Below are 72,089 nucleotides of genomic sequence, written 5' to 3'. Positions count from 1 at the left end.
AGTTGCATCATTATACCCTACTTATGAGCCTTTGCATTGAGCTTCATTCTTATGCCTTTCAAGCCACCATCTTGGCTCATTTTGCCACTGTTTTGGGCCTGCTTGAGGTCTGCTTGGAGTTGGTTTTGTCATTTAAGCATTGCCTTGCATGCCTCTAGTGTAATGTGCTTCACTAGCCTCGGTACTTGAGCCTTTCAACATACATTGTGTGAATTGTTTACATGATTCGGAGCCATTTTGTATGTCATTTCAGAGCTGAAACATGTGTCATTGTATGCCATATTTCCTCATTTCAATGCTTTTGTAGAGTTGCATTTTGTGCCCTTGGGCTTAGGTCCTTGCATTGTGTATGCTAGCATGAGTTTTGGAGTCATGTTTTCATCATGTTTGGCCACTGATTTGGGTGTGGCTGAGGCTCATTCATTTCGGTTTAAGTCTATTTTTGCATTGAGTATGCCATTGTATTCCATAGCATTGAGTATGCCACATTGTCGCATGATTGATCATTGCATTGTGCATGCCTTGTTCATCTCATTGTGTATGTTAGTTCTTAGGTGCATTGTGTATGTGTAGACGTCCCCGAACGCCCTGGGAGGAACGAGTCCCCCGTTCCGTTCGATATTGGGCTCACTACAGTTCGGACTCTCAATTTGTCACGGTTCTAAATCTGAACCAAAGAGTCCAAATCCGGCAAATTGTTTTGAGAAAACAGATTTTGAAAGAAGTGTCAAACATGGACTGCTTTTCCAAATACAGAGTCGCCACCTAAATATTTTATTTTGGGGAAATTTAGGAAACCCTGACTCGTTTGCCTAAGGCCACGTGTCCGTCATCACCAAAGTTGCCTCGGCTCGGGAACTTGGGTACGATTGGGGAAGGTCACTTCGTGAGCACCCCCGCTCGCCCGATCAAAGATCGGCCTCTACTAATCATGATATCTATTTTTGAAAACATTATGCGTTCTTATTCCGGTTATTAGCCTAGATTTACTATGTGATGCGCACAGCATACAAGTATAGACTGGATCGCCTGAATTGGAACAAAACATTTCATGTTTGTTTGTTTGAAAATGGTTTGATGGTGCTACTCGCAAGTAGGCTAAGACGTGGATTTGCCACCCTCGGGTGGGCTTAGAAAACATGATTTTGCCACTATCTAGTGGGCTTAAAACTCACAGTCAACAAATTATTCCAATCCAAATAATCCAACCTTCACCCACAGGCATTCAGGCAGTTATATCACATAAGCAATTAGCCTCATGGTAAGCATGCTATCATGGCAGTCACTCACACACATGCAAGGATGCTAAAGCATAAAACTTACCGAGTACTCCAAGCCAAAACAGAAGCTCATTAGAAATCCATGCATGATCCTAACTATACAGAGATGCCTAATGCAACACATGCAAAAATGCAACTATAGCAGGCTCGGCTATTCTAAACATGGCATATGAGATGCTACAACTAACATGTATTCAACTTGAAATTGAAAATACAATGCAGTTAGTATGATGCGCCGAGCCCGGTGCGTGCAAAACAGATGAATGAATGCAAACATGCTATCATACTGTATGCTAATTGAAACATGCCCTAATCTAACCATCATAAGCGGGTAAACAAAAGGGAGAAAGACGTGGAGTTGGAAGACATACATCACACATACGCACACTTATTACAGTTGTGCCCTCGCGCAGAGGGTCCGAATAAATAATACAGTCCCGAATAAATATTACAGTCCAAATAATTACAAAATCCTAATTAATTAACAAATTAAACTAGGAAAACAATAAAACTGGCATGCAAGCCAGGGACTGCCTTGACTCTGCTCCGGATGATGAATGATGCATGCACAGGTTGCCTTTGCACGGAAATCCACTGCGATGCCCCAATTAGTCTCTGTTTTACAATGATTTCTTGGAAAGCGCGCCAAGCCCCGGAAGATTGTTGATTCTTGATTTGCTGCAACAGAGAGCAGGAAAGGGGCATGGCAATGTATTTTCACAAATGTATGCATGCTTCGATCCTCGTGCCACCAATCACGCATCTCGATGCATGATGGCCGAGGAGTCAAATTGCACAACTCAATATGAAATGAATGCACATATAAACACAACAAAACCTAAACTCCATCGTGGGTAATCCGGAGTGTCGGTGACTGGGAATTGAGACACGTTCCGTCACTTGAAGTACGAAACATCCCTCGTTTCCCGTGCTCGAGCTAACTCCTATCCCAAGCACAATGCAATATGCATGACATGCATGAATGCAACTAATATACAACCTAGCATGCACAATGCTATGGAATGGCATACACGATGCACGAGGTAACATGGCATACACAATGCGCTAACATGCAACCTAGCATACGCAATGCTATGGAATGAAATGGCATACACAATGCATGATGGACTTACACCAACATGAGTGAACCTCAGCCACACTCACATAAGAGGCCATACGATGAAAATGAGACAACTCGAGATGCGCGCACGCATGCACGCAAACTGAGGATCGACCCTAAGGCACAAAATGCCACTCTAACAAGACATGGCAAGGCATGGAATATGGAATACAAGCATGCAAATTTCAGTACCGAAATACGATGCAAAACAGCCCCGAATCATGGAAACATGGCACCCGATGCATGAAATAAGACAAGAAATGCAAAACTAGGCATACGCAATGACCTATAGCTATACAAAGCATGCATTATTTGATCATGAAGCATGAAGACAGATTCAAGGAAGTCCCAAAACAAGCATATTTACAGTTTTTATCAAGGCCAAATAGTGAACACAAATGGGGCTAAGCTAGCATGCAAAAATGGCCCCGAAAGAGAGATAATGAAGCAAGTGGCAGCTGCTGTCCCTAAACAGAGAAGGGACCTTCTACAATGTTGAAGAGGGGCCCAAAATATGGTATTCTACAGTTGGTGGCCGAGCCAAAAACAGTACACAAGCATGCTCAAAATACTATACAAAATAAGGCCTAAAAAGAGGTCTAAACACAAGGAGGAAAAAGGAAACATCAAACAGAAAAAGACCCTTGATGAAACATGAAGAGGGGGTCAAAATAAGGCCATTTACAGTTCAGACCAAAGTCCAAAAACACAAACACAAGGGGCTAACAAATCATGCAAAAATGAGGCCAAAAGAGGGATATAAAGGCAAGTGGAAAATGGAAGCCACAAACAGTGATGAGCCCTTCAACAATGTTGAAGAAGGGCTCAAAATAAGCTTCTTTACAGTTCAGACTAGAGCTCAAAACAGTTTACATATAGGCCTAAAATAATACGCAAGAAAATGGCATACAAAGGAGGTAATGATGCAAGTGCAAAAAGGGAGCCTCAAACAGTGAGAGGCCCTTAAACAAACATGAAATAGAGCTCAAAAAAATAATATTTTCAGTTAGGGTCAGAGCCCCAACATGCAAGCACAAAGAGCTAAGATGTGAACCAAGAAAAGGGTCAAAAAGGGGAGAAGAGGACTTACCCTTGAAGACTAATCTTTGACAGCCTTTTGGACCAAGAAATGCTGCCTCCTAAGCTCTGAGAAGACCCTCCAAGCTACTGGAATGGAGTGGTGGTGTGGTGCTAGGTGATGGTGAGGAAATGGTGTAAGAATCAAAGGGTTTTTTTAAGGCTTAGAGTAGAGAGAGAGAGAGATTTAATGTGAGAGCTCCAAACCAAAATTTTCTAACCCCTAAAACATAGCTGGGGGGTCTGTTATATAGACACAAGAGGGTGGAAAAGAGGGGGTGAAAATGGGGGGGAAATGAAATTCAAATTTCCCCCCAAAATTGGCCTAAAAGGGAGATAAAGGGGCCAGTGATAGTAGGAGATCTCAAACCGAAGAGAGCCCTTCAACAAAGTTGAAGAGGGGTACAAAATAAGATACTTTGTAGTTTATGACAAGCCACGAAAATAAATACAAGTTGGCCTAAACTATCATGCAAGAAAAGGCCTAAAAGAGGGGTAAAGAAGCAAGTGGCAGTAGGAGATCTCAAACCGCAAAAGGTCCTTAATCAAACATGAAAAGAACCTCAAAATATGACTATATCAAGTTTGGGTTGGAGCCTAAAAATGCAGAATGAAGATTCGGGAGCCAAAACACGCAGTTCGGGGCCCCGAAAGTGGGCTGTTAGGCACCGGAAGTGGTGTCCGACCACGAAGTTGGTCTCTCGGACCACAGTGTCCCTCAAAAGGGAGGAAATAAGGTGTGTGCCAAAAACCGGAGCAAACGGAGGTGGTTACGCGGTCCCAGACTAAGGCACACAGCCGACAGCTCCGAAAAACCGAGAACTGGACTCCAAATGGGAAAAATGGCCTACGACCACAAAACGTAGCCTACGGCCACTGAGAGATGGTCTACGAGACCTCTCCCTCCCTTCGGGAAGAAAAAAATAGAGAAAACAGGGCCTGCTTTGCAAACCGAGGCAAAGCACAAAAGAGTCCGGAAGTCCGGAGGCAAGGCTCGCAGCCGGGACTCCGCAACCTCAGAACGAGTACAATATGCAATATCACCGAGCGCTTAATCAATAATATCTGAGTCTTAAGGTCGGTCAAAAATGGGGTGTCTACAGTTGCCCCTCTTTGACAGAACTCGAAAGTCATAACTGACGGGAGTGAATGTCAAAGCCCAGAGACGACCCATTTTTGACAAGGCCGAAGACTTAGACACACAGGTGAGATAAACAGAGATGTGCCCGCAGGCGCGCCCTCAGGCAGGGAGGGCAAAATGCAACGGGCAATGCAAGACGCCGAAGGTGACTCAATGATGATGCAAATGCAGCAAGCTGTAATGAAGCACATATTCACAATAGATGCAACAGTTTTAAGCAAGAATGCAAAGCAACAACTACATTTCATGCAGTTAAGAATGTAAGAAAATTATGCAATTCTCACTGTGTCTCACGCGGAGAAGGCTAAAAGCGACAACTAAGAATACCCGGAGTCTTACACACAACATCTCTCTGCGTATCACACATAGGAGAGGAAGAAGGTAAACCTCTCAGCGTATCACACGCAAGAGAGGAGAGGTAAACTTCTCAACGTATCACACGCAAGAGAAGAAAGGCAAATTCCTCAGCGTATCACACGCAAGAGAAAACCTCTCAGCATATCACACGCAAGAGAGGAAAGGCAAATTTCTCAGCGTATCACACGCAAGAGAAAACCTCTCAGCATATCACATGCAAGAGAGGAAAGGCAAATTTCTCAGCGTATCACACGCAAGAGAAAACCTCTCAGCATATCACATGCAAGGGAGGAAAGATAAATTTCTCAGCGTATCACACGCAAGAGAAAACCTCTCAGCATATCACATGCAAGAGAGAAAAGGGTAAATTTCTTAGTGTATCACACGCAAGAGAGGAAAGGCTAATTTCTCAGCGTATCACACGCAAGAGAAAACCTCTCAGCATATCACATGCAAGAGAGAAAAGGGTAAATTTCTCAGCGTATCACACACAAGAGAGGAAAGGCAAATTTCTCAGTGTATGGCAAGAGAAAACCTCTCAGCATATCACATGCAAGAGATGAAAGGTATGAATGAACACCGGAACTCGTCCGAATGTTCGAAACCGAAGATGTCCTAACGCACCGCATGCGAGAGGAGAAAAGACGACAATTGCAAGTGAAAAGGTGCATAACGATGCAGGTGAAGTGTACATTACAATGCAAGTAATGAGCATAACAATGCTAGATAGATGTGCATAACAATGCAAGTAATGAGCATAACAATGCTAGATAAATGTGCATAACAATGCAACGAATGAGCATAACAATGCTAGATAGATGTGCATAATAATGCAACGAATGAGCATAACAATGCTAGATAGATGTGCATAACAATGCAACGAATGAGAATAACAATGCCAGTGGAACGCGCGTGACAACACCCGTTTGAAACAAAAAATACCGAATAAGGGAATACAAGCCTTAAGTAGACCAAATTCCAAACGCAACCTCCGATTTACGTCTCGGAGGGGTCACGATACATTCCAAAAAGGATACACCTCATGCATGCCGACTGACGATGTGCTACACATCGAAGACATGAGTTGAAAATTCCGCAGAAACATTTTGAGCTGAAAAGAGTGGGTTTCTCTTGCACTTTCGTGATTTGTACTTCCAAACCGCAGTTTCTACCTTTCCTTCCTGGCCATGTTCACAACTTTCCCTATTCTCCAACGGGGTGACAGACTAGGTTGATTCAGTATCCAGAATCGAGGCGCATTCACATGCTATCTCAATCTATGGGGCTGCCATACAGATTTCAAGTCGAGGATAGACCCCTGGGTATTTAAACCAGACTTTAGTCTCGGAAATTCCGAACTTTTGCGTTCTAGGCAATAGCCGTCCGAACTCTAGTTTCCATCGTCGCAGTTGGTCTTCTAGGAACTCATTGCAAACACAGCCAAGATGCATCTGGCAGGGGCTGGTTTTCTGAGGGAGCACTTCGATTGCCATTCTGGCATTGAAGTAGGCTTGAGTTTGGGAGTAGAGGCACACTCATACTTCGGAGCATTGACAAGGCCTGAAGAGGTACATCTGGAGTATAATAACGGAGAGTATAATCACGGAAACTGAAACAAACTCAAATGCTCTAATTTTCCCTATTTTCTTTTGCTTCGCAGCCTGGAACCTATATAGCTTCAGATAGATCCTGATTTTACTGTTCTCACATGACTTGGGTTGAACCGTGCGGTTTTATGAAAGAACGAATCTTGTTTTGCACAAATGTGGAGAATGGCACAGCACTCTGAGCACAAGATGAGTTTTTGAAATTGAGAAATGAGTTCTCGACCGAGTATTGAGCCTACAACTGAACACAGCGAAAAAGATTCAATAATGGAAAACAAAAGGTAAACAACCTAAACACATCGAGACACGCTCGGAACGACTCAAAGAAAGAATTGAGACAAACAAAACAAAAGACACGACACACAGACGTGCACAGGGAGCCGGTTTCACCGGGTATTGTTTATCACCCTTTCTCATTTGTGGTTCTCACATCGCTCGCCCCTCAAGCTCTGTTTTTCTGAAAAAGCCCTCTTCTCACTTTTCCTCTCATTGCACATCTCTCTATTCTTCAATCTCTCATTTTTCATCCCTCCCCTCGGTGGTTGATGGATAAACAAAAAGTTGTGGGCTTTTGCCCCTAGCACTCAGCTAAATTCTTCTTTTTCTGCGCGCAGCTAGTGAGTTTCTCCCACAGAGGGGTTGCGCTGCAATTAAGCGTGTAGCGAATCTGCAGCTGACATCGGCTGTCGATGCTCTACCGAGGAGTTTGGACGTGGTTAGATCTATCCAGATGAGGGAGTAGGATATCTTGATCCATTCCAGTTCGTGCTTCGCACTTTGCTTGATACCTCGTTGCTTGGAGGATGTGAGAGCTTTCTGCCCTTTGTTGTGCCCTTTTCTGGCGAATACGGTGCCCTTTCCGACAAGTAGAGTGCCCTTTCTGGCAAATATTTTGACAAAAGGGGAAAGACAGAACACCTGACTCAACTGTGCCCTTAGTTCATCATTTTGACCATTTTTTGTTTTTGCTTTCTACTAAAACAGTTTTGACCAACATGAGAGTTAGATTAACGCGCTTGTTCGATTTTCTGATTTAAAATCATGCAAGTTAGGCCATGAGCACTGAGAGTTTTCCTTTTTTGGGTCCAAGAAATGGTCCAGTTTTGAAAAATGGAGTACTTTTCGAGAAGATTAGTCAACCTCAGTAAAAATTCTCAAAAACTATTTTTGCAAACGACCACTGCTCAACGAGCACGGAACCTACTCTTGAGATGCAGCACCTCGGATCCATAGCAATGGAAAATTGCCCCTTGTCTGAAGGACACTGCATGGCAACGGAAAGTTGCCCCTTGTTTGAAATGACACTGCGGCGTTTTGAATGGCAACGGAAAGTTGCCCCTTGTTTGGATAGCACCGCAGCGCATTGTTGTCTGTCCTCAGAGCGACGAACACAACCAGACTCTCAGATACAGAGAAGACAAAGATGACCAGAACCATCGCATGGACACAGTCGATTTGGAAGTGTTTATGGCTGGACTTCAGAATGAAGTTGCCTACGTATCCCAAAGATGGGAATCAAGCCTTACGTAGTTTGGGGTTAAGGTACACTCGGGTATTAACCTCTCATTTTTAGGCTTTAACTTTTGCCAAGGTGCCCGTTGTGGGTTTTTGACCTTGCGAGCTTTGTTCTTCTTTTCTTTTCAATTTTTTTCATTTTTCATTCATTTATTTTTATTTATTTTTATTTTTTCCATGCTCTAACTTTTGCCTGGGTCGCCCTTCCGGCTTTTCGACCCAGCGAGCCTCTCAAAGGGTAAAAGTGTAGCTTGGTCCATGCCAAATGGTTGTAGGGTTTTGAAGCCATCCGTATCCAGGAGAGTGGCTGTTGATTTGCAAGAGGACTCATCTTCGGCTCTTCGAGCACATCTGGCATCTTTGCCCTTAGTTCGAAGGGTACTTCTGTTCTAACTTTGCAAATTTCTTCTGATCTTCTTGATCCGACTTTCCTGGCCTCTTGTTCGAGGACTGCTTCAAATCTGGCCACACAGGCCTCACATTGTAGTTAACCGTTGAACATTCTGAATGGGTTCAAGGTTCGAGAACAAATGGATTGAATCTTGAGGCTGAGAGCGATCCTAGGCTGCACAATCTCAAGAGCGATTCTACATAAGTCTTCACAAGACCGCACAAAACATTTTGTTTTTGAAAATTTTTAAGAAAGCGACAAATCGCTCGCGTTGAAGATAGTGTGAAACCAGTCTGGATCAAGCCAGGGTCCTTCTCAGTGCTCACGCTAACAAGCATGATTTCATTCATTAAGGGGCTTAGCACGCCTCTCTTTCTCTCAATTGATCAAAATTTTGCAAAACCCGAGGAATTTCTTCCTCTTCGTTTTCACCGTAGTGTTCAAGAAGTTTTGAAAAACTTAGGTCGATGCAATGAATTCAAGGCACAGAAAAGACACAGCTTCTAGTCAAATACTGCCATCTCATTTGGAATTTCTGGTACAACTGGCACACGGCAGAAGCGAACACGAGAGTGTGAAAATCACTGCTGTTTCATTGAGATCTGTTGGCACAACTGGCTCCTCGGCAGAAACAGACTCAAAGAAAGCAAAAAGACAAACACGAAACAAAACAGTGATGTCCGAGGTAACACCCTTGAGATCACCCAACTCCTATACAACAGGACTGACTCGATACAACAAGACAGACCTCAACTAACTCAGTATGAAAAGACTGACTCAAAACAAAAGGACAGACTCAAAACAAAACAACAAGACTGACTCAATACCCAAGTCAGAATGTAGCATTCGCCAACTGCTCAAAACGATGCGTGCCATACGCCATATCTAGAGTAAATCGAGTGCCATCCGCAGGTGGTTCATCCCCCGATCACATAGTCACATTATTCCCCCCAAGTTCACTGATCAAGTGCCGATAGACTTTGCAGGACTTGGTGCGACGATGACCCCGTTGTCGATCAGATCTTGTATTTCGTGGCGGAGACGAAAGCACATGTCAGTGTCATGGCCAGCTCGCTGATGGAAGGCACAGTAGTCGGCTGGGTTGTGTGAGAGAGGGAGGTTCTTTGGTAATGGCTGCGGCTCCAGGGGCTTCAGATGCCCTTTCTTGATCAAAACCCCTAGAGCCTTTGACAAAGGCATATAAAGTGGGGTGAAAACCTTCTTGGCTTGGGGTGGATATTTGGTTGCTTGCGAGCTACTCCCGAATGCACCGGTGAATGGGGTGGTTGTTTTTGGTGCTGTGGCGGTGACCATGCCCACTTCAGAAGATCTTGCAACTGCATCACCGCTGGTGGTCGCATTCGAACTGCGAAAAAATGCCTTCCCGGGCTGCTCCCTGTCATTGTCAATCAGGCCCTGCTTCATGGCATCTTCGATCTGTACTCCCATCTCATGCAAATCTGAAAAGGTAGGGAAGGAGAGCATGATCATTTTCTACATTAGTTTGGGCTGGAGGTTGCGCACAACCATCCGTATTTGATCCTTATCCGTTGGCCTAATGGTCATCATTGAGGCCTTGGCCCTCCAGCGGGCCACGAATTCTGAGAAGCTCTCTTTAGGCTCCTGTCTCGTCGCCTCAAGATCACGGGTCGTAATCTCGATTTGGGTATTGTATGAATATTGTGCGACGAAGGCCTCAGCCATCTCCTCCCAGCTTTGTTTCACTGAATCCTCCAATTTGGCGTACCAGATGGTCGCAATACCTGACAAGGTCCTGCCAAAAAGGGAAAGCTTCTGTAATCTTGTCAAGCCCATCGGGCGCAAAACATCTGAAAACAAACTCAGGTGGACCATGGGATCTCCTGACCCGTCAAAACGGTCGATGTGAGGCATCTTGAACCTGTCCGGCAGTGTCACAGCTGCGTCGGTATACCCGTCCTCAATGTCCGGGATGGACTTTACCCCCTGGGATTTCTTGAACAACTTTTCAAGCTTGCTCAACTTCAACGTTGTATGGTCTACCTCGAACTCAAAGGGAGAGTCCGATGGGTTGATTGGTGCTTTAGACAACCGGGGTAAGATTGGGGGCGGAGCCGGCCCTGTCGGAATGTTCGTACCTTCTTGGACATTTGGCGTCTCCCCGGGTATTGGATCTACTGGTGGAGGGGGAGCTTGATGCGAGGCAGATGCTCCGTTTTGCTGTTGCAATCTGGTGATTAGCTCTGCCTGTTGGGCCATGACCGCAGCCTGTTGTTTGGCGAATTCAGCTTGGCGGACACCATCTTGCTGCATGAGTTTCATACTTTCTTGCATCTGGCACATCATTGCCTCCATCCCTGATGTGTTCTGCTGATCCATCTAACTGACTGGTATCTATCCCTGCAGTGAAACTGAGACCTCAGCCTGACTGTTTACTGGTGGGGTAGATAAGGGGCCACTGATCTGGTAACTGTTGAACTGGTGATTTGTGCCTGACTGGCCCTTTCACCCTACCTCTGGCAAAGGAACACTGATTGCTCTTGAACTGAATCTCTGACCTGACAAAGTCTATCAGCACAAGTTCGATGAACCTCGGGGGATATCGGAGCCTTCTGAAGCTATGGTTCCCAGACTACCTAGCAAAAGAGAAAACATGCAGTATCTCAGCCTAACTTCACCAAAACAGATACGAGCATAGTAGGATGACTATGCCCTCTACTGAATTCTGCCCCCAAAATTCTGCCTCAAATCTGATACCCTCGGGTAAAACTGATTCTTCAGATTCTGACGCCCGCAGACCTGATACCTAGACTTGCAAACTGATACATGCATTCCTGTAGAGACGTACTCTAAAAGCACATAACAAGCAAGTGTGAGCCAAAACAACCCTATGTTGGGGTAGGGTTTCCCTGTCCTATTTTGTCAGGAGCTAGGGTTTCACTACGCACGCAGCGGTTTCAAACAACCTAAAATCGGGTAAGCAACCTGTCCTAGTTTGGAATGGTCACTATGGATTTCGATATGCACTAGGTCGAATGGTCAAAAGGGTGCCCCGGTAAGACTGGGGTTTGTGTTCCCATACTGGCAGAGCCCACAACCGGTCAGCCTTATGGTCATGCCTTGACAAGACAAGCCTCCAGCAAACCGTTCAGGAATAGCAGATGGCAAACACAGTGTCCTAGGCGCACCAATGCAAATGCAATGCAAAGAGACACACAAGTGTAGTCAAAACAAGATATCATTAGTTCGAGTCAAGTTCTCTAAATCCCCAACAGAGTCGCCAGAAACTGTAGACGTCCCCGAACGCCCCGGGAGGAACGAGTCCCCCGTTCCGTTCGATATTGGGCTCATTACAGTTCGGACTCTCAATTTGTCACGGTTCTAAATCTGAACCAAAAAGTCCAAATTCGGCAAATCGTTTTGAGAAAACAGATTTTGAAGGAAATGCCAAACATGGACTGCTTTGCCAGATACAGAGTCGCCACCTAAATATTTTATTTTGGGGAAATTTAGGAAACCCTGACTCGTTTGCCTAAGGCCACGTGTCCGTCATCACCAAAGTTGCCTCGGCTCGGGAACTTGGGTACGATTGGAGAAGGTCACTTGGTGAGCACCCCCGCTCGCCCGATCAAAGATCGGCCTCTACTAATCATGATATCTATTTTTGAAAACATTATGCGTTCTTATTCCGGTTATTAGCCTAGATTTACTATGTCATGCGCACAGCATACAAGTATAGACTGGATCGCCTGAATTGGAACAAAACATTTCATGTTTGTTTGTTTGAAAATGTTTTGATGGTGCTACTTGCAAGTAGGCTAAGACGTGGATTTGCCACCCTCGGGTGGGCTTAGAAAACATGATTTTGCCACTATCTAGTGGGCTTAAAACTCACAGTCAACGAATTGTTCCAATCCAAATAATACAACCTTCACCCACAGGCATTCAGGCAGTTATATCACATAAGCAATTAGCCTCATGGTAAGCATGCTGTCATGGCAGTCACTCACACACATGCAAGGATGCTAAAGCATAAAACTTACCGAGTACTCCAAGCCAAAACAGAAGCTCATTGGAAATCCATGCATGATCCTAACTATACAGAGATGCCTAATGCAACACATGCAAAAATGCAACTATAGCAGGCTCGGCTATTCTAAACATGGCATATGAGATGCTACAGCTAACATGAATTCAACTTGAAATTGAAAATACAATGCAGTTAGTATGATGCGCCGAGCCCGGTGCGTGCAAAACAGATGAATGAATGCAAGCATGCTATCATACTGTATGCTAATTGAAACATGCCCTAATCTAACCATCATAAGCGGGTAAATAAAAGGGAGAAAGACGTGGGGTTGGAAAACATACATCACACACACGCACACTTATTATAGTTGTGCCCTCGCGCAGAGGGTCCGAATAAATAATACAGTCCCGAATAAATATTACAGTCCAAATAATTACAAAATCCTAATTAATTAAATAATTAAACTAGGAAAACAATAAAACTGGCATGCAAGGCAGGGACTGCCTTGACTCTGCTCCGGATGATGAATGATGCATGCACGGGTTGCCTTTGCACGGAAATCCACTGCGATGCCCCAATTAGCCTCTGTTTTGCAATGATTTCTTGGAAAGCGCGCCAAGCCCCGGAAGACTGCTGATTCTTGATTTGCTGCAACAGAGAGCAGAAAAGGGGCATGGCAATGTATTTTCACAAATGTATGCATGCTTCGATCCTCGTGCCACCAATCACGAATCTCGATGCATGATGGCCGAGGAGTCGAATTGCACAACTCAATATGAAATGAATGCACATATAAACACAACAAAACCTAAACTCCATCATGGGTAATCCGGAGTGTCAGTGACTGGGAATTGAGACACGTTCCGTCACTTGAAGTACGAAACATCCCTCGTCTCCCGTGCTCGAGCTAACTCCTATCCTAAGCACAATGCAATATGCATGACATGCATGAATGCAACTAATATACAACCTAGCATGCACAATGCTATGGAATGGCATACACGATGCACGAGGTAACATGGCATACACAATGTGCTAACATGCAACCTAGCATACGCAATGCTATGGAATGAAATGGCATACACAATGCATGATGGACTTACACCAACATGAGTGAACCTCAGCCACACTCACATAAGAGGCCATACGATGAAAATGAGACAACTAGAGATGCGCGCACGCATGCACGCAAACCGAGGATCAACCCTAAGGCACAAAATGCCACTCTAACAAGACATGGCAAGGCATGGAATATGGCATACAAGCATGCAAATTTCAGTACCAAAATACGATGCAAAACAGCCCCAAATCATAGAAACATGGCACCCGATGCATGAAATAAGACCCGAAATGCAAAACTAGGCATACGCAATGACCTATAGCTATACAAAGCATGCATTATTTGATCATGAAGCATGAAGACAGATTCAAGGTAGTCCCAAAACAAGAATATTTACAGTTTTAAGCAAGGCCAAATAGTGAACACAAATGGGGCTAAGCTAGCATGCAAAAATGGCCCCGAAAGAGAGATAATGAAGCAAGTGGCAGCTTCTGTCCCTAAACAGAGAAGGGCCCTTCTACAATGTTGAAGAGGGGCCCAAACTATGGTATTCTACAGTTGGTGGCCGAGCCAAAAACAGTACACAAGCATGCTCAAAATACTATACAAAATAAGGCCTAAAAAGAGGTCTAAACACAAGGAGGAAAATGAAACATCAAACAGAAAAAGACCCTTGATGAAACATGAAGAGGGGGTCAATATAAGGCCATTTACAGATTGGACCAAAGTCCAAAAACGCAAACACAAGGGGATAACAAATCATGCAAAAATGAGGCCAAAAGAGGGATATAAAGGCAAGTGGCAAATGGAAGCCACAAACAGTGATGAGCCCTTCAAAAATGTTGAAGAAGGGCTCAAAATAAGCTTCTTTACGGTTTGGACTAGAGCTCAAAACATTTTACATATAGGCCTAAAATAATATGCAAGAAAATGGCATACAAAGGAGGTAATGAAGCAAGTGCAAAAAGGGATCCTCAAATAGTGAGAGGCCCTTAAACAAATATGAAATAGAGCTCAAAAAAATGATATTTTCAGTTAGGGTCGGAGCCCCAACATGCAAGCACAAAGAGCTAAGATGTGAACCAAGAAAAGGGTCAAAAAGGGGAGAAGAGGGCTTACCCTTGAAGACTAATCTTTGACAGCCTTTTGGACCAAGAAATGCTTCCTCCTAAGCTCTGAGAAGACCCTCCAAGCTTCTGGAATGGAGTGGTGGTGTGGTGCTAGGTGATGGTGAGGAAATGGTGTAAGAATCAAAGGGTTTTTTTAAGGCTTAGAGTAGAGAGAGAGAGAGATTTAATGTGAGAGCTCCAAACCAAAATTTTCTAACCCCTAAAACACAGCTGGGGGGTCTGTTATATAGACACAAGAGGGTGGAAAAGAGGGGGGGAAAATGGGGGGGAAATGAAATTCAAATTTCCCCCCAAAATTGGCCTAAAAGAGAGATAAAGGGGCAAGTGATAGTAGGAGATCTCAAACCGAAGAGAACCCTTCAACAAAGTTGAAGAGGGGCTCAAAATAAGACACTTTGTAGTTTATGACAAGCCACGAAAATAAATACAAGTAGGCCTAAACTATCATGCAAGAAAAGGCCTAAAAGAGGGGTAAAGAAGAAAGTGGCAGTAGGAGATCTCAAACAGAAAAAGATCCTTAATCAAACATGAAAAAGACCTCAAAATATGACTATCTCAAGTTTGGCTCAGAGCCCAAAAATGCAGAATGAAGGTTCGGGAGCTAAAACACGCAGTTCGGGGCCCCAAAAGTGGGCTGTTAGGCACCGAAAGTAGTGTCCGACCACGAAGTTGGTCTCTCGGACCACAGTGTCCCTCAAAAGGGAGGAAATAAGGTGTGTGCCAAAAATTGGAGCAAACGGACGTGGTTAAGCGGTCCCAAACCGAGGCACACGACCGACAGCTTCGAAAAACCGAGAACTGGGCTCCAAACGGGAAAAATGGCCTACGACCACAAAACATAGCCTACGGCCACTGAGAGATGGTCTACGAGACCTCTCCCTCCCTTCGGGAAGAAAAAAATAGAGAAAACAGGGCCTGGTTCATAAACCGAGGCAAAGCACAAAAGAGTCCGGAAGTCCGGAGGCAAGGCTCGTAGCCGGGACTCCGCAACCTCAGAACGAGCACAATATGCAATATCACCGAGCGCTCAATCAGTGATGTCTGAGTCTTAAGATCGGTCAAAAATGGGGTGTCTATAGTATGGTAAGTACCACGTGCATTGAGTATGCCATTGTTAGTTCATAGCATTGTGTATGCTAGTTGCATGTTTGTATGTCATCCTTTGCATGTTTGCATCATTTAGTTGCGTGGCATTTAAGTTGCATACTTAAAGTCGCATTGTGCATGCCATTGTTTGTTGCATTGTGTTCGGAATAGGAGTTAGCCCGAACACGGGAAACGAGGGACGTTTCGTACTCAAAATGACGAAACGTGCCTTGATTCCCGGTCGCCGACACTCTTGACTACCCATGACGGAGTTGTTGGCTTTACGTGCTTGTATGTGCATTCATTTCACATTGAGTCGTGCAATTCGGCTCCTCGGCCATCAAGCATCGAGATGCGCGACCGGTGGCCCGAGGGTCGAGGACTACACTCCCTAGAGCTTATGCAATAACAGGGAGAGTGGTCATGCACACATGTGTTGCAAATACCTTGTCGTGCCTCTCTCTTTCCCTTTGTTGCAGAAAAACATAATCTAGGAGAAGAAACTAGTCAGCCGACCAGGTTTTCTGGCAGGCCGACCACCTTTTTTGGTTTCCACCACAAAAGGTGGTCGGTAGTTGGTCTCCCATGCCTATAAGCTGGTCGGCAGCCTTCCTACAGTTTCTCGGGGTGGAGTTTCATCTCTCTGGAGCTTTGTGCAAATTTCTGAAATCAATTGCAAACAAAGGCAAGCCGGGGCATCGCGATGGATTTCCCGACAAGGCAACTCGAGCATGCATGCATCCTTTATCATTCAAGGTAGAGCTGAGGCAGTCCACATTCATGTAGTTTGCATGCTAATTTAATTGCTTACTTAGTTAGTTTGTTAATTAATTAGAATTGTGTAACAATTAGCTGTAATTTATTTTTCATTTTGGTTGTGTAATAACTAGCTTAATTAGATTGGCTTAGATTAGCTAGTTGGTGTTATATTATTTATTCGGACCCTCCGTTGAGAGGGCCAACTGTTGTAATAAGTGTGCGTGTGTGTGGTGCATGTCTTCCAACACCACGTCTTTCTCCTTTTTATTTACCAGCTTATGATGGTTAGTTTTAGGGCATATTTCAATTAGCATCCTTATGCTCGCATGTTCGCATTCATTCATCTGTCTTGCATGCACCGAGCTCGGCGCATCATACTAACTGCATTGTATTTCAATTCCTGTTTGAATACATGTATCAAGTTGCATTTCACATGACATTTTAGAATAGCCGAGTCTATCTTAGTTGCATTTTTCATGTGTTACATTAGACATTCTTGACATAGCTAGGATCATGCATGATTACTAACTATCTTCTGTTTTGGCTTGGAGTACTCGGTGAATGTTTATACTTTAGCATCCTTGCATGTGTGTGAGTGACTGTCATGATAGCATGCTTTCCATGAGACTAATTGCTTATGTGATTTAACTGCCTGAATGCTTGTGAGTAAAGGTTGGATTACTTAAATTGGAACAATTCATTGATTGCAAGTTTTAAGCCCACTTGAGAGTGGCAAATCACCATATTTTCTAAGCCTACTTGAGGGTGGCAAAATTCGCATTTTAGCCCACTTATGAGTAACAAACCGCTTTCAAAAATAAACATGAGATGTTTTGTTCCAACTTAGGCGATCCAGTCTATACTTGTATGCTGTGCGCATCGCGTAGCAATTCTAGGCTAATAAACCGGAATAAAAGCACATATGTTTTCAAAAACAAGATATCATGTTTAGTAGTAGTCGATCTTTGATCGGGTGAGTGGGGGTGCTCATTGCATGACCTTCCCCGATCATACCCAAGTTCCCGAGCCGAGGCAACTTTGGTGATGGCGGACACGTGGCCTTAGGCACGAGTCAAGATTTTCTAAATTCTCCCAAAATAAAATATTTAGGTGGCGACTCTGTATCTGGCAAAGTAATTCATGTTTGACACTTCTTTCTAAAAATTAATTTTTCAAAACGATTTGCCGAATTTGGACTCTTTGGTGATTTATCAATCTCGTATTGCACTTTGCGAGATCAGATTAAGAATCGTGACATTTGAGTCCGAACTGTATTGAGCCCAATGGACAAAATGGGATTTTCCCGGGGCATTCGGGCGCGTCTACACCCACATTAATATGTCGTCCCCCATGACTTGGGACTTGCTTTGGATGCCATAATAGATTCGAAAGTGGGACATTTGTTCACAAAAACAAATATCATTCCAAAAATATGACTTATCCAATAAAATTTCAAATATAATTCATGTGAACATATCTTTACAAGAGTGTTACTCATAGTGAGTTTCTAGAACCGGTTGCTCGGTTTTCGAGTCTTGACTTACAAACACAAACATTCATAGCACAACATCTCAAAGCACATTCAATTCATTCAATCGGTTGATTGGTTATTTGTTCACTCGGTCATTTCTATTCGTTCTTTAATTTCTTTCATGTTCCTGATATGCACATGACTTTGAAATACACTTGAAAACCATGCAAATAGAGGCCCGAAGCTCAGAAAAACAAAGAGAAAACAAGATCGAAAATCTACTTCGAAAACCGCACGTGCGGGATCACTGGCCGCACGTGCAAAAGCTCCACCGCACATGCGCTCACACGTGCAATTATAGCATAACACAACTTGGAACAGAGGAGGTCTGACAGCATGTACGGGTAAAATCTAGTCAGAAAAATATGTTTACACTTGGAATTCAAGTTTTTCAAAATCTAATTCCAAATCCATGCAAATCAAAGCTCAAAACTCTCAAAAATGACTTGATTTCTACATTTCTAACTTCAAACAAAACTCATGACTTTAAATCAAACCTCAAATTTCCATGTAAAAATAAATTAATTCTTGAATTGAAATATAACTTTAGAAACATGCAAGTTTGAACTCCAATCTCATGAACTATTAGGAATTGCAACGGGCCGGTGAGGGATCGGGATTACACACCTTGTCCTCGATCCTCGAATGTAAAAAACTCTTCATCCCCACCCCCGATCCCCGATGAGGTACCCATCACCCCCCCGGCCCAGCCCCCTAATGAAGATCAGGTTTCCCCGACCCAAAAAATCCCCGACCTTTTTTTTTTTTTTTGAGGCAAAGGGAAGACAGAGAAAAGATAAATTCACATAGATGCTTGAAACTGGGATATGCAAAAAAGCATTCAATGGAGCATGTTCAAGAAAAACACAACATTTCATATAGCATTCAATCATTTACTCAATGAGAAGTCTACAAATTATGTTGCATTAATATCATATCAATTAATTCCTTTATGCTAACTTAAGGTAAAATAGAGTTATGTGGTAATGGCTCAACAACAAGGACTCTCCAGCGAAGGAAAAGTCCCAACAAATATTCCAGCAGTATTCCAATTGTAACAGCAAGCTACAAAGGGGTAAAAAAACTGGTATCAACAATGTCCAAACATAAACATTCAAACAACATAATATCTCAAATGTCCAACCAAAAAAACCAAAAAAATAAATAAAAAATAGTACCATTAGTCTTACAACATGGAACAATAGTTGTTCAAATAAAACATATAACATCAATATCAGAAAAATAAAATAACATTGTTTCCCCAAAAATCTGATATAACCACAACTTTCATCATCTTCTTCAACTTGAATTCCTGTTAAATAACAAAAGAAGGGAAAAAAATTTAATACTAATAATAAGATGTGAAATATGTTAACAAATAAACAAAAAAGATGGAAACTAACACAAACATAGTACATGACTCATCCAAGTCGATCTCATTATCATCATATATAGTCTCATAGCCCACCGATTCCAATGTTGAATTTCCTAAAAAGTAAAGAATATAAATTAGGTATTGAAATTATTTCATGGTAATATAAAATTGAAATAATAATATATAAATTTACTTGAGTACCTTTCATCTGTGCAGCCTACAACCAACTTTATGCACACATTAATGTTTCTAATGTGTTTGGATGAAGTCTACTACGATGTGGACTCACAATCCTTCCACTAGTGCTAAATGCTGACTCAAAAGCAACGGTGGATACAAGAATAGCTAAAATATCCCTAGTTATTGCCTGTAAGGTCGGATACTTTGGTCTATTGGCTTTTCACCAATTCAAAATATCAAAACCTGAAGTTCTTGGGAAAACATTATCTTCTAAATAATGGTCCAACTCTAATCTTACATTCTTCATTTTTTTACTTCTCTTTCTACTAATAAACAAATCATTCTCTGAAAGGGTCTCTGAAACAATTTCTGGATGGATTGAAGATTCACCACCAACATCGGTCTCTATACTAACTCGGTTCTGATACTCTTGCAACAAATCATAACAAATTTGATGAACCCTATCAATTTCCTCTTCATCTTTGTCTCCATATAGTTTTTCAAAATAAAACTCCAATACACTCATCTTGTACCTAGGATCAAGTACAACAACTCCAATAACACCATGTATCACTAACCAATATTTATCAAAATTTTCCATCATTTTCGATGCCATTGTTCTAACCACTTCAATTTCACAAAAGAGCCATTGAGACAGTGTCACCCTAATCTCATATAAAGTTGGGAAATAAACATTGGCTGTGGGATACTTAGTACTAGAAAATAACTCTGTCATAGGAAAAAATATCTTAAACCTCCCATTGATCTCTCTAGTAAACTCCTATTCTTCTTCACTTGGCACGGTCTTATTTTGAAACTCTCTATTTTCAACTAAGAAAAGACAATCGTATACAACATGGCAGTTTGAAGCATCAAGTATGTTGAATTCTACCTAGTTTCACAATCAAGTCCTAATTTCTTAGTGTAGACATCCCTGAACGTCCCGGGAGAAATCCCGTTTTGTTCATTGGGCTTACTACAGTTCGGACTCAATGTCACGGTTCTTAATCTGATCTCACAAAGTGCAATATGAGATTGATAAATCACCAAAGAGTCCAAATCCGGCAAATCGTTTTGAAAAATTGATTTTTAGAAAGAAGTGCCAAACATGGACTGCTTTTCCAGATACAGAGTCGCCACCTAAATATTTTATTTTGGGAGAATTTAGGAAGCCCTGACTCGTGCCTAAGGCCACGTGTTCATCATCACCAAAGTTGCCTCGGCTCGAGAACTTGGGTACGATTAGGGAAGGTCATTTCATGAGCACCCCCGCTCGCCCCGATCAAAGATCGGCCACTACTAAGCATGATATCGAGTTTTTGAAAACACATGCGTTCTCATTCCAGTTTATTAGCCTAGGATTACTATGTGATGCACACAGCATGCAAGTATAGACTGGATTGCCTAAGTTGGAACAAAGCATCGCATATCCGTTTATTTTGAAAATGGATTGAAGTTTGCTAGTCGCAAGTAGGCTAAAACACGGGTTTCGACGAATTATTCCAACTCAAGCAACCCAACCTTCACCCACAGACATTCAGGCAGTTATATCACATAAGCACATAGCCTCATGGTAAGCATGCTATCATGGCAGTCACTCACACGCATGCAAGGATGCTAAAGCATAAACACTTACCGAGTACTCCGACCCAAAGAAAGAAGCTAATTAAAAATCATGCATGAATCCTAACTATGCTAAGAATGCCTAATGCAACATATACAAAAATGCAGCTACAATAGGCTCGGCTATTCTAAGATGGCATATGAGATGCAACAATCGATACATGTATTCAACTTGGAATTGAAATACAATGCAGTTAGCATGATGCGCTGAGCCCGGTGCATGCAATACAGATGAATGAATGCAAACATGCGAACATGTAGATGCTAATTGAAACATGCCCTAAAACTAACCATCATAAGCTGGTAAATAAAAGAGAGAAAGACGTGGGGTTGGAAGACATGCATCACACACACGCACACTTATTACAACATTGCCCTTCTCTCAGAGGGTCCGAATAAATAATACAGAATCGAATTAACTAATTATTACACGACACTAGCTAATTAACAAATTAACGAAACTAGCATGCAAACTATGTGGAATGGGTTGCCTCAGCTCTGCCTTGAATGATGAAGGATGCATGCATGCCCGAGTCGCCTTGTCGAGAAATCCATCGTGCTGCCTCGACTCGCCTTTGTTTGCAATTGATTTTAGAAAGTTGCACGAGGCCCCAGAGAGATGAAACTCTACCCAGGGAAGCTGTGGGAAGGCTGCCGACCAACTATGGGCAAGGGAGATCACCTACCAACCACCCTTGGTGGTGAAGACCAGAAAAGGTGGTCGGCCTGCCAGAAAACCTGGTCGGCCGACTAGTTCATTCTGCTGGTTTCTGTTTTTTCTGCAACAAAGGCAAGAGAGAGAGAAGGCAAGGTATTGTCAACATATGTGTGCATGACCACTCCCCCCATCATTGCATAAGCTCTAGGGAGTGTAGTCCTCGATCCTCATGCCATCAATCACGCATCCCGATGCATGATGGCCAAGGAGTCGAATTGCACGACTCAATGTGAAATGAATGCACATGTAAACACCTAAAGCCAACAACTCTATCATGGATAGTCAAGAGTGTCGGTGACCAAGAATTGAGGCACGTTTTGTCACTTTGAGTACGAAACGTCCCTCGTTTCCCGTGTTTGGACTAAACCCTACTCCAAACACAATGCAAGAAACAATGTATGGACAAATACAACTCTAGCATGCGATCGAAATGCAATGCAACTAAGTGATGCGAAGATGTACGGAATGACATGCAAGCATGGAAATGGCATACACAATGCTATGAACTAATCAATGGCATACTCAATGCACATGGATTATATGACATGCATACACAATGTACTAACATACGCAATGTTATGAACGAGGCATGCGCAATGCAATGATCAAACATGCGATAACATGGACTATAGGGCATACACAATGCAAGATGGACTTAAACCAAGATGGATGGGCCTTGGCCACACCCAAATCAGTGGCCAATATGATGAAAATGAGGCAACATGGTACATGCAAACATGCACAAATGCAAGGGACCAAACCTAAGGAACAAAGTGCAACTCTACCAAAGCATGACAAGGATGAAATATGGCATACAATGACACATGTTCCAGCTCTGAAATGACATGCAAGATGGTCCCGAATCATGCAAACAACTCACCCGATGCATGTTGGATGGCACAATTACCGAAACTAGTGAAGTGCATTACACTAGAGGTATGAAAAGCGATGCCCAAATGACTAAACCAACCCCAAACAGTCCCTATGCAGACCCAAAACAATGGCAAAATAGACTAAAATGATGGCTTGCAATGCACAAAAATGAAGCTCATGCAATAGCCCAAAAATGAGGCATATAAGCACAACTCTCAAACGCATTTAAAGAGTGGAAAACATGGGAATATGACACAAGTATAAGCTCTAAAATAACATGTTCAATGATGCCAAAACATGAAAACAACTCAAGTTAAGCATGCAAGAGGCTTCAAAACTCAAAACTAGGCAAGGGTATTACACTACAAGCATGCATGGCAAGCATCATTCGATCATGGGACCTCAAAACAGAGCTAAGGCAGCCCAAATCATGAATAAAATTAGTTTAGAACATGGTCAAAATATGCTAGAATCAATGGCCAAAACAACATGCAATGGAAGCTAGTGAGCATGGTTTACACTACAAGCATATGAAGCATTCAAGAGGCCACTAAACCAGCAAAAGTCAGAGACATGACATATCAAATAAGGCCCAAAAACCCACTGAAACATGATCAATGCATGCAAGAATGTCATGCTCCTTTGATAGGCTATAAGAGGGGGTATTCTACACATGCAAGAGACACACCCAAGGTGACAAAACCAACTCTGGACAGAGCCTAGGCAGACCCTAAAAGTCACTAAAAAGGGCCTGAAACAAGGCTTGGAGGTGTGCAAATGAAGGCTCCTTTGTAAGGCCAAAAATGCTAGTGAACATGACAAGGAGGGAGAGGGTCACCCCTCTCTGATTTTGGCTCTCAAAAACACATGTTAACCACTGAAAATCCGCTAGATTTTAGTGGTTAAAAGGCCAAGCAAAGGTCAACACAAAGGCCTTAGGGCATGGCTCAAAACAAGGCAAAATGAAGCATGCAAGAGGGTAGATGACCCCCCAACAACAAAATGACCTCGAAACAAGACTTTTTCAGTTGACAACAAAGCTCAAATATGCATGCAAATAAGGCTAAGAGATGGATCAAAATAAAGCTTAAAAGAGGGAAAAAGTGTGATACCCTTAAAGCTCAGCAAGACAGCAACTTCTGGACCCAAAACCCAACTCCTTAACCTCTGAAAATGGCCTCCAAGAAGCTCCAAGCAATGGTGGAAGGGTTAGGCTATGAGGTGGTGTGCAAAGGTGCAAGAACAATGCATACTTGGAACCAAAATAGAGAGATATAGAGGGATATATATATTTTGCCTTAGACTAATTTCTGAACCCTCACAAAGGAGGGGGAGGCCCTCCTTTATAGCCAAAAGGGACCAATGCTTCTCAAAGAAGCTAAAAACCAAGGTTGAAGATCTTCCATTCACGTGTATAGAGGATCCAGTCTGTGCCTTCTAGCTGGCACAGCTGGCAACAACTCACAGGGACAAAACTGGGGGAAGCAGGCCGACTAGTTCAGATGGTCGGCTGACCACTTTCCCTGGTCGGCCGACCAGTTCAAAAGGTTCAACCCAATGAAAGGTGGTTGGCAGCCCCACTTGATGGTCTCCATATTGAATGCAAGCTAGTGGTATGGTGGGAGGCCAGTAAATGTGGCTCAAAGACCAAGGAGACCAGCTTCCTGACAAGAAAATCGGCTGGCGGGAGAAAAGTGGTCTCCAAGGAGAAATGGTGATCTCCTATCCTTGTACCACCTCCCAAACAATGAAAACAAGGTCCATGCCAAAAATGAACCAAGACGGATGCAAAACGAGGGTTCGGGGGTCAAAGCGCGCAGCCGAGTGCCTCGAAAACTAGCTGTTGAGCACAAAAGGTGGTGTACAACCTCAAAGGTGGTCTCCCGGACCACAGTGTCCCTCTAGATAGAGGAAACAAGGTGTGTTCCAAAAACCGTGCCAAAAGGAGAATGTTAAGCGGTCCCGAACCGAGCCGCACGACCGACAACTCTGAAAATTGAAAACTAGTCTCCAAACGAGAACAGTGGCCTACGACCACAAAAAGTAGTCTATGACCACTGAGAGATGGTCTACAAGACTTCTCCCTCCCTTCGGGAACAGAAAACAAGACCTGGTCCACAAACCGAGTCAAAGCACAAAAAGTTTCGAGGCCCGGAGGCAAGGCTCTCAGCCGAGAACTCCGAAACTTCAAAACGAGCACAACATGCACCATCACCGAGTACTCAATCGATGACGTCTGAGTCTTAAGGTCGGTCAAAAATGGGGTGTCTACACTTAGTATGTGGATTGCGCAATTGATTGACTGTTTCTTCAAATTTTTCTTATCTCTTACGTGTTGTTGTCCAATAAGCTACACTCTCCGAAATTTTCTTTACACTTACTCGTCTAACATCCAGTCCATCTTTGACAATTAAATTCAAAATATGTGCACAACAACACATATGAAACAAAGTACCACCCAACAAAAGCAATGTATTACTCAACTTATCCATCAACATGGTAATCATGGCATCATTTGTGGAGCAATTATCAACAGTAACAATAGAGATTTTTTTTGTCAATATTCTAATCCATCATACACTCAAGCAAAGTATCACAAAGAACTTCTTTTGTGTGTGGATATAGAACATAAATAAACCTAAAATACAATATTCATGAACAATTATTAATAGCATGCAAATTGAATTGAGTAAGATAAAACTTTTAAATGATTTGCAAATTTACAAATGCATACCTCAAAATGCAACTTTGTAATGTCCATGAATCATCAATAAAGTGTGTTGCGACAGCCATGAATCCTTTCTTTTAATTACTAGCAGTCTACATATCAGTTGTGATTGCGACCCTACTTTTATTATTCTCCACCAAACTCAATGTCTTCACCCTCTCAAAATCACAAATCTTTAAAATATCGCTCTTTATCGTATTTTGAGAAGGTACTTTAATGGTTGGAGTGCCGTTGAATATCGTTTAAAACCAACATGATCTATGATAGAGAGGGGATATTCATGCAATATTATGGCATGTGATAACTCTTTCCTAGCAAAATCTTGATAAAAAATATAAGAATTCATTTTTGGACTCTCTTTATTAAAGTTCTTAGTTAAAACATTTTGTCTCATGCCCATCACTTTTTTCTTAATACAACTCTTATAGTGATCATGCAAATGCCTAGTTCCATTTTTTGAATCACCTCCAAGATGCTTATTACAATAATTACATATTTCCTTCCACACCCTATTGGGTTGTTGTTTCTTAAAGTGTTCCCACACAACACTAGGTTTTCTTCTAGTTCCTCCACAAGTATTAGACTCTTCGTCTAAATCAATAACATTTTGATTAGAGAGGGGAGACGGTGAGTTGGTAGCTGGCGATGATTGTTGTGAGGCCTCGCTCTCAACTGGTACTTGGGAATTAACTGGTACTTGAGAGTTAACATTTGATATTTTTTGACCTTTATAAAAATAACATGAAATGAATAAGCAAATGGAGCATTAGGATGGTCCCTGTAACCCTCCTCTGTCTGGTGAATAAGAAACCTCAAACAGGAATTCATTTCCTATCTAATGAAAATTTGTATGATGTATCAGAATTTGTAATTTACAAGTAGTTATAAATCTTTATTCAATGTAAACAACTAACACATATTGATGACACCATGTGATGACATCAAAACATCATGTTAGGCACATGTTGATGTCCATCAAACCAATTTCTCAAACTAAGAACCACCAAACCAACATCAAAATGAAGGATATATAAATCTGGTTTTACAAATTGATAATTACAAGCAATCTGTTTCCTTGTAAATTACTAATTACTGATTTTTACACACAATTTGTTTCCTTTTAACAAGCAATCTATAAATTACAAGCAATTTACAGATTGGTTTTTGAGGGAATGTAATTACAAGCAATCTGTTTCCTTTTAACTTGTACATTTCCTTGTAAATTACATCAATCTTTAAATAAAGGATATATCAAAAAATCACATCAATCTATAAATTACAAGCAAATTGCAACATATGAAGGATATATCAGAATTCGAAACAAAATCAAGCAAATCGCAACATATATACCGTAAAAATCAAATGGTATCTACAAAAAAAGGATGAAGAAGAGTGAGACCAGAGAGAGAGAGAGAGAGAGACACACACACACACACACACCTTGTTCACTAGTGGCGACACCTTGTTCTGGCCTTGATCGTTACGCAGATCTGAGTTCACTTTTGCCGAGATCGAAGAAGGAGGGAGATTGGCGGTGATGAGAGGAAGAAGGGGACAGCAGAGGGACGAAGATCGGCGGTGATTCACTTTCACCGAGATTGGAGGAGGAGGGAGATGAGGACAGCGGATGGAGGGAGATCGGTGGTGATTCACTTTCGCCGAGATCGGAGAAGGGAAGAGATTGGCAGTGATGGGAGGAGGGAGATCGGAGAGGAGAACAACAGAGGGAGGGAGATTGGCAATGATGGGAGGGTTTTAGAGAGAGAGAGAGAGAGAGAGATAGAAATCGAGAGAAAGATGAGAGGTGGACAATCAGTCTGCTTGTATGTGAGTGTGAGGTGAGGTTGTGTAACTGTGTTTTAGGGTTTGGTTTATATATATATATATATATAGAGAGAGGGATATAATCGTAATTTCACATCGGGGGAAACGAGGCCGAGGACGGGCCGGGTCCGGGGCTGGAGAACATATCACCGTCCCCGGCTTGAAATTTATCGGGGATTCATTTTCGAATACTATCCTTGGCCCGTGGGGGGTATTTTTCGGGAAAAAACCGTTCTAGTCGGGGTCGAGGGGCTGGGTCCCCGTCAGGTCTGGTTCAAATTGCCATCCCTATGAACTATGCAATAAATTACGTGTATCAACAAGAATGAAGCCATGTATGACAATAATTTGGCCTAAACCTTTCAATTCCTCACTTGTACATTCATTTAGGTTCATATGAGTTCCCAACTTAAACTCTTAAATAACCATGAATTCATCCTATTTCAACTTCATTTCCATGAATTCATGTGTGTTTAAGCTCCATGTTAAGAAATCAAAAGGAAATTCTTAACTTTGATATCTTCACTCTTGAAGACACAAAAACGTAGGTAGAAAGAGAGAGAGAGTTCTAGAGACTTAGAAAGAAACAAGAGGAAGAAGAAGAAAAAAGAGGGAAATCAAACAATCTTCAAAGATCAACACTCAAATGTAAGAATTTCCTTCTAATTTCTTGACATGGAGCTTAAACACACATGAACTCATGGAAATGAAGTTGAAATAGGATGAATTCATGGTTATTTAAGAGTTTAAGTTAGAAACTCATATGAACCCAAATGAATGTACAAGTGAAGAATTGAAATGTTTAGCCCAAATTATTGTCATACATGGCTTCATTCTTGTTCATACATGTAATTTCTTGCATAGTTCATGAGATTGGAGTTCAAAATTGCATGTTTCTAAAGTTATATTTCAATTCAAGAATTGATTTATTTTTACATGGAAATTTGAAGTTTGATTTACAGTCATGAGTTTTGTTTCAAGTCAAAATCCGTTTATTTGATTTTCCCCTTTGTTCTTCTTGTTCCTCTTGTTTCCTTCTAAGTCTCTAGAACTCTCTCTCTCTCTCTCTCTCTCTCTCTCTCTCTCTCTCTCTCTCTCTTTACGTTTTTGTGTCTTCAAGAGTGAAGATATTTTGTTGAGTCTCTCAACTAAGGGCCATATATATTAAATATAGAATTAAATCCAATTAATTCATTCTGAATCAGATTTTTACAAAATTTCATATTAGGCTCTAAAAATCATGCTGATCACAAATATTTAATTAATTTTGGTTTTTGGTGCCTCTACAGCCTTCAATTTCAGTTTCAAATTGGAATTTCAACAGGTTTCTCTACAATCAATAGATATATATATTCAAATCCTTTTAATTCATATGCAATTTATCATCAAACACATAATCAAATAGCACATAACAATGCAATTAGATGATTATTTCATCAAATACATGTTCGAGGCATTACATTATCCCCACCTTAGAATGTTCGGTCCTCCAAACTTGTCTTATTACGTCACAAATCGAATTTGGGTCCCATTCGTCGTTTCATTTTCCCGTTGCATCACTAATTCCTCTTTTAAACGGTAATACAGAAGGTCGATCAAATTTCAAAACCCATGAGCACAATAATCCAACAAGTGAACTAGTAACATTTCTTAGTTCTTCCCCAGATTTAATAACATGAGGCGACATATTTGAATAAAGCTTCATATAACTCCCATATGTCATACACGCAAGTCATTCATGCAGTTCACAATTCTCATTTCCTATAGTACCAATTGCATAATATATTAACACTGAAACAGTCAATCGTGGGACATATGACATTCACATGTGTCCAAGTAGTTGGGGTTTACAATCAAAGCCCATAGCATCACATTTAAATTGTAATAGCACGAAAGCACGTGTTCTCTAAGTAATCAATCCCATGGTAGTCAACGTAGTAACCAAGCAGTCATTCTTTAACATAACATATGTGTTCTCACTCTGTTGGCGGTATGAGTTCAAGTATTGTTCATAATCAAGTAGTGTGCTATTAGTAGTTCACATAAGATTCTCAAAGCAAGGTAAATGTTCAAATCATAGTTAAGTTCTCGGTCTTCCAATTTCCATAGCAGCATAACCCGATCATAATATTCTAAAAAGTCATGGTTCCAAATGTACCCAATAACTCCATATCACAGTCAAGTATAGTAGGTTCCATATCCATTCATTTTTAGCATACAACATAGTGTAAATATGTCAGTGTAGACACCCCATTTTTGACCGCCCTTAAAACTTGTGCTCTGCTGATTGTTTACTTAGTGATGAAAGATGTGCAGTGCAAAGATTCGATTTCTTCAGCAAGAGAAGCTTCAAATCCCAACTTCACACCCTTTTTTGGACCAAAACTATTTTGACCAAAATGATTTTAGACCTTAAAACCCTCTCTTTCAAAATATTTTTGAAAGAGTTCCTACGATGTTCCGACGCTCGCATTTTGTTAAATGTTACACTTTTCGGTAAATCGAGCAAGGACAAAGCGGAAATGAATGAAAGAGAGGTGAAATCTTTGAAAAATATTTCAAAACACCTTATTTAGGGGTTTGGAGTTGAAGAAAGGAGGAGAGGAGAGAAGAAAACTAGCTGAGAAGAAGTTGCGCATGAATCCGGGTAGGATCGAAACTGAGCAGTCTTCACTAAAATGAGCATAACTTTTGCACAGTTGGAATTTTTATGTGAGGCTGCCACCATTGGAAAGAATACTTCCAGGGATTCAATTTAGGCTCAAGAATGACCTGCAAAGGAGTCCAGATGAAGAAGATATGTCCGGTTGAAGTCGGGCCCAAAAAGCATATTTTTCTGGCCAACCAGAGGTGGAGGTTGTTGACCATGAATGGGATTTTATGGCCATGTGCTGGCCATGAATGGCCATTTTCAGCCCCTTTCTGTCCAAGAATGACCCTTGCCGGCCATGGATGATGAAGTGCCAGCCATCAATGAAGCAATGCCGACCATTGATGCAAAAAGGCACATTTTTGCAAATATTTGTTCTCCAGCTGTTACAACTGTCCCTTTTGGGATATTTTCGACCTGGAGCCACATTCTTCTATATATAGAGAGCCTTCTCTATGGTTTTAGCCGTTAGAACAATTTAGTAAAAGTTTGGGAGCCTCTCTCTCTAGATTTCTCTATCTCTAGAACTTTTGTGCTTAAAGGCTTGCATACCTCAATCTTCAACCTATCAACCCTTAACAAGAGTGGTTCATCTTTGGGCTGAGGTTGCTTGAAGCTCTCTTGGAGCTTCTTTTGTGCTCTAGAAAGTGGTTTAAGGTCAGATTGTTGCTTAAGTGTTGTCTTCCCTTCAACAGGTATAAGACTCACCCTTTAAGCTTGTTTTGCACACTTGTTTTGCCACATTTGCAAACTATTTTTGAGCTTGTTTTCAACTGTAAAAACTTTTGTTTGTAAGGTCTTAAAATTATGGTTTAAGCCTTGTATGGTTAGGGGGGTGGTTTCCTCCCTTGGCTCTTTGGCTTGTAAAGCCTTTTGAGCCATCTTTCTAAGCTTTTGAAACACCCTTTGTTTGGCCTTTCTACCACTGAAAATCAGAGGTTTTTAAGTGGCAGAAACTTGGTTTTGAGGTCCAAAATAGGAGGGGGTGGCCTCCCCTCCTTGTATCTTGTTTGTATGTATAGATGGCCTAATAGTTGAGCATGCTTTTCTACCCTTTTGTAGCTTAATTCAAGCATGCTTTAGGCTCTATTTTGACATGTTTCAACTATGTTTTTGGCTAGTTAAGTCACTTGTTGCTTGCTTCTTGCACTTGTAGTGTAATTATGCTTACTAGCCTAGCATGCCTAATGAGTTAGCCTATCATTCTAGCTTGTGTTAGCTTAACTCCAGCATGTTTTTGCTAATGTTTTGACATGCTTTAACTCTGTTTTGAGTGGTCTTGGTCATATGAGCCATGTTTTGTATAGCTATAGTACAAATGCCTTCACTAGCTTTGTGTTTTAAGGCCCCTAGCATGCTTTGCTTGAGTTGTTTGCATGTCATAGCATCATTTCACACATGATTTCAGTGCATGTAGCCTTGTCACACTCTCACATATTCCACTCTTTCATTACTTTTGAGAGGTGTGCTTTGTGCCTTGTTTATGAGCCAATACATGAGCATGTCTTTCTTGCTTTTCATGCTACCATTTCAGCTTGTTTTGGCCACTGTTTTGGCATGTTTGAGGTCTATCTAGGGCTGGTTTGGCAATTTGAGTTTGATATTGCATGGTTGTAGTGTAAAGCTCTTCACTAGTTTTAATGCTTAAGTCCCCTAACATGTTGTACATGAGTTGTTTGCATGTTAGAGTCTTGTGTTTCATGTCATTTCAGCATTGAAATTCTACCACCTCCCTCATTTCTTCATTTTTCCTTTTTTTTTTTTTTTGAGAGATGGTTAGTCTTAAAGTTGTGTTTAAGCTTGGGATTGAGGCTTGTGCTTAAATGGCTTTAACCTTCTTTCGAGGGTTCCTCCTAGTCAAAGGCATGGTCTCTCTCATGCCTTAAGTCATCTTTTGATTGACCTCTCTCTCATTAGAAGACTTTCACATTTGGACAAATCAATTAATGAATGACTTGGTAATCTTAAAATGTGTAAACAAGAATTGGAACAAGTAAAACATGGCCAAGATAAGCATGTTGTTTGCATTGCGTTGTGTTCAATCGGACGTTATATTGAACACAAGGTAGATTGGTCCATTTCATACTAAAAGTGATGAAAATGAGCCAATCTTCCTTTGTCTCCATTGCCTTTGATCATGCATGATAGGGTGGTGGTATTGAGTCTTGTGTTTGTGCATTCATTGAATGTGTACAAGCTGGATCTTTGGCCATCATGCATTCAAAATGCTTGATTGATGGTCTTGGATTCAATCGTGCAACTCCTTTGATGTTTTGAGATGATAAGGAGGGGCATAGTACAAACATACCCTTGGGAGACCCTCAATTTTCCTCTGGTTTGAGCTCTGTTGCAGAATGGTGATACAGCACACCAGTGGCAGGCAGTGCCTCACTAATGGCCGGCACTGCTTCATCCTTGGCCGGCAGTACACATCTTTGGCCGGCAGGTGGCCGGCAGCAAGCTCGCATGGCCGGCAGGCCACTGGTGTATTCCTCAGCATGGAATTGGTAAGGCAGAGCAGGAAGTTCTTGGAGACACCCTGCAAACAGAGCCTCTCAAGAGCAAACTGGTGGGCTTTTCGGGGCGAGAAACCGAATGCATGCATGTCTACGTCCTAAAGCAGAACTGAGGTAGCATTGTTTAAAGCTTTATTTATTAGTTAGCATGAATTTGTAATGTAATGTAATTAATTTGTTAGTTAGTCAAAGTGTTGTAATAATTAGTAAGTAGTTTGCTAGTTATTCGATTTGGTTGTGTAATAATTAGTCTAATTAGTTTAATTAGATTAGTTAGCTTAGCTTAGCTTAGCTTAGCTTAGTGTAGCTTAGCTTATTCATTCGGACCCTCCTTCGTAAAGGCGCAATGTTGTAATAAGTGTGCGTGTGTGTGTGCATGTCTTCCAACCCCATGTCTTTCTCCCTTTTACATAACTGCTTTCGATGGTTAGTTTAGGGCACGTTTCGATTAGCATACCTTATGCTTTGCATGTTTGCATCTATTTATTTGTTTTGCATGCACCAGGCTCGGCGCATCATTCAAATTGCATCGTATTTCAATACACTTCTTTGAATACATGTATTAAATCATTGCATTCATATGCCATCTTAGATAGCCGAACCTATTTAGTTACATTTTTGCATGTGTTGCATTAGGCATCTTCGCATAGTTAGGATTATGCATATTTCTAACTAGCTTTTTGTTTTGGCTCGAAGTACACTGTAAGTGTTTACGCTTTAGCATACTTGCATGAGTGTGAGTGTTGCCATGATAGTATGCTTGCCATGAGGCTATTTGCTTAAATGCTAAACTGCATGAATGCCTATGAGTGAAGGCTTGATTGCCTAAATTAGAATAACTCGATAATTGTGAGTTGTAAGCCCACTTTGCGAAGTGGCAAAATCATGTTTTTAAGCCCACTTGAGACTGGCAAATCCGCACTTTAGCCTACTTGCGAGTAGCATTTTCAAACTATTTTCGAAAACAAACATAAGTCGATTCGTTCTAAATCTCGTGATTGAGTCTATACTTGTATGTGTGCGCCACATAGTAAAGTTAGCTAATAATCAGAATAAGAACACATGAGGTTAATAAAATAACATATCATGGTAGTAGAGGCCGCTCCTTTGATCGGGCAAGCAGGAGAGCTCATTTCAGGACCTTCCCCTCTTGTACCCAAGTTGCCGAGCCGAGGCAACTTTGGTGATGACGGACACGTGGCCTTTGGCACGAGTCAGGGTTTCCTAAATTTTCCAAAAATAAAATATTTAGGTGGTGACTCTGTAATCTGGCAAAGCAGTCCATATTTGATGTTTTTTGATTCAAAATCGATTTTCCAAAACGATTTGCCGGATTTAGACTCTTTGGTGTTTATCAGTCTCACATTTCACTTTGTGAGATTAGATTCATAACCGTGACAGGAGTCCGAATTGTAGTAAGACCAATTCGGGCACTCTCTGAAAGGAGAGCGTGCGAAGAAAGTCGAGTCTACAGTCAGCATAGTTCAAAATTGCCTAGCATAATAGTTCATATTAAATTGTCTCGGTATAGTATAAAAGACCAACCTAGCAAATTCTCAAAATTCACAAGTCCAAACAATTTCCATAGCACGAGTGATTTGTCAAATTCATGGCATTTCAACATCTCATATACTATACACTAGTTTGTAAGTCTTAGGAGCATTTATTAACTACAATTTAACCATGTCATGTTTCGTTGTGTATTCGTACCCCTTTAAGGATTTATGTTCAAAATAAGCAAGTCAAATATAACCCATTCGAAATCAAAATATAAGGCATAGGTGCATAATTCCAATAATTCAACAAATTCAGACATCATGTTAACAAGTCATATCAAATCAAGGGGTGTACAATTCTTATACTATTTGCCACATAATCATTTTGCACATAAGTAGGATAATACCTGCGTCTGTGGTCTCAATATTCTGGGTGTTCTCTGACACTAGGGTGTTAACCCTCCCTTGCCTTAAGCTGCTCTTCTCAGGAATAAATGTTGCAGTTGTTCTTGGTGTCATTGTTGTCCAATCCTACTGGTAACAGGTCTCTCATTGCTTGGGTGAGCTTGTGGACAAGATTTAGCTAAGTGTCATTTCTTTACACATCTAAAACAAGCTCCAGATAGGCGGCAACAAATGCCCCAATGTTGTTTCCCACACTCCCTACATGTAGGTATATCTTTGCTCCCTTTACTTTTTCGACTTATATTGTCAAAAGTTCTCGAATTTGATTGTTCATTCACAGATGTCATTAAATCACTGGTCATTTCAACTTTCTGTTTCTTTTGTTTCTTACTCTCCTGCTCTGTTAATGATATTAACTTGGATATCTTTAAAGCCACTATGTTTTCCTCGGACATCAAAGCTCTATCAAACACCTCCACATACTTTGACAAGTTCAAAACATTGACCCGATCAAGTACTTCAACATTAAGTCCACTATCAAATTTTCTCGCCTTCTTGTAATCGGTGTCAACCATGTGAGGTGCGTAACGAGCTAATTCAGTTGATTTTGCTGTCATTTCGCCCTACTTAAGTTGTTCAAATTCAGATACCTTTCTATCTCGAATGCATTGCGGAGAGTATTTTTCATAGAAAATTTCTTTGAATTGATCCCATGTCAAGTCTCCATTCCCGTCCCGGATGAGCATCCACCATCTTCTTGCTTCTTTCTTCAAGGTAAATGTTGCTAACAAAACTTTATATGCTTCAGTACACAGAAATACTTCAAAGATCTTTTCGGTTTCAAGTACTCAAGCCTCAACTTTTAGTGGGTCAATACCCCCCCAAAATTCTAGTGGCTTCATTTTGTTGAACTTCTATGTTAGAGCTATGATGTCATCATTGTTGTTGGGCTCAACTTGTACTGGTGGTGAAGGAAGATGTGGAAATTGTTCTCTGTTGTTGTTATTGTCTCATTAGTTCAGTTTAAACTTCCACCATTCTTTCTAACCGATCTATTCTTGCATCTGAAGATTCAGTCCCATCTGTATGTCTTGTGTTCTCTATCGGTTTGTATACACGTGGGTAATAATAAATAAAGGAGAATAATACTGATAAATCTCATATTCACATAAGTCACATAGTCAATATCAAAGTCAAATTATCAATAACTTCTTTACTTGTGTTCATATCACATAGTCACATACTTTCATATTCATGCTGACACAGTAATCATGCTTATGCATGTCTTTTCATACACTTCATGCTTAATAAGAGAACCAGAATAGCACATTCGTAATAAGAACTTTCATTCTCTTGTTCACATCAAGGTCATAAATTCACATTTTTAACTCATATACTTGTAGCACAAATGCAAATGTTCCTAACTCTTTGCTAGACTTCCTATGGCTCAACTGGACACGTGTGTAGGTAAATTAACTCATGCTCTGATACAATTCTGTTACAATCCAAACCCGCCTCTATAGGTTTAGCATCATAATCGGCCAGCAATCCGAGATTACTAAAGGCCTTCCTGTACAAATCAAAATAATTAGGGCTAGTGGAAGCCTAATATAAAAATATATATAACAAGTGGTCTAATGAGCTGTGATTCTATATGAAATAACACATGCACATAATGTTAATTTACCTACCCTGTATTACATGCATAATACCTTGTACAAAAAACATCATTTATGTACATATATACATATAACAAAATCCCAATACCATAATCAAAACTAGACAACGGTCCTCTGGACCTAGCCTCAACTCGGAGGCACCAAAATCTCAAAAAGCTTCAAGCGGTGGCTCGACTAACGATGTTCATCTAGGCTTGATCTTCATGTCGCCCACCTATACATATATATATATATATACACACACAGTGAGCTAAAGACCAGTGAATAATATTAAAGTAAAGGGGTTAGTGAACGAATTCCAAAAACATCAAATCCGTAAAACAAATCATATCACAATTATTCTCATATCTAAACATAATAATGGTACATCCAATAGAATAGAACATATCGTCTTCCGACTACAGTAATCAGTTTCTGATACCAATTAAACGCATCACCACGTTATCACGTGGCTAATGAGATCTCGTAATCACTTATATGTCATGGACCTACATTAACATGTCGTCCCCCGTGACTTGGGACTTTCTTTGGATGCCATAATAGATTTGAAAATGGGACATTCGTTCACAAAAACAAATATCATTCCAAAAACAGAACTTATCCAATAACATTTCAGATATAATTCATATGAACATATCTTTACAAGAATATTACTCACAGTGGGTTTTTGGAACCGGTTGCTTGGTCTTTGAGTCTTGACCTACAAACACAAACATTCATAGCACAACATCTCAAAGCACATTCAATTCAATTAGCCGGTTTATTCGTTATTTGTGCACTTGGTCGTTTTTATTCATTCTTTAATTTCTTTTGTGTTCTTGATATGCACATGACTTTGAAATACACTTGAAAACCATGCAAATAGAGGCCCAAACCTTAGAAAAACGAAGAGAAAACAAAACTGAAAATCTAATCTGAAAATTGCACGTGCGGGATCACTGGCCGCACGTGCGGAAGCTTCACCGCACATGCGCCTGCACATGCAATTATAATAGAACACAACTTGGAATAGAGGAGGTCTGGCCACATGTGAGGGGCCTCAGGCTGCATGTGCGGTCTGGGTAAAATCCAGTTCGAAAAATATGTTTACACTTGGAATTCAAGTTTTTCAAAATCTAATTCCTAATCCATACAAATCAAAGCTCAAAACTCTCAAAAATAACTTCATTCTGAATTAAAATTTTACAAAACTTCATATTAGGCTCTAAAAATCATGTTGATCACAAATATTTAATCGATTTTGGTTTTTGGTGCCTCTACAGTCTTCAATTTCAGTTTCAAGTTGGAATTTCAACAAGTTTTTCTACAATCAACAGATATAAATTCAAATCCGTCTAATTCACATGCAATTTCTCCTTAAGCACATAATCAATTAGCACGTAACAATGTAATTAGATGATTATTTCATTAAATACATGTCTGGGTCGTTACAGATTGCTTATTGAAAAAAATATATGAAATTGCAAATATGCCCCCATTGACATAATTTTTTAAATCTATTTATTATTGGCAACGAAAAAAAACTGTTGCTAAAATTTTCTAATCCCAACAAATAATTTCGTTACACATGTTCAGTATTTCATCACTAAATTGAAATATTTCTTAACAAAAAATTTCGCCACTGAAGGGTCTTTTTTTTTTGGCATCGTTTAGTGACGAATATTTTCGTCATTAAAAATCTATCACTATTTTTAATGATGAAATATTTCATCATCCAAAACAAATAGAATAAAATTTTATTTGATTCTAGTGACAAAATGGACGTTATAGTGACAAAATAGTTAACATTTAGCGATGAAATGTTTCGTCACCAAATATCAATAATAGGCGACAAAATAAAATTTCATCACTAAGTACTTTTAGCGAGGACTAATAGACGACGAACGCGATGACGAAATTATTTCGTCACAGATCAATTTGGTGACAAAAATTTCACTATTGGAGACGAAGTGATTTTGTCATTAAAGAACCATTTTGTTGTAGTGGTGGCAATTAATGACTACCAAGATATCCGATAACAAAATCAAAATGATACTCAACATAAAAAGTTTGATCTGTCCAAGAAGCAGTCCTATTTTTACCAACTCAAATAGTCATCTCAACCGTGACAATCTTTTCCGCTTCCGATTCCTTTTATGTGCAACACCATTGCTTTTTGAGCTGGGTGTCAAAGCCAGACTAAAAAGAGGATTGCCAACAAATGTTCTACCTTTCTTCGCAACTCATTTCAGCGAAAGATTATTTACAACACTTACTGTTCACTTCAACACTGAATTTTGGTCAAGCATTTGGGGCGTCCAGGCCGTCGACAGATCTAGTGCAACCGAATCATCAATCGATTTTTTCGATAGATTCATTAGTATCTCCTTAAATGACTAATTTTACATTGAAACTTGATAGCCTTGATAATTTTCACTGATCATATTAACCTTCATAACATATGCTTGCAGAGGTTTCCTTGCACTGACCAGGAACAATCACAAAAAACAAATTCTGATCCGAGATTCCATACTAGATGTGTCGAGCTACTGTCTTTTTGGCTCACGACCTTGGCAAATAGGTGGTTCTTATCATTTAAGATAATAGAAGAATCAGGAATTTGCAGTGCTCGGTGCCACGAGTTAGAAGCAATATATTCCTCCTTAACATTTTAAAAGGAATCACTTTCATCTGCAATCGATCAAGCCAATAGCTTGAGTGCAACTCAGTTATTAGCTTGTGCATTAACCAATCTACTCTCTGTAGTGCACCAATATGTAAATCGTCGTAGAGTTTGACTTTTAGCTTCATGTGATATGCTTCTATGGCACCAGATGCCTCCTAGCTTGCAAGAGAAAGGGCTCTATCATTGTTGTAAGCCACATTTCTATACAAAAATAAAATAATAATAATAATAATAATAATAATGTCAGATTATTAATTTTTAAAAAGAACTCGGAGAGATCATCTAACCCATATTCAAAGAGATTATCTAACCAATCTTAGCACCTAAAAAGCCTTGAAATATTGCACAAAGGAAGTTTGATCAACAAAATCTTGGGTTAATTGTTCTAAAGCAACCATAGAATCCACTCCATCCAAATTCTATATTCTATTTTTCCTAGGCATTTAAAAATCTCTCGCTAAACTTCAATGTTACTACACCTTTTGACAACATTTCGCAGCTATGATCTTTGAACACGCCACAAGGAAAATAGAATAGGACGGGAAAATGTATCCCTGGAAGAAAAGTCACTATGTGAATGAGCTGCATTGGCATTGTAGATAAATTTAAATAGAAAATATTGAGTAAGATCATCATGCCTTGTGAGATTAATCTCTTCTGTTGCGTCATCAATTAAAAACCCATTGATCTTCCAACCAGGGTCAATAGCATGGGCACAATCTAGTAAAGCTTTCATCCATTTTGACATGTCAGGCTTAGCAATGTTACGAATAATGACCCATGCAATAGGGAGTGCATGTTGTCTTGAATCAAACACAAGAAGGGTGCACAAGGGGTACTGCCATTCAGACAGGTCATGACATAAGAATCCTATATGGTAATTCTTGTAAATCTTATGCATTATGGCATCACTAAATTCATTACCTTAAGTCTCTTTATTCCTGTTGGTGCTAAATATTGAAAACTTGTCGTTAACAGGTTGTTAACGTGGCAGAGTGGTTGACATGGCATGAGTTGCTGACATGGTATAAAAGGAGGCATGTGACGTAGTTCTTTTGCTAAAGGGTAAGAGTCCCAAAGATAAACAAAGTGGTTGCAGAAAATCAAGGGGAAATTAGAATTCGAAAATCAAGTAAAGCAATCCCTAAAATGTTGGGATAAAGATGTAAAGAAATAAAGGATTAGGGAAGATCAGAATTGAAAGCTAGGCAGAGCAAGTATAAAAGAGAGTTGGACAAAAGGAAAAAGGCACCCACAAACACTCACAAAAAGTGATATCAATTTAGGAGTAGATTAATTTAGCAATTGTTAGAAGTAAATTAAGTGATAGATTTTCCAACCCCCATTTCTTTTCTTCTGTTGATTGCTATATTTTTTCAATTCTTTGTTCTCGTTTAAATTCTTGTAACCAGTAACAAGTGACAATCTATTTCAATAAATACATATTTTGATTTGTTTTGTTCTGTTTCTTCTTTATTGAATTACCTCCAAAAAATTCCATAATTTGTTTAAGGCATAGAACTCAACTACAAGTCTGATCTTTTGTATTTGTGTGAAAATTAACTCAAGTCTGTCGATTAGGCTTAAACCAAAATTTTGCTAACAATTCCAAAAGTTGAATCAGCTGCCATGAGACTACGATGACCAAAATGGACCATTTGTTGTAACTACCATTCAGTTTGAATCCCCAAAATGAAAGGATTTGTTTCCGTAGTGGCTTGATAAAATAATATAGATTTGTTATTGCGTTCAACCCACATTCAAATGGTAGCTTGATCATCTAGATCTAACTCATGGGTAGAATGTTTGATAATCATCCCAAGTTAGTGGACGTACTGGGAAGCAAGGCTATTTATTTTTGCATTTGAACATTAGCAGCTCTATCCTTCCAATGTGCTTCTCCAACACATTTTCCTCAGGAATGCAAAGATAGATCATAGACATAGTTTGCAGCTGAATCTCATTACATATGTATAGAATTTTCTTAGCACTAAGGCCAATTGCATCTCTGTCAAGTGGCCCATGACATACAAAACCTAACTTGTTTATGTGGTGCCTATCATTATAAATAATAAGTGAAAGTGATGGATGGGCATAAAACACTTCGCTACAAAATGGCAAGTGCATCCCCTCATGGATTGAGGTCTAGCAGCGTGGTTTTGGGTGTTGAGTTGACATCTTTGGCTTGGGAATATACCTCATCATTTCCCATAATTTTCAGGACCCAAAGAACACCAATACCTTCACAAAGAAGAAATGGAAAAGAAATGAATGACACAAAAATGATTGAAAAAAACTTGTATATATTGAAGGAAATGTTTTCATATACTTTACTTATAGATGAAAACCTCAATGTCCAGTCCACCAGAATCTATTCGTGAACTATACCAGACAATTACACTGGTAGACCAAATGTTTAGTATTAAGTACTATACTTTGGTCTAGGTACTAATTTCAATTTTTGGTAGTATTTTCAGTGAAACCTAGTCTTAAAGTTTTTTGAATCCATGTCATATTATAAAATATAAGTGATATTGGGTTGATATTGGTCACAACTTTGAAACATTTAAGAATAATTGAAATGGAAAAAATAGGCACAACAGCAAGTTTCCTATATTTTTTTTTCATGGAAAAAATGAGATTTTTTTTTTTTTTTTTTGACATAGACAACAACAGGACTTGATCCCATATTATCAAGATTGACAGAAAAAATGGCTACCACTTCTACATTCTTAGCACTATATTACCCTGGTGCCTCTCAAAAATACATTCTTAATAGATAATGACATGGAAGGATAACCTCGTTACATTTCAAAATAAAAGAGCAAGATGGATATAGGTTATATGCAAACTGGAGAACTTACAGCCCATACTCCAAATATTCATCACTCTTGTACTCCTTTAAGCTGCCTCTTGATCGTTTTTCTTCCTCTCTCAATATGGAACCACATCGGGCATTCTACATTAGAGCACTCTCTAATTATGAATGCATCAACCCTCGCATAAGGAATGAGGGCTACATCATCATGATGCTCAGGAGTTCCAAACTTGGACTAATTCAAGTCAATAGAAGTGAACTCCTCCACTGGTGAGTCTTGCACAGAAAGATTGAGGATAGATTCAATTATGTCCATATGCTACAATATCACTACCTGCTGACTGGTATGGTTGTTGAGCCAGTTCGACATTAACCATCAATAACTGCTAAAAAAAAGGCATACATAAGTTAATGAAAAAGAAGTCATCCAGAAAGGGCAAAATAATAACAGTTGTAGCATTTTATACTTCTTGTTATAATGGAATTAAATTTGAATATTTGATTTTCTTGATTGAAAACCTTCTTAGTCGATATTTGAGCCTTGATTGAGGTGTTATCATAGTGGTTGGGCGAGATTGATTCAAAAACTCCAAATTTGAATAGTTGTTATTGAGTAGTTTTCACTTTTTTTCATTTTCTCTCCACACTTTGACTCTTGATGTGAGGCTATAACCATTGGAAAGCTTACTTCCGGGGCTTCAATTTGGACCCAAGAATGACCTTTAGAGATGGAAATCGGAACCCGAGCTGACGGGGACCCGATCCCCCGACCCCGAATTGAGCGGTTATTCCCCGAAAAATACCCTCGACGGGCCGGGGATGGTATTAAAAATTAAATCCATGATGATATTCGGGTCGGGGACGGGGATACATGTTTCAGCCCCGAACCCGGCCCTATCCCCGGCCCGGTTGCCCCCCAACGTGAAATTACTCTTTTACCCCTCCTTATATATAACATATGTGTGTGTGTGTTTAGGGTTTAGTTTGAACACACACACACACTCAACACAAACACAACACAGACAGAGCCGTCTTTGCTCTAGCTCTCTCTCTCTCTCTCTCTCTCTCTCTCTGACACACCACGACGGCGGCGGCGCCGATCCTCCGTCACCACCGATCGTCCCTCACTCCCGATCCCCCCTCACCGCCCACTCATACCTCACAGATCCTCCTCCGTCACCGCCGCTGCTGGTAAGACCTTAGAGTTTCACCTCCATCTTCTCTCTCTCTCTCTATTTCCATCTTCTCTCTTGGTTTCTCTCTTCTCTCTCTCTCTTTCAGTAGATCGAGCAGCAGCGGTAACGAAGGGACTGTGTCGCAGTCTCCGATCGTGTACATAGGGAAGCAGGTGGCGTCGGAGGCGACGTACGTGATGATGAGAACAAATTTTTACTGAGATCGCTGTGTTGATCGCTGCTTTGTTGATTTCAGATTTTTTTACTCAGATTTCTTCAATTTCAGATTTTTTTTTTTTTCAAAGTTGATGATTGTTGTTCATGATGATTGTTGATGTTGATGATGAGAACAGATTAATTTTTTGTTGTTGTTGTCGATGATGATGATGATGATGATGATGAGAGCATATTAATTCTTGTGTTGTGTTGAACAAAATAAAAAAAAAACAAAAAAAGAATGGTCGGGGATATTTCGGGGTCGGGGAAACCCGATCCCCGATCGGGGACGGGGGCAGGGGCGCGGGGCGCGGGGGGGCGATAGCCTCCCCGCCAGGGATCTGGGCTAGGGACGAGGAATTTATCGCTTTCGGGGATCGGGGACGAGGAGTGTGGTCCCCAGCCCCGCCCCGCCCCGTTGCCATTCCTAACAACCTTAAACGGAGTCCGACCATGAGAGTTATGCCTGTTTGAAATTTGCGAATCTGTACTGCGAGAGTAGTGGCCTTGAGTGCAACTTTCACCACTCGAGCAAACTGTCCAGAATTAGATCTTTAAAAGTGTGAGAACCCGAATATAAAAATTAAGTAAATAATTAAATAATAATATTACAATCTCAAATATTTTGGTGGTGAATTCTAAGGTGCAAATTAAATATTATTGGAGAATCTTTTAATTAATTTTTAAGCCTAAAATAAATTTATGGTGACAGTCTTTAATTTAGAGGTAAGATTTATTATTTAAAAAAAAAATAGGGGGCAAGTTAGTATGTATATTTTGATTTAATAATAGTTGTATTTTATTTAAATTAATGATGAGAGGAAATATAATAAAATAAAACATAGTATAATAATTTAGAATCTTTTAAGTTTAGATATATATATATATATATATATATATATATATATAAAGCAACCCTAGTTTTCCTAACAAAAACCCTAACCCTTATTATAATTGTTTTCCACATCACTTTCAACACATAGCAGCCGTGAGAGAAAGAAAGGAGAGAGGGAAAGAGAAGCTGCGTTGGGTTGTCTCTAGGAATCATCTGAATCTAAAGCAAATTTTTTAAGGTAGACTAATGTTTTAATTGTTTTGTCTCTTCTTTTACATTTTTTTCCCCTTCTTTCTTCATTGTGATGTGCCGTTTGGCACTATTTTGGGTATAGTGTATGGCTTGTGTGCAGAGGTTATTTGGAGGCTAGCATGTATGGCTTTGGTAAGGTGAAGGGCTGAAGGTGTGTTTGGGTGGTATGGGGTTACATTGTAAGAGTGCCATGTAGAGGGTGTAAATTGTAGTCTAAAAATTCTGTACAGAGTCACAAACTTTAAAAATCAAGAAATCATATCAAACGAATGAATTTTAAACTGAACTTTTTACAGTAGATCAATTACATATTGAATTGCATATCTGAATTTTTTTCATAATTTTTGGGAGTCAAAATCCATATAAACTGATGCGTTCAAATCTGTCAAGAAAATTGGTTTTTAAGTAGTAAATTCGGGAGTGTTGTTCTCTTTGGTATCAATCCAAAAAGTATCAAATTAGTGTCATTAGAACCGGTTACGAGTCTAGTTTCATACGTTTTTGGCCTTGCATTGATTGCTCGTGTATATTAAGAGAACCGTCAATTTCTTTAAAGTGCTGCAAAAAACAACCAGTTCAGATATAATTAATTGTAGATAATTGTTTTGATAAGCATATCAAGTGAAACCAATTGGGTTTGAAACTTAGGATATATTAGTTGATATCTGAAGGTTTTTGGAATTTTTCGAGCAACGTGGAGTGGGTTTTTAATTTTCAAAGTTAGCGAATAGATTGGAAAAACTCTGTTTTATCTTAAAGTCACTTTTAGTTAAGTTTTGATCGGAACCTATGTCTTGGGTGATTTTAGACCTTGAAGAACATGAACTTACGTAATATTTAAGAGTAACGGTGAGTTGGGTTGAGCCGTGTTAGTGCGCTTTAGTTTGGGGTTAATTAGTTCTTATTCTTTAGTATTTTTAAATTAGTAGTGACGTGTAGTTTTCATATTGGTTAAGGGCACTAGTTAGACTTTCATACTCAATTCGATGATTATATTATTTCGTTTTCAGATGAGTAGTTTCATGCTACATATTTTTATAAATGTCCCCTACCCTGAACTGTTGGAAAATTAAATTGTTGTTTCATGACTAAACTGTTTTGATAAATTATTATATTATCAATTGAATCAAATTATTTCTGAAACATGTGTGAACTTGGCATACTGTAAACTATTTGTTTTGGTCTCATGTTTATAATGATGAACTACCATGTTTTGCGAAACTGATGTGTATTGATTATTGGGACCATATGTGTATTTAGTCCACGAAAATTATTCCACTGTGTGTGGTGACTCTGGCCACTAGGGAACAGATCCGGGTTAGGCCGTGATGACTCTAGTGCTCAACAATTGTAAGGAAAAGACCTTAAAAAAAAAACTAGGTGACCTTCAATCGGATCGTCTTTGAGAAAAGGCCCAGATTGCCACCATGAGGATGACTCTTAGTTCGGTATTGGATTCAACAGGGCTTGTAGCCTTGAGAACTGTGTGGCATATTATTTGTTTTTCTTGGTACCCAAAAAATTATTGGTGTTCATGTTATAATTGTTTTAAGTGAAAAATGTCATTTATCATGTTTTTGCGAGACATGAGTATTTTAAGTGTTGAACTGTGCAACCTTCTTTTTGAAACAGATTGTATTTACGAAACTGTATGCCAATCTAGTTTCTGTGATATATATCTTATTTTGGAATTGAGCCATGTTTTCAAAACTGTATTTACTATCCATGTTGCTACTCACTGAGCTATCAACTGACTTAGTTTTTATCACTTCCAGGTGTTAGAAGGACTTAGAGTGGACTCATGGTGTAGCGGGGACTCAATTTCATGGACCTATAGGGCATTTATTTAATTTGTTTTAGGTTGCTTGTCGAGTTTTGTGCATACATTGTGGTTGAGTTTTATTTAAAATTATTTTATGTTGTGGGCGGTTTGTGTCCCATTTAGTATATATATATTTTTAGGAAGTTTGTTATGACTTGTTTTTCAATTATGGCATGTCACTGGATTGAGTGTCGATTTATATATTTCTAGGCTATCATCACATTTATTCTTTGTGGTTTTGGGTTCATGTTTAGGCTTACGTGTGCCTTGGGCTAAGTCCCTGTGGGCCACGGCCGGTCATGCCCGGATTTGGGGTGTGACAAAAAGTCAATTTTTGGTCAAACCTCTTCACTTTTCACTCCTTTCTCTCTCTCCTTCTGCCCATTTTTGAATTTTCAAGCTTTTTAGCCTTGATTTTATTTATTTCAACCCATATTTGACCCCTAGTCCCTTATATCAAAATATAGAGCTCGGTGAGGGCTTCCACTTAATCTGAATGGATCGTCTTTTCATCTCCAATGATTTTTCTGACTTGTTTCCTTCTTGTTTCAAGTGGTAGGGTCTATTTCTTAAACTCGATGTGAGTTCGGTAGTGTATTTGTGGTGTATTTTAAATATATGGATTTCGTTGTTTTTGGGTTGATTTTGAAAAGTTGATTTATAAAAGGAGGGTTTGTTCTAAATGGAATGATTAAGCTATGGTTTATCTTTAAAAAGTCTATTTCCATTTGCAAAGATGCATATGAGTTTTTAAAAGTGAAATGCCCAATTTGAGAAAAACCCTAATTGATTAACTTTTGGGAATTGGTTGAATTTTTGGAAAAAGGGTTTGGTTGGAAATGTGTTGTGAGATTTATAAATACCGAGTGTTGGATACTCTTTGGCAATACTTAGGAACTATGATTTTAATATTTTAGATTTGTATATTTGGATCGTTATCTTTATTTATTGTTTAGAGATAACAGTTTTGGCTATCAATGGAGAATAACATTATCATGTGTTAGAAATTGCATATGAACTAGGAAAACTAGACTGTTTATAAATCATTCATATCATGGTGTATATAATGGATTTTAGGGAATTGAAATTGCATGTTTTGTAAAAAGGTTTCAGAAATTCTTGTGTAATGTTTTAAGAGCGTTGTTTTATTTTCAAAACCATATTTTGGATCATATGTAAAGTGTTATTTGGAAAAAGGGTAAATAAAATGGTGAAGTTGAGTAAAGAGTGTTAAAGCAGAATTAAGTTGGTATGTGTGTCCTTGGTGAAAGACCTAAACCAGTGCAGTAGGTGGCAAGCCTTCCGGTTAGCACCGGTAAAAATGACCTTGTGACTTGTATAGTTACTCGTATGAAAACTAGCCCTGGAGATATACCCATTTTATTTATTATCATTTTGGTTTTGGAACAGGATATTATGGAAATGGTTTTAGCAATGTATTTGGTTTTGTTTAGCATTGTATTTGCTGGTTGGTATTGAGATACCTAGATTGGCTTTTGAAAAGAGATTTTATATCAAACTGATATTTTAAACTCGGAAAACGTTTTGATTTAACGTAAGGTTTTGGTAATTGGAAAGAAAGGATTTTGTTAAGAAATCAAATGGATTTGAAAAATGCATTTGGGCCTAATGTATGTATGTATTGCATCATGATCATTTACACGGGTGGAGCATATTTAGTTTTTGAAATATTCTCTACTGGGTTTTATGCTCACCCCACGTGGCTGAAAATATTTTTCAAGTGTACATGTGTGGATGTGGACTGAGATGTGAAGTTGTGTTGGAACCGTGTAGGGTGGTTCTTTTGTTTGTAGGCTATGGGCCATTCTTGTCATATATCAGCTACGGGCCATTCTTGTAAGGGTTGCACTTTTTCTATGTGATGTAAGCCTTTGGGCGCTTCAATTTGATTTATAATATCTTTGCATGCTTTAATTACAGAGCATCCATTCAACTTAGATGTTATATTTAAGAATGTATGAATTTGGATGAACACATATATTGCGTGACTATACCATATATATCTGCATGAGAGTTGTTATTTATTGTTTGTCGTTGGGTGATTTATTCATGTGTGTCGGACCTCGTGAATTCAGGGCGTGACAACAACTTTGTTGAATCATTATCATGAACTACTTGTTACATAGATAGAGAAGGACACGTGACAAAGTTATAACACAACGCAAATGCTGACATGTCAACTTTGAAGAAAGTAGGACATGGCATGGCAATGTAACCACATATTTTTATATGTAGAGATATATCATCCTCCATGGCAAGTATATAATAATTTTGATTATTTCTTGCTTGTGTGTATCAAGTATTGCATCATGTGAAAGATGTAGCTAGACAAATATCATATACGTAATGTGGGGAAGTAATTTATGAATAATAGCACGTGGCTAAGGTGACGCTGAAGTGTTAGCTGAGGTGCCACGTGGCCTGGTCATGCTTGCCGAGACAATCTCGGCTAGACTGAGGTTATCTGCGGAGATGTCGGAATCTGAGATAAGCGGATAAGGGATAAGAATCCTAGATGAAAGAGGGATCTACTTTGGATAAGGATAAAGCTCTTAAGGAGTTTATCCTTATCTAGCTGAGATTCCAAGATGAGCATTGAGCCTGAGTCCACTGAAGTGAGGCTTCTAAAGGGATCAGGTCACTACTGATTATAAAAGCAGAGGCACCACCGTGGGTCTGAGGTATGTGTGATATACTATGAGCAGTGACTTGTGAGTTAAATACGTGAATTAATATCTTTGAGAGATTACTGACTTGATCATCGGAGTGCTCCTAGGTGGCAAACCACCGCGGTATTCTTAATTTCTTGTTACAGGTTGTTGGGCTTAATCTATTCTGCCGGTGCTCTCCAGCTGAGTTCCCCATTTGGTTGTGTGGTCAAAAATCAACACCCACAATTTGGCGCCGTCTGTGGGAACTTAAAGAGAATAGATGGCCAACAACGGGCAAGAAGAAAAAATTGGGGACGACATCCACAATGAGAGTGGTGAACATGTGGATCCTAATGTTAGAGAAGAAAATCGTAATGAAGGGATACAGGAACCGAACCTCGGAGACAAGGACGCCAACAAGGAGCGTAACGTCCCGAAGAAAGGTGGCCGAGATGAGTATTTCAACAAGAGCGACCTCCAGGTATGGAAGGATAGATGCCTAAGGAGGGATGATGAGATGAAAGGAATGGCAAACAAGTTGGCAGACCTACAATCGGTGGTCAACTTTATGATGCAAAACAATATGATGCAACCACTATTCCTGTTGCAGGATACGTCGGCACCAGTGGCTTAAACTGATGCCTAGAAAGGAGGTCAAAAAATAGTCCCAATAATCCCACAGCATGGCAAGTGATAGGAGCACTCATGTCGTCCATCACAGGATATCCGATGGATAGAGTCTGTACGTGGTGAGTCGCAGAAGACACCACGAACTAAGGGGACCTATGTCAAAGAATCTCGACATATCCAAGGTAAGGGCCTCTGTTTTGATGCAGTGGACGAAGGGAAGTCCAAGCGGACACACAATTACACTAGGGGCAGCGCCCCAAAGAGGCTGAAATCTATTGATAGCTGAGCTCCCAATCAGACAAAAGAAGATTTGAGAGACTACCATCAGAGAAAGCAGCTCAACACTGAGATCACATCCCCCAACAAGCTAAGGACGCCATTCTCGGTGGAGTTAGATACGTTTGAGGCCCCGAAGAGGTTCAACATGCCGAGGTTCTAGATTTACGATAGTAAGCCTGATCTTAACTTTCATGTTGATCTGTATTTAAATTCAATAGCTTTGTGGAGCGAGAATGAACAGCTACTGTGCAAGTTACTCCTCTCATCCTTTCGAGAGATAGCATCTAATTGGTTCCACAAGTTGCCGAAAAGAACTGTGAAGAGTTGGGAGGGCCTGGCCGAGATATTTGTGGCCAGGTTTGTTACGAACAAATCGCAGCCACTGAGGGTAGATTCCCTACTGGCTTTGAAGATCAATGATGCTGAAGGCCTCAAGGCTTACGCCAAGAGATATTACGAGGCGTACAATAGGATTCCAAGTTGTAACCAAGAGCTGGCGCTCGTGTCTTTTGAGAATGGTCTGGGTGATAAATGCTCGCTTCAAAAGTCACTTGTAAAGACCATACCGAAAAGCATGGAAGAACTCATGGCACGAATTGAAAAGTATGCTAAAGCAAAAGAGGACACACAATGAGCAAGGACATCAAAGCAAGAAAAGAGAAACTGCGCGCCGAAGCGAGGCTGAGGTGTTGACAGGCAGGAGACAGGGGTTAGGGCTGAACAGACAGTCACCATTGTATACCGATCTACAAAGTTTTGGAAAGGATAAGAAACCAACCATATTATAAAGCGCCGGAGAAGACCCTTGGTGAGTTTATAAGAAGGAGCATTGTGAAGCATTGTGCTTACCATAATAAGGATGGGCACTTGACTCAGGGTGCAGGGTCTGAAGTCGCACTTGGAGGATTTGGTCAGACAGGGTCACCTGAGAGACCTATTAGATGAGGTTAGAACAAGGGAAGAGCATGCAAGGCTTCCCCCAGCTCCGGCAACACCACCTCTACTACGGCCACCGTAGGAAGCAAATGGACCTCGGGTAATCAGTGTGATTCACTCGAAAGTCAATGAGAATGATGTACGAGGGAAGACTCAAAGAGTAAGGCACCTGCGGCATATATATCAGGTCCAACAAAAGAAGCCTAGGACAAGTGAATACCAGGGGACCAATGGTTTCTTTTACTGAGACAGACCTGGATATGGTGCATGTAAGGCCCTGGTGTCCCACATCGGGAATAAAGGGGAAGTTCCTGGGCTATAAAAGTAAAAACCTGGACCCTTATGTAGCAGCGAGGCCTTTTCCCGGGTGGTGAGAGCCCTATTAGAACTCCCCAGTTAAGCGTGCTTAGGCTGGAGTAGTTCTGGGATGGGTGACCCATTAGGAAGAACAAATCCGTGCGGGTGTGGCCTAAAGCGGACAATATCGATGATATGTGAAGGGTTGGGACATTACAAATGGTATCAGAGCCGACTCTCCGGAGTACCGAGTGTGGGCCCCTAGCGTCTCTCGGTGCATGTAGGCGGGCTTGTGAGCTGGCAGGCTACTGCACGGGGACGTGCAGCCCTAAGAGGGGTGATTGTAAGGCCCTGGTGTCCCACATCGAGAATGGAAGGGGAGTTCTTGGGCTATAAAAGTAAAAACCTAGACCCTTATATAGCATCGAGGCCTTTTCTCGGGTGGTGAGAGCCCTATTAGAACTCCCCAGTTAAGCGTGCTTAGGCTGGAGTAGTTCTGGGATGGGTGACCCATTGGGAAGAACAAATCCGTGCGGGGTGGCCTAAAGCGGACAATATCGATGATATGTGAAGGGTTGGGGCGTTACAGTGCATCATCCCTGGTTATGGTGCAACATCTACACAACGATGCCCTGGTGATAACTTTGAAGATTGGAGAATGCCCGGTGAGGTGCATACTAGTTGATCAAAGCAGTTCTTGTGACATCATATATGTTAGATATTACAAGGAGCTTGGCCTTTACCCAGATGACCCAGAATAATCAGACAGCCTGATGGTTGGATTCAACGGGACGCCGACATAGTCTCTCGGAGCCACGAATTTGGAGGTATAGGCAGGCACCAAGAAAGTAAACATGGAGTTTATAGTAATTGACACCCCCTCCCCTTACAATGTTATTTTGGGAAGACCGTGGTTATACGCAATGAGTGTTATTCCCTCAACATTGCACCAGTTGTTACAATTCCCTACCGAACAGGGGATTAAGGAGATCAGAGGAGACCAGGTGCAGGAAAAAAATTGCTCTATGGTAGCAATGAAATCTACCTACAACGTGCGGGAAACAAAGATAGTGGAAATAGAAGATGAGAACAGGGAGATCCTATATGATGTCAGCAAAGAACCAACCATCAAGAGTGAGGAAGCTTTGAAAAAGATTCTAGTCCAAGAAGGCGAGGAAGAGAGCTTCTTCCTTCTCGGTTCAGAATTAGCTAAGGAGGAGGAAAAGGAGTTTGAGACTTTTCTGCTAGCAAACATAGAAGTGTTTGCCTGGACGTCTTATAAGATGCCTGGAATTGACCTCGAGGTCACTTGTCATAGGCTCAATGTGGACAGGTCGGCTAAACCTATCATCTAGCGAGCAAGAAGGCCGACATTGATACATGTGAAGGCAGTCGAGGAGGAAGTAGACAAGTTGTTGGAAGTCTAGGCCATCCAGAAGGTGAACTACCCTACCTGGCTGTCCAATACAATGGTAGTGAAAAAGAAGAATGGCAAGTGAAGGGTTTACATGGACTTCACCGGCCTAAATAAGGCTTGCCCCAAGGACAGCTTCCCTTTGCCTAAGATCGATCAGCTGGTGGATGCCACATCAAGGCATGGGAGGATGAGCTTCTTGGATGCCTACAGAGGATGTCACCAGATAGCAATGTATTCCCCAGATGAAGAGAAGACGACATTTATCACCCCAAAAGGGCTGTATTGCTACCAGGTAATGCCTTTTGGGTTGAAGAATGCAGGAGCGACCAACCAGAGATTGGTGACCAAGATGTTCAAGCATTTGATAGGGAGGACAGTAAAGGTCTACATCGACGACATGGTCGTGAAGACCAAGGAACCAGGGAATCATCTGGCAGACCTGCAGGAGGTCTTTAACATATTGAAGGCATATCGACTTCAACTTAATGCGTCGAAGTGCACATTTAGAGTTGGCTCTAGCAAGTTCCTGGGCTACCTAGTGACTAGAAGAGGAATAGAGGCGAGCCTGGATCAAATCAAGGCTATACTTGATTTGAAGAGCCCAACGACAACAAGGCAGGTCCAGGTCTTAATCGACAAGGCAGCAGCCTTGAACAGGTTCATAAGTCGGAGCTCAGACAAGTACAAACCCTTCTTCCAACTGCTAAAGAAGGCCCCAAACCTCATTTGAATGGAAGAGTGCGCAGTCACCTTGGCCGACTTAAAAAGGTATTTGACAACCTTGGAGTGTTGTCAAATCCAATACCTGGCGAAGAACTATTCATGTACTTGGCAATATCAGACCACGCTGTCAGCACAGTGGTAATCCATGAAGAGGAGGGGGGACAGAAGGCAGTATACTATGTGAGCAAGACCCTGGCAAGTGCGAAAACCAGGTACCTACCCCTAGAGAAGTTAATACTTGCGCTGGTGATGGCTTCCAAAAAGTTGAATCACTACTTCCAAGCCCACAAGATTGTGGTGCTGACGGAGTATCCCCTGAAGTCCCTGTTGCAGCATGGAGATTTGATAGGCAGAGTAACCAGATGGACAGTGCTGCTGGGCCAGTACGACTTGGAATTCAGGCCTAGAACAACAATCAAGGGCCAAAATTGGGCCGACTTTATGGCCGAGTTCACTCCAGGAACGATCCCAAGGCAAGCTCCGATGAGCCGCGGCTTAAGATGTCCAGGAGAGCAAAAAGAGACCCAGCTGGGGCCAAAGAACCCCACACTAGCAGAGCAAAAGAAGGAAGAAAGACCAAAGCCTTGTGATATCTACATTGGTGACTCCTTCCAGCTCTTTGTCGACGAAAGCTTAAACCGGCAGGGAGTAGGAGAGGGAGTAGTGTTGATATCGTCGAATGGGAACATAATAGAACAGTATCTGTTTGGGGTTCATGGCCCCAAACAATGAAGCAAAGTATAAGGCACTCATTGTTGGACTAAAACTGGCAGCAGCAATAGAGGCAGATGAAGTGGTAATCTTTAGTGACTCCCAACTCATTGTGAATCAAGCAACGGGCGAATACGCAGTCCGAGATGAGAGAATGATAGCGTATGTTAAAGAGGTTGTCAAGATGCTAACATATTTTCAGTACTACTGATTACAGCAAGTTAGCCGAGATGATAACAGCCATGCCGATGCCCTGGCCAACCTCACCAACGCAATGAAGTTGGGTATAGCAAGGATAATAATGGTTGATTATTTGACAAGACCAAGCATGGAGCCTTTGATAATAGAGTATGAGACAATATACGTGGAGATGGGTCCAAGCTGAAGGGATGCAATAATGTAGACACCCCATTTTTGATGGCCCTTACGACATGGACGTCATTGCATGCACACCCAATGATGAGGGCATATGCTTGTCAAGTGCTTGAAGTCTGTAGACCGCCCGAACTCTCTCCGTGCGCGCCCCTTTCGGAGAGGGCGCGGATTAGGTTCTAGCTACTACAGTTCGGACTCCTGTCACGGTTCTGAATCTAATCTCACAAAGTGAAATGTAAGACTGATAAATCACCAAAGAGTCCAAATTCGGCAAATCATTTTGGAAAATCGATTTTAATCAAAAAGCGCCAAACATGGACTGCTTTGCCAGATTTCAGAGTCGCCACCTAAATATTTTGTTTTGGGAAATTTAGGAAACCCTGACTCGTGCCTAAGGCCACGTGTCCGTTATCACCAAAGTTGCCTCGGCTCGGGAACTTGGGTATGAGAGAGGAAGGTCCTGAATGAGCACCCCCGCTCGCCCGATCAAAGGATCGGCCTCTACTAAGCATGATATGTTGTTTTTGAAAATACATGTATTCTTATTCTGGTTTGTTAGCTAACTTATTATGTGATGCGCACAACATACAAGTATAGACTAAATCACTCAATTTGGAACAAAACATCTCATGTTTGTTTTCAAAAATGGTTTGAGTTTGCCACCCTCAAGTGGGCTTAGAAATGCGAATTTTCCACTTAACAAGGTGGGCTTAAAACATGATGATTTGCCACTCCAAGTGGGCTTAAAACCCACATTTTGATGAATTGTTCCAACTCAAGTAATGAAGCCTTCATCCACAGGCATTCATGTAGTTAATCACATAAGCACATAGCCTCATGGCAAGTATGCTATTATGACAACACCCACACTCATGCAAAGATGCTAAAGCATAAACACTTATAGTGTACTCCGAGCCAAAACAAAAAACTAGTTAGAAACAATGCATGATCCTGACTATGTTTAAAAATGCAACTAAGTAGGCTCGGCTATCTAAGATGGCATATGAATGCAACACTTTGATACATGTATTCAAATAGGTATTGAAATACGATACAGTTTGTATGATGTGCTGAGCCCGGTGCATACAAGACAAATGAATGATGCATGCATGCAAGCATAAGGTATGCTAATTGAAAATGTCCCTAAACTAACCATCAAAAGCTGATAAGTAAAAAGGAGAAAGAAGTGGGGGTTAGAAGACATGCACACACACACGCACCCTTATTACAACATTGTGCCCTCGCGACGGAAGGTCTGAATGAATAAGCTAAGCTAATCTAAGCTAAGCTAAGCAACTAATCTAATTAAGCCAATTAGACTAATTATTACAAACCAATAAACAAATAGCTGACCTAAGCTACTTAATTATTACAACACTTAATTAATTAACAAATTAATTAAATACACGAATTGAGATGCTAACTAATAAATGAAGCATCAAACTATGCTGCCTCAGCTCTATTTCAAGAAGTTGAACATGCATGCTCGCATTCGGTTTCTCACCCCAAAAAGCTCTCCGGTTTGCTCTCTTGAGGCTCTATCTGCAGGGTGTCTCCAAGAACTAGCTGTTGAAACTTACCAAACCAAAGCTGTAGAGTGCACCAATGGCCTGCCGGCCATGAAAGGTGGCTGCCGGCCACTTGCCAGCCAAGAGTGGACCTCTGCCGGCCAACAAGGAAAGGGTGCCGGCCATCAATGTGGCACTGCCGACCACTGGTGTGTTGTGACACCATTCTGCAACAGAGCACAAAAACAGAGGAAAATGAGGGTCCCCTTAGGGCATGTGTGTACTATGCCACCACATATCACTTCAAAACATCAAGGGAAAGGCATCATTGGATCCAAGACCATCAATCAAGCATTTGAAATGCATGATGGCCAAAGATCCAATCTTGTACACATTCAATAAATGCAATGCAAACAAGACTCTAAATCCACTACTTTATCATAAGTGATCAAAGGCAATGGAGACACAGGGGATTGGCTCACTTTCATCACTTTGAGTATGAAATGGACCAATCCACCTTGTGTTCAACATAACGTCCGGTTGAACACAATGCAATGCAACATGTTTATCTTGACATATTTTACTTGATTGATTTTGTTTACACATTTTAACATTATCAACCATTCTTTAATCGGTTAAGTCCAAATGTGAAAGTCCTCTAATGGAAAAGATGGCCTCAGCCACAAGCACCTTGAGCACGAAAGAAGCCTCATGCTTTTGGTTAGTAGAAACCCTCAAGAGAAGGCTAAAACCATTAGGCATGAGAGCCTCAATTCCATACTCAAGTCAACAAGGGGCTCAAGACCACTTTCAAAGCAAAGCAAAAAGTGAAGAATGGAGTGATATGGAAAAAAAATTCAATGCTGATATGGCATGCTAAAGACACTAAATCATGCAAGCAATGCATGCAAGACATGTTAAGGGACTTAAGCATTAAAACTAGCAAAGAGCTTTGCACTAGAACCATGCAATATCAATCACAAAGGACCAAACCGGCTCTTAACAGAGCTGCATCATGCCAAAACAGTGGCCTAAACATGCTAGAATTGAAGCACAAAAGGCAAGAAAAGCATGCTCACTTATTGGCTCACAAACAAGGCATCAAAGCACAACTCTCAAAAGCAATGAAAGAATGATATATGTGAGAGTGTGATAATGATATATGCTCTGAAATCACATATAAAATGATGTTATGGCATGCAAATACCTCAAGCAAAGCATGCTTAAAGACCTTGAAACTCAAAGCTAGTCAAGGGCATTTACACTAAAGCTATAAAAAGCAAGCCTCATATGATCAAGACCATCCAAATCAGAGTTAAAGCATGCTAAAACATGAGCAAAAATGTGCAGGAGCCAAGCTAACAGATGCTAGAATGATGGACTAACTCATTAGACATGTTAAGCTAGTAAGCAAAATTGCACTACAAGTGCTAGATACAAACAACCAGTGACTAAACCAGCCTAAAACAAAGTTATGGCAGGTCTAAAAAGCCACAAAGAAGTAGAAACACATGCTCATTTGGTGGGCCATCAACACAAACAAACAAGAGATCAAGAGGGGGGGACCACCACCTCCTATTTTGGACCTCAAAACCACTTTTTCACCACTCAAATTCCTTTGGAATTCAGTGATTTTATGGCCAAAAAGAGATGGTTTGAAAAGCTTGAAAGATAGCTCAAAAGGCTTTACAAGCCAATGAGCAAAAGGGAGGAAACACCTCCCTAACCAAACAAGGCTTAAACCACCATTTTTAAGTATCAAAATCAGAGTTTTTTACAGTTGAAAACCAGCCTTGAAATGGTGGAAAAAGATGGCAAAGCAAGTATTTAAAACAAGCTTAAAGGGAGAGAGTTATATCTCTTGAGGCCAAGCACACTTTAGGCCATAAAACCAAGTCAAAACCACCTTAAGGAGCTCCAAGAAAGCCTTCTAGCAACCTCAGCCCAAGGATCAATGTAGACACCCCATTTTTGACCGTCCTCAAGACTTGGACATCACCGTTTGAACACTCGGTGATTATCCATGTTTGTGTTCGTTTGGAGTTCCCGGAGGTCTCGGCTCGCGTGCCTTGCCTCAGGATCTCCGAACTCGACCGTTTAGTGTCTGGTTTTGCACCAAACACTTGTGTTTTGCCTTGGAAAGGCAGGGTGAGGCTTGTAGACCATCCCCACCCACCACCGGCATTGGCTAGATGCCACCGGCTGGTTTTTGCTTCCACCGGCAATATAGTTTGCCGGCCGGCACTCTTTGTTGCCGGTCGGCACTTTTTGTTGCCGACCGGCACTCTTTTTGGCCAAGATGGCATTTTTTGCCGGCCGATTGCTGTTCATCTGCTTTTGCAGATATTTTTGGATAGCTGTATTGCTTTTGCTCCCCTCCATACACGTGTATGGAGCGATCTCCCTCTTGCAAAGCTTGTCTTGTAAGCTTTACAAGAGGCATATAGAGAGGGTCTCTCTCTAAGGCAAAAAAGAGGCTTTTAGACATTTTTGAGAGAGAAAAATACAGAGGAGAGCTCTGGTTTTCTAGGGTTAGGGTTAGATACACTCACCTATCTCTCTTTTCCTCTCATTTTGCACACTAGGTGTTTTGTGTCTCACTATTGCACACAAACACCTAGTGTTTCACCTTCCTCTTGGAGCTGAGGTTCTAAAGAGTGTGTTTTGAAGTTTTGGTGTTGGATTCAAGCCAAAGGAGGCCATTGGAGCACCATTGTTGAAGAGGACTACAAGGGTAAGAAACTAGTCCCTTTTTCCCCCATTTTTGCATTGGTTTTCTACTAGTCTTAGAGCTGTTTTTGTGATTATTGTATAACATAAAAAAGTTATGTTTTTAAGCCCTCTTTGTTGTTTATTAAGAGTGTTTTGTTGTTTGAGGGTTGTTGACCACCCTTAGGCCTTGAAAGGCCACTTTTTGGACCATTTTGTATTAGCTCCGGGATTTTGGTGTTGAGGTCTCTTCACCACTGAAATCTTGAGGGATTTCAGTGGTGAAGATGATGCTTTGAAGTCCCAAGAAGGAGAGGGCCACCCCCTCTCCTTGTTGTCCTTGAAAAGGACATATTTTGGCCTCTTAAGGAAGCCTATGCTTGAGTGTGTGTTGAGCATATTTGGTTTGTTTTTCATGCTTATATATCCATGATATAACATGATTTCAAGTTGGTTTTGGAACTCCATGCATGTTTAGCATAGTTGCCATGTAATGCCTTATTTGTGCCTTAACATGTTCTAGGTTGTTAGCCTTTGTTGGAGCATGTTTTAGGCTTGCATTTGTGAAGTTTATGTGCTTATTTTGCCATGTTTTAGCTCTGTCCATAGTCGTTTGAGTTGATCTTTGCATGCATTATATAGCTCATTTGTATTTGGGCTTGTTGGCCTTGAGTATGTGCATGTGTAGCATGCCATCTTTGCATTGTTTTGGTGATTTGGGATCATTCTACATGTCATTTCAGTCCCATTTCCATGCTTGTTTGATTGCCTTGCATGCCTCTTTAATGCTTTGAAAGCATGTTTTGCAATGCTCCATGTTTTGGTGCCTTTGCATGCCTTTGAATTTGGGCCACTTAGATGCCATCTAAGTAGTCCTTTAGCTTTGTTTTAACATGCCAAACCTCTGATTTTGGCCCTTCTCTGCATGCCATGTTTGGTCATGTTAAGTGTAGTTCAATGCCTTATTGATTTGCTTTGAACACTTGGACTACTCTTTGCATGTTTTGGCTTGATTTATAACTTGATTTGGCATCATTTTATAACATGATTTTAGAGCTTATAATGCATGCTAATTTGTCCATGTTTCCTTCTTTCAAGTGTGCTTGAATGTTGTTTGATTTATGCTTAAGTGTTGGTCCTTATGTGCATGTGTGTGTGCATGCCATTTAGCCCTCACCTTTTAGCACATTGGCTACTGTTTTAGGCCTTTTTAGAGTTGCTTAATTCATGTATAAGTCCATCTTGCCATCCATTTGCATTGCCATATGTATGCTTGCATGATTGCATAAGTGCCTTGCCATGTCATGTTGCATTCCTAGCTTGTATGCCTAGGTTGCATTGCATTTTCCATACATGCCTTGTTCCTTGAATTGGTGATAGGAATTGGGCCTAATTTGTTTGATTGGTTTGCATGCATTTGAAACCAAAGTTGCACGCTTGGTTCCTTGGACCATCATGCATAGAAATGCGTGATTGGTGGTCCGAGAACCGAGGCACATGTCCCTTTGAGTTATCACAATGATAAGAGACATGGTTGATGCATACATGCCTTGAAATATGCTGCCATGCCTTGTTTTGCCCTCTGTTGCTGTGAGTTGCAGGTTCTGCAGGAATACTCTGCCGACCGGCAGTGTAATGTGCCGACCGGCACCATTTTCTCTGCCGACAGACCCTATTTTGTGCCGATGGACATAATACACTGCCGGTGGAAGTTTCATTCAGCCGGTGGTGATCCCCTCTGTCCAAAGATGCAGTCTTAAGGCTTTGACAGCCTCTAGAGGAGGAAAGGAAGAAAAACAGAGGCAGCTTGCGCATGGTGGCGCGTTTCCCGAGACATTTTCCTGCTTTAATTAATTTATTTAATTTGTTAATTAAATTAGTTAATTTGTAATATTAATTAGCTGGTGTAGTTAATTAATTTGTAATATTTATTCAGTCCCTCCGAGCGAGGGTAAATCTGTAATAAGTGTGTGTGGGTGGTGTGTATGTCTTCCAACCCCACTTCTTTCTACCCTTTTACTTACCCGCTTTAATGGTTAGTATTAGGGCACGTTTAATTTAGCATACCTTATGCTATGCATGTGTGCATCCATGCATTTGTATTGCATGCATTAGGCTCGGTACATCATGCTAATTGCATCAATACTTCAATTCCCAAACTGAATACGTGATAATTGTGCATTTTCACATGACATGTTTAGGATAGCCGAGCCTATTCTAGTAACACTCTGTATGCGATGCATTAGGCACTTAACATGGACTTGGATCATGCATGTTTGCTAACAAGTTCTTTGTTTTGGCACGGAGTACTATGTAAGTATTTCCGCTTTAGCATATCACATGAGTGTGAATATTGCCATGACAGCATGCTTAACATGTGGCTAGATGCTTATGTGTTATAATTGCTTGAATGCCTGTGGGTGAAGGTTGGGTTGTTTGAGTTGGAAAAACTCGTTGAAATCCGTATTTTAGCCTACTTGCGAGTAGCAAATTCTAAAGCATTTTCAAACCAAACGGATATGCAATGTTTATTTCCAAACTAGGCAATCTAGTCTATACTTGTTTGCTGTGCGCATAACATAGTAATTCTAGGCTAATAATTGGTTTAAGAACACATAAAGTTTTCAAAAACGGATATCACGGTTAGTAGAGGCCGGTCTTCGGACCGGGCGAAAGGGGGTGCTCATAGCTGACCTTCCCCGATCGTACCCAAGCTCCCGAGCCGAGACAACTCCGGTGATGACGGACATGTGGCCTTCGGCACCGAGTCAGGGTTTCCTAAATTTCCCGTTTTAAAAATATTTAGGTGGCGACTCTGTATCTGGCAAAGCAGTCCATGTTTGGCACTACTTTTTCAAAAAATCTGTTTCTCAAAACGATTTGCCAGATTTGGACTCTTTGGTTTAGATTAAGAACCGTGACACAAATCGAGTCCGAACTGTAGCACGAGGTCCCACGCGGGCGCCGTCCACAATCAACAACTTTGATTAAGGGTTCATAGGTTGAAGATGGTTGTATGCAAGTTTCTAGCACAAAGCTCTTAGAGAGAGAGGAATCTAGAGAGTGGATTAAAGAGAGAGAGGCTCCCAAAGCTCTTCCTAAAATGTTCTCAAATGTTCTAACCCTTGAATATCATAGAGAAGGCTCTCATATGTATCAAAATACAAGAATTTGGTTGGAAATATCTCAAGAGAGACAGTTGGAGCAAGCTGGAGCAAAATATCTGCCAAAAACTACTTTCTGTCATCAATGGCTCGCACATGACCATTGATGGCCGACACTTGACCATTGATGGCCGGCGCTTGACCATTGTTGGCCGGCATAGGTGTAACGCCCTCAAAAATAACCCATTATATATAAATATATCATTGACATGCATTATTTAAAGAAAACAATTTATCAATTCATTCATCAGAGTATTACTAAATAGAAGCATTACATGTAACATCGAATAAAATGCCCTACAGGCTTACATCCTTCCAAGACAACACTTGGATACAAAATACGAGTTCTAACTCAATACAAGAAAAGCCCTGGGCTTGAATGTTTACATGTACTAATTAATAAAGACAATTAACTAAAGATAGTCTTCTTCAAAATCCAGAAACCGAACCCTCCCAAGCTAAGTCCTTGGAGGTAGCTTTTCACCTGAACCTGAAAATGATGTTCCCATAAAGGGTGAGCCACAGCCCAGTAGAGATATACTAAACCACATATAAGCAATGAATAAAGCAATAGCATTCAACAGATGGTTAACCAAGATAATCAATTACTTCATTTTACAACCTCAAGACACTATTGTCTAACACATGTTTTACTTTCCAATTTTATCAACATGGCTCAGAACCTGGCCAAACTTACAACAAACATATGAGACTCAAGCTCAAATCAAAACACTTCATACTTCCAGATTGATACACATTTTAGTGCTGTATCAATAAAACACTTCAATATAGATAAGCACACATGAAAGTGATGCTAATGGAGTCCATCCCCTATCTCCTCCCAAACAAAATCCGGTTTAGAGGTCCATCCCCTATCTTCCCCTAAACCGTGGAGTACATCCCCAACATATCAAAATACCAAAACTTAGATCAAAACTTATAAAATGGAGTAGGAGATCCCTACCTCGAAGAGAACAACCCAAATGGAGAAGACAGAGATGAATACCCAAAAACCAAAGTGCTCCAAATCGCCAACTATTCAGATTAGATGGAAACCCTCGACTCACTCTATCTTTTAAATGAAGGATCTAGGGTAGAAACACACCCTAAGTAGATCAATCCTAAGAGAGAAGGTGTGTATAGGGAGAGAAAACTCGTAACTAGGGTTTTGGAATATGAAAGTGTATGAAAAACAGATCTGAAACACGCTGCTGCCTATTTAAACCTGACAGGCTCGCTCGAGCGAAGACTTGGTCGCTCGAGCGACCAGACACAGAAAAGATACGCTCGAGCCAAGAAAACCTTGCTCGAGCCAACAACCCAAAAGCTCGCTCGAGCGAAAGAAAACTCGATCGAGCGAAGAACTCAAAGCCTCAGGTCTGTAACCAGACTCACGCTCGAGCGAAAGAACTATTGCTCGAGCGAAGAACGAACTAACTCGCTCGAGCGAAGAAAAGCTCGCTCGAGCCAAGAATGCGCAGCTACAGGTCCAAATCAGACGCAACCTCTCGCTCGAGCTACCAAACCCCGGCTCGAGCGAAGAACCAAAAAAAACCAGCTCGCTCGAGCGACAAAATACTCGCTCGAGCGAATATCCAAAATTCTGGACAGCAACACTTGGTTTCTAAACCCAACCAACCTGAAACAAACCTGCCCAACACATCCTATAAGTCCAAATGAGCAAAATAAGGGGCAACAACAACAATTATACAATGACAGAGTCTACGGATCCTAAGTCCGGATACAATAATCAAATGGGAAAAGACCGGGGTCGCTATAATAGGACACCATTGGACATTACGGGGCCGGCCTAGGCCATTCATGGCCGGCACATCCCATTTAGGGCCAGCATCTTCCACCTTTGGTTGGACAGAAAAGTCTACTTTTTGGGCCCGACTTCAAATGGACACAACTCCTTCATCTGGACTCATTTTTAGGTCAATCTTGAACCTAAATTGTAGCCTTGGAAGTATTATTTCCAATGGTGGAAGCCTCATTTCAAAATTCCAAGTGTACAAAAAGTTATGCCGATTTTGGTGAAGCCGCTCAGTTTCGATCCTTCCCGGATTCATGCCGAACTTCTCCCAAACTAGTTTCTTCTCTCCTCTCCTCTTTTCTTCAACTCCAAACCCCTAAACAAAGTGTTTTGAAATATTTTTCAAAGAGTTCATCTCTCTTTCATTCATTTCCACTTTGTCCTTGCTCGGTTTACCGAAAAATGCAATATTTAACAAAATGCGAGCATCAGAACATCGTAGGAACTTTTTCAAAAACTGTTTTGAAAGAGAGGGTTTGAAGGTCTAAAATATTTTGATCAAGATCGTTTTGGTCCAAAAAGGGGTATGAAGTTGGGATTTGACTCTCTCCTTGCCAAAGAAATCGATCATTTGCACTGCACATCTTTCATCACCTTGCAAACAATTAGTAGCGCCCAAGTCTTAAGGACGGTCAAAAATGAAGTGTCTACAAAGTCCTCAGCGAAATGCCACAACTTTGAGCCTTTCAACCTTGCACTCCTGTTGCCTTTTCTTTGAACCAAACCCTTTTTTTTTCAAGCCTGTAGCTTCTGGTGGCCTGTCTGCAACCTTTTTGGGTTGCCGGTCATCACTTTTGGTTGCCGGTCACCAGTGATGGCCGACCAGCCACCAATGTCTTTTGTAGATATTTTTTGACAGTTGTGCCAACTGTTTGCACAGATGCATGCATCTGCCCCCACATGTAGAGCTGGATGTTCTTGAGGGAGATTCATGTTTTCTATATATAGAGGGCCTCCCTCTCATGTTTTAAGGTTGGAAACATTTTAGAACAAAATTTTTCCTATTTCTCTAGTAAATTCCTACATTTTTGCCTATACACTCTTAACATTTGCCTATACACCCTTAACCAAACCTCTCCATACTTGAGTTGAGGTGTATTTGAGGCTTGTTTGAGCTTTTGAGGGTGTTGTTTGCTTGGTTTTGTTGCTTGGAATTGATTTCATCTTCAAAAGGTATAAGGCATTACCTATTTGCTTGCTTTAACTACTCTTTTTTTTACAATTTTCCAAGTGTTTTTGGGCTGTAAAACTTCTATATTTTTGGGCTAAAACTTGGGTTTTAAGGCCATTAAAGGTTGAGAGGTGGTTCACTCTTCTTCACACCTTGTTTTGAAAGCCTTTTTCCTTGTGTTTCCCATCCTTTTACTATCTGTTTCTGAGCTTTTAAACACTGTTTTTCAGAGCTTTTTCAGTGGTCAAAATCGTGGTTTGAAGTCCAAATTTGGAGGGGTTAGCCTCCCTTCCTTGTGTCTTGCTTACTAGCCTAGATTGTGCTATGTTTTAGCTTATTAATCTCGCCTTTTTTAGCTTAATTCCAGCATGTTTTAGGATTATTTTTAGACTATTTTAGGACTATTTTTGGTTGATAGTTGCATTTGAGCTTTGTTTTGCATGCTTGTAGTGTAATTGTCCTCATGAGCTTGGTGTTTTAGGCCGTAGACACCATCTTATTTGAGTTGATAGCATTTATTTATGTTTTTCTCACTTATTTTCAACAATAATAGTCTCTGCAACCTCTCTCCTTTCTTGGCTTTTGTTTTGCTTTGAAAGTTATTTCAAGCCTCTTGTTCTTTTAAGCATGAGATTGAGGTTGTCATGCTTAATGGTTTAATCCCTTTTAGGGGTTCATTATCAACGCCATGACATCTCTTTTATGTCTTAAGTTAACTCTTGGTTTGGTACTTCACTCCATTAGAGGATTTAACTTCACCCTTTGGACTCAATGAATTAAAGGATGGTTGGTAATCTAAAACGGAGTAATAAATTGAGGCTAAAATGGTGCAAGATAAGAATTAAGTGTTGTGTTTAATCGGACGTTAATTGAACACATGGAAGCTTGAGGCATTTCATACTCATTAGTGATGAAATGATTCAAGTTTCCAAGGTCACTACTTTCCTTGATCAATTCATGAAAGGGAGGAGGTATGAGTCTTAGTTTGTTGCATTTATTGAACTTGCACACTTTGGTTCATGAGCCATCATGCAATGAAATTGCTTGAGTTGATGGTTTGTGGACCAAGTTTTGTCTCTCCTTTGATTTGTTCATGATAAGGAGGGATGAGCTATGCAAAAAACCCTTGAGAATACCCTGTGCATGCTCTGTTTATTCTCTGTTGTAGCAAGATGAACCCTGCAGCAGTGGTCAGCAGGCTACCTTTGATGGCCGGCTGGCTATCACTGGTGGCCGGCAGGCCCTCACTCCTGGTCAGCCGGCCACTGATGTAAAATTCAATAGTGTATTCTTTGGGCAGAGTAGAGTTATTCTGGAGGTGGGCGACAGTGTAAGTGTTCTCTGTGCAACAAAGGCTCTCCGGAAGCAAAAAAGTGACATTTTCAGGTGGAAACCGAGCATGCGCATGAACATCCCTTGCTTCCTGAGGAGAAGTAGTTAGCTTAGTACTTAATTGTTTAGCTTAATTGCATCTTTTAATTGCACTTGTGTTGTAATTATTTAATTAGTTAAAATAGTTAACTAGTTGTGATGTTGTAATCATTAATTAACTAGAATAGTTAGTTAATTTATATGTTGTTGTAATAATTAGTTAAGTAGCTTAGCTTGTTCATTCATTTGGTTTTGTAATAGTTAAATTAATTAGCCTAGTTAGCTAGTTAGTTCATTTGGGCTCTCCTTCGTAAGAGCACGTTGTAATAATGTGTATGTCTTCCAACCCCACGTCTTCTCCCTTTTATTAAACTGCTTATGATGGTTAGTTTAGGGGCATCACGTTTTGTTTAGCATACCCTATGTTTGCATCCATTGGTATTGCATGCACCGAGGCTTGGTTCATCATTCTAACTTGCATTGTTAGTTTAAATACTTCTTTGAATACATGCTTAGACCGCATGATATCAAAATTGCTTCACATATCATGTTAAGTAGCCGAGCCTGGTAATTGCATATTGCATGTATTGCATAATTAGGAACCATGCATTTTTCTAATTAGTTTCTATTTTGGCTTGGAGTACTAGGTGAGCCTTTACTCGCTTTAGCATATTGCATGTGTGTGTTTGTTGCCATATCTAGTATGTTTGCCATGAGGCTAAAGTGCTATAATTGCTTGAATGCTCGTGGATGAAGGCTTGTTGCTTGAATTGAGATAATTTGAGTAATGTTTATATGCAATCACTTTTTCAAGTGGTATATATTCGAAATAATTTTCAAAACAAACATGAATCAAGTGTTCCAATTCTTGCAAAGTTAGTCTATACTTGTGTGTGTGTGCATCACATAGTAATACTAGCCTAATAAACCGGAACAAGAACATATGATGTAAATAAAATTCATATCATGATTAGTAAAGGCCGATCTTTGATCGGGCAAGCAGGGGTGCTCAATTCATTCATGACCTCCCCCTCTCATACCTAAGTTCCCAAGCCGAAACAATCTTGGTGATGACGGACACGTGACCTTTGGCACAAGTCATGGGTTTCCTAAATTTCCCCAAAACAAAAAATATTTAGGTGGCGACTCTGTATCTGGAAAAGCAGTCCATTTTTGGTAATTTGACTCAAAATCGATTTTCCAAAAGATTTTCCGAATTAGGACTTTTTGGTGATTATCTATTTCACATTGCACTTGTGGAATCAGATTGAGAATTGCGGAAGTCCAATATTGTAGGGCTTATTTCGCCTTCCGAAAGGGGGCACGAAAAAGTCAAGCTACAGATAGTGGTGTTTCTCAGGGATGGCAAGCTACCAGATGACTAACAAGAGGCACACAAGACCAGGTTGAAGTCGGCCAGGTTTCGTCTGTCAGCAGAAGGCCATCTGTACAGGAGATCCTTCACTGAACCTCTAATGCGGTGTGTGCACCCCTCTCAAGTAGATGACTTTTTATATGAGATCCATGCAGGAATTTGTGGAAGCCATGCAGAGGACAGGTCACTTGCCCACAGAGCCATGTCCCAAGGATACTAGTGGTCATACATGCAGAAGGATGCCGAAGCCTATGTCAGGAAGTGCGAGAAATGTCAAAGGTTTGCACCTTTGATACATCAGCCTACAACAAATCTGAACCCAATATCCAGTCCCTGGCCGTTTGCCCAGTGGGGCATGGATCTAGTGGGGCAATTGTCCCCAGGCAACTAGACAGAGAAAGTTCTTGCTAGTAGCCATAGATTACTTTACGAAGTGGGTAGAAGCTAAACTCCTTACGAAGATTCGGAATATTGATGCGAGGAACTTCATTTGGAAGAACATAATCACCAGGTTTGGGATTCTAATAGCCATTATGGCAAAAAATGGCACCTAGTTTGACAGCAAGCTGATCAAAAGCTTCTCTGCAAAATATAAGATCAAAAACTATTATTCTACCCTCAGCTTCCCCCAGAGCAATGGTCAGACAGAAGCATCCAACAAGACCATCTTAGATGGGATCAAGAAGAGACTAGAAATAGCCAAGGGAAAATGGGTGGAAGAATTGCCCGATATGTTATGGGCATATCAGACTACGCCGAGAAGATCAACTAGAGAGTCTTCTTTCGCCATGGCATATGGCACTGAAGAAGTCATCTCACTAGAGATCGGCATCCCTGGAATTAGAACCCAGGGAGTGGAGACTAAAATGAACGAGGCATTCCTTACTTGAGATCTGGATCTACTAGAAGAACGAAGGGAGAGAGCAGCAATTCGACTAGGGGCATACCAGCAACAACTTGCTAGGGCATACAACAAGAAGGTCAATCCAAGGGAGTTTCAGGTTGGGGACCTTGTCCTTAGAAAAGTTGTTGGCAACAAGAAGGACCCCGGGAGGGCAAGCTTGGCCCAAACTAGGAGGGACCGTATTGGATCATCTCGATTGCTGGTAATGGGGCATATCGGCTTGAAGACACTGATGTTAAAGAGTTGCCAAGACCTTGGAACACTTGTAATTTAAAGTTTTTCTACCATTGAATTTTCTTTCTTCAATTCTTGCTATGTAATAGTCTATTAGCCAAGATTTTAATAAAATATTAGCTCGATTTTGTTTTTCAAAGTAGTGTTGAAATTTAGTATGATTGTGGGGGCTGAGAAGAGGGAGTCGTAGAGATTCCGGATAATCGAATCTCGGAGAGTCAAGATTCGAAGCATTCGACAATTGGCTCACATGTTCAAATCCAATCCTATTCGGCCAAACAACCAATTAGGCAAGAGGCCGAGTGAGGGTCGGTCCATTATAAGATGTGCCGAATATGAGTTAGAAATGGACCTAATCCCGAGGCCCATGGAAGAAAAGATATAAATAGAAGACCATCAGCCAGAAAGAGGTATGTGAGAATTATTGTGCTTAACTTAGAATACAAGCATTCCTGAGTGTGGATTTTGACTTGTCCGTCGGAGTGCTAATTTCGGCACCCCCGACAGGAGTGTTTATTCCTTTTCAGGTGACCAGAAGAGGATCACGAACGTTCTCCAGGATCATAAGAGTATTTCCAAACCACATCTCCACAATTGGCGCCGTCTGTGGGAATACTCAAGCACATCCATGGCGAGCGTGACGGAAGATCCGCCGACAGTCACTGTCGACCCTATACCGCAAGATGCAACCACTCCAACAACCATACTTGGAATAGAGACTTTCGCCGCAAGACATGCCTTGAATTTCGCCTCACCCTCGACTTCAAAGCACGACGCAATGCAAGCAATCCTGGAACAAGCACAGCAAAACGAACAAAGATTGGAGAACATGATTGCAGAGAATGAACATCTCTGTCAGGATTTGGCCTTGGAAGTGGCGAAGTGCAAACAAGCTTCATATCAAGGCCCGGAACGACCCGTAAGGGCAGCTGGTTGACGATCTTAAGCCCGACAATAAGATACTGATAGTAACTCCGACTCATTATCCTCGGAGCTCAAGAAGAAGGGACGATCTAAAACTACCAGTTCTTCTGAAGAGAATCCCCGTTCAAGGCGTAAGCAAAAAAAAATAGCTCGAATGACGATCAAGATGATCCTTTTCCGCGACAGATCGCAAAGGCAGTGCTACCCAAGAAATTCAAAGCACCGTCATTCACCCTATACGACGATAAATTGGTACAAGACGGCTGGCTACAACAGTACATCCGAAAAGGCAACCCAACCCAAGCAATAGCTTGGCACAAGATTCACGTTCGCTCCGCGCGATCCACATGATATACAGCCTACCAGTGTCATCGACGGTGCACACAATTCAGTCAGAGTCTAACCCTTAAGAGCAACTCACTCCGGCTAAATGGCCCCATAAAGCCGAGGTTATCACTTTCGATGATTCAGATTTGGCCGGAATAACATTGCCCCGCATTGATCCCTTGGTAATTGAGTTGCACGTGAACCGATTCACCGTTGAGCGCGTACTCATTGATCCGGGGAGCACATCAGAGATTATGTACTACAAGACATTCACCAAACTTGGCTTCTCCGAATCCAATCTCTCTCCGGCCCCTTACCCCCTATTCGGCTTCAATGCCAATCCAGAGTACCCCTTGGGGAAAATCAGACTTCCCGTACGAGCAGGTACCCGAACAGTGGATGTGGGATTCTTGATCGTCAAGCTGCCGTCGCCGTATAATCTCATCATGGGGCGATCCTGGTTGCATACTATGCGAGCTGTCCCCAGCACCTATCATCAACTACTCCGCTTCCCAACAGAACGCGGTATTGAGAAAATTCGTGGCTCCCAGAAATCGCCACAAGCATGTTATATCCTTGCTGAGAAAATGCCAAAGGAACTACAGGTGAATTCCATTGAGTTGCCGGATCGAGAAAGCCTCGACGATGTTGGGCGGCCTCCAAATGAAAAGGCAACGGAAGATTTAGAACGAGTTCAAATCGATGGAAGCCCCGACAAGTTCTTCATGGTCGGCGCCTCCTTGCATCAGGCCGACAAACGGCAGCTAATATCTTTCCTGCTCAGCAACCTCGATATCTTTGCATGGACTCTGTACGAGATGCCGAGTATAGAACCCTCAATTTCATAGCACCATTTGAATGTCGATCCCAAATGCAAGCCGATCATTTAGAAAAGCCGGCGGTCAGCCGCAGAACACACTGTCGCCGTTGTTGAGGAGGTTGACAGGCTGCTTGACGCCGGAGCAATTAGGGAGGTGACCTACCCTACATGGCTCTCTAATACGGTGGTGGTGAAGAAGAAAAATAGGACTTGGCAAGTGTGCGTCGACTTTACGGACCTAAACAAAGCCTGTCCAAAGGATTGTTTTCCTCTTCCCAGGATAGACCAGCTTATAGATGCTACGGCGCGCCATCAGCGTATGAGCTTCCTTGATGCCTATAGAGGTTATCATCAAATCGCTATGCACCTGGAGGACCAAGAGAAAACTGCATTCCTCACCCCAAGAGGAACCTATTGCTATAAGGTAATGCCTTTTGGGTAGAAGAATGTGGGGGCAAGCTACCAGAGACTGGTCACCACCATGTTCAAGGAGAAACTCGGCAAAACTATGGAAGTATACATTGATGATATGGTGGTCAAATCCAAAGAAGAGCATAATCATATAGCTGATCTGGAAGAGACATTCGCCATCCTACGCAAATATGGAATGAAGTTGAACGCTTCCAAATGTGCGTTTAGTATAAGCTCTAGTAAATTTTTGGGCTACATTGTCAATCACAGAGGAATCGAAGCCAACCCAAGGCAAATCACAGCAATCCTGGAGCTCAGCTCCTCTCGTTCAGTAAAGGAGGTCCAAAAGTTGATGGGGATGGCTGTCGCACTCAACAGGTTTATAAGCCGGTCCACAGATCGCTGCCGACAATTCTTTCATACACTACGGTAGGGCAAGGCCTTTGAATGGTCCGCCGAGGGCGAAGCTGCTTTTAACGGCCTGAAAACCTACCTCCGCTCAGTACCACTCCTGACAACACCCTCTGCTGGCGACCTGCTCATTTTGTACCTGACAGTTTCTGACCGAGCCGTCAGCGCTGTATTGGTAAAGGAAAAGTTGGGGGAGCAGCAGCCAGTATATTATGTGAGCGAGGAAATGGTTGACACCGAAACACACTACCTTCTACTGGAAAAGCTCATCCTAGCCCTTATGGCAGCAAGGAAGCTCATGCATTACTTCCAGGGGTATAGCATTGGGGTGCTAACAGATTATCCCCTTCGATCAGTACTACACAATGCGGAAGCATCTGGACGTGTTTCAAAGTGGGCTCTGGAACTTGGCCAGTATGATATTCAATTTCTACCCAAAACCTCAATCAAGGGACAGGTGCTTGCCGACTTCATCGCCGAATTCACTAGGGGCCTTGCCGACTTCAAGTCTGATGTCACCAACTCCAAGTCAGATGAAATTCAACCAAAGCTGAACTGGAGGATTTATGTTGGGGACATCTTGCAGTTGTATTGTGATGGATCATCCAATCAACGGGGCAGCGGAGCTGGAGTTGTAATCATGACCCCCGACGGCGCAATAATTGAGCAGGCCGTCAAGCTCGGCTTTGAAGCATCAAATAACGAAGCTGAATGCGAAGCCTTTTTAGCCGGTTTGTGGAACGTGCATATTTTGGGTGCTCGTCGTTTGCTTGTATTTTGCGACTCAAAACTGGTGATCAATCAGCTAAAGGGGGAATACGCGACAAGAAATGACCGTATGGCGGCCTACATGAAAACGGCCAATTCCCTGTTGGCAAAATTTGACCATCATGAGTTGAACCAGATAACACGTGATCAGAACACCAATGCAGATGCCTTGGCTTGCCTAGCCTCCGCAATCAACTCAGAGGTTAAACGGACCATCGAAGTA

General features: G+C 41.1%; 1 protein-coding gene and 1 pseudogene across 1 annotated transcript; one reads left to right on the top strand and one right to left on the bottom strand.

Annotated features, from left to right (window-relative positions):
* Positions 1 to 38,223: 38,223 nt before the first annotated feature.
* On the bottom strand, positions 38,224 to 41,929 carry LOC114302966 (uncharacterized; annotated as a pseudogene).
* Positions 41,930 to 52,966: 11,037 nt separating this feature from the next.
* LOC145820169 (uncharacterized) lies at positions 52,967 to 53,599 on the top strand. The gene has a single exon (XM_082915022.1). The coding sequence runs from the start codon at positions 52,967 to 52,969 to the stop codon at positions 53,597 to 53,599; it is 633 nt and encodes a 210-aa protein (XP_082771148.1).
* Positions 53,600 to 72,089: the final 18,490 nt, after the last annotated feature.

This window comes from Camellia sinensis, chromosome 1 (genome assembly GCF_055761805.1).
Source record: "Camellia sinensis isolate YWXY chromosome 1, ASM5576180v1, whole genome shotgun sequence".
Lineage (NCBI taxonomy): Eukaryota > Viridiplantae > Streptophyta > Magnoliopsida > Ericales > Theaceae > Camellia > Camellia sinensis.
Note: the sequence above shows the minus strand (reverse complement) of the source record. Positions and strands in the feature narration are given on the sequence as shown.

What these genes read in the sequence shown, in the direction of transcription:
- LOC145820169 (XM_082915022.1), top strand. Translation starts at nt 52,967, where the DNA reads ATGTACTTGGCAATATCAGACCACGCTGTCAGCACAGTGGTAATCCAT.